This window comes from Neolamprologus multifasciatus, chromosome 8 (genome assembly GCF_963576455.1).
Source record: "Neolamprologus multifasciatus chromosome 8, fNeoMul1.2, whole genome shotgun sequence".
Taxonomy (NCBI): Eukaryota; Metazoa; Chordata; class Actinopteri; order Cichliformes; family Cichlidae; genus Neolamprologus; species Neolamprologus multifasciatus.
The window spans coordinates 11,151,121-11,204,268 of NC_140446.1; the positions used below are offsets into that span (position 1 = coordinate 11,151,121).

General features: G+C 37.8%; 1 protein-coding gene and 1 long non-coding RNA gene across 2 annotated transcripts; one reads left to right on the forward strand and one right to left on the reverse strand.

Annotated features, from left to right (window-relative positions):
• Positions 1-4,301: 4,301 nt before the first annotated feature.
• On the reverse strand, positions 4,302-9,567 carry LOC146512555 (uncharacterized). Its single transcript, XR_014875646.1, has 6 exons — positions 9,101-9,567; positions 7,715-8,805; positions 7,564-7,626; positions 7,256-7,327; positions 6,984-7,160; positions 4,302-6,854 (listed from the first exon to the last, which is right to left on the reverse strand). It is a non-coding gene; the product is annotated as an uncharacterized LOC146512555 (long non-coding RNA).
• A 118-nt stretch (positions 9,568-9,685) lies between these two features.
• Positions 9,686-51,740, forward strand: LOC146512556 (poly(ADP-ribose) glycohydrolase). Its single transcript, XM_085169766.1, has 17 exons — positions 9,686-10,209; positions 10,299-10,387; positions 10,486-11,234; positions 11,481-11,603; positions 19,459-19,545; positions 19,803-19,877; positions 23,481-23,573; positions 24,151-24,305; positions 27,202-27,281; positions 27,367-27,427; positions 27,547-27,622; positions 28,725-28,872; positions 33,831-33,909; positions 34,702-34,810; positions 37,415-37,520; positions 39,857-39,985; positions 41,323-51,740. The coding sequence occupies exons 1-17, from the start codon at positions 10,097-10,099 to the stop codon at positions 41,496-41,498; spliced, it is 2,448 nt and encodes an 815-aa protein (XP_085025892.1). The 5' UTR covers positions 9,686-10,096; the 3' UTR covers positions 41,499-51,740.
• Positions 51,741-53,148: the final 1,408 nt, after the last annotated feature.

Sequence of the window (53,148 nt, forward strand, 5' to 3'; positions counted from 1 at the left end):
CTTATTCACGTTTACAAACTAGAAGGCATGGAAAAAAAAAGTAACTGCAAATGGATGTAATTTTTTTGAAAAAATGTTTTTTAACACAACCACAATTTAGCTTCATGTTTTTTTAATGAATTCATTTATATTTTATTTTTGGTGGCTCATTTCATTGGTCAAATCCATTCTTACCAAGTTCAGTGTGACAAGAAGTGCAGCTAAAATGAGCTGTAATTAAATACATTCCTGTCTCATTATCTTTGATCAGAATCAGGTGTTTCTCATTATCCTGCTTTGTCCACTTCCATTGATCACTTTGTATGTATTTAAGCCCACTTCTTGCTTTAGATTTTTGTTACATTATACTACTTTTGGCTACTTGAGCTGCCTCTGGTTGAATTTCTGGATTCTGTTTGTATAATGGCCTTTTGGATCTTTGGCTTCACCTTAATCCTCTGGCCTTGTTAAAAATCACTACCCTTTCAGCTTGTTCGTGGCCAAAATGGCCACCCCTTGTTTACGTTTACAAAATGCTATAAAATTCATATATATTAAGAAAAATTCCCACTTTTTTTGACATGATTTTTTAGATTAGTACCAGTGCTGTTCATGAAAATCAAAATTTCATTCAAATTCATAATTTTAACCCTTTAAATACCAGTTAGATCACATAATCCTAGGAACTCATAAATGGAAAAAATCACAAAACCCCAATTTTTTTCCAAATAAAACATGCCATCTGATTTACTTTCTAACCATGATGGAGGTTAGATGCATAGCAATAATTAACAGTATCAATGACTTTTATACATCTTTGTTTTTTTGTGCAGTGACAGAAAAACATAAAAACTTCCTCTCAGCTTGTTCGTGGCCAAAAATGGCCACCCCTTGTTTACGTTTACAAAATGCTATAAAATTCATATATATTAAGAAAAATTCCCACTTTTTTTGACATGATTTTTTAGATTAGTACCAGTGCTGTTCATGAAAATCAAAATTTCATTCAAATTCATAATTTTAACCCTTTAAATACCAGTTAGATCACATAATCCTAGGAACTCATAAATGGAAAAAATCACAAAACCCCAATTTTTTTCCAAATAAAACATGCCATCTGATTTACTTTCTAACCATGATGGAGGTTAGATGCATAGCAATAATTAACAGTATCAATGACTTTTATACATCTTTGTTTTTTTGTGCAGTGACAGAAAAACATAAAAACTTCCTCTCAGCTTGTTCGTGGCCAAAAATGGCCACCCCCTGTTTACATTTACAAAATGCTATAAAATTCATATATATTAAGAAAAATTTCCACTTTTTTTGACATGATTTTTTAGATTAGTACCAGTGCTGTTCATCAAGACCAAAATTTCATTCAAATTCATAATTTTAACCCTTTAAATACCAGTTAAATCAAATAATCCTAGGAACTCATAAATGGAAAAAATCACAAAACCCCAATTTTTTTCCAAATAAAACATGCCATCTGATTTACTTTCTAACCATGATGGAGGTTAGATGCATAGCAATAATTAACAGTATCAATGACTTTTATACATCTTTGTTTTTTTGTGCAGTGACAGAAAAACATAAAAACTTCCTCTCAGCTTGTTCGTGGCCAAAAATGGCCACCCCCTGTTTACATTTACAAAATGCTATAAAATTCATATATATTAAGAAAAATTTCCACTTTTTTTGACATGATTTTTTAGATTAGTACCAGTGCTGTTCATCAAGACCAAAATTTCATTCAAATTCATAATTTTAACCCTTTAAATACCAGTTAAATCAAATAATCCTAGGAACTCATAAATGGAAAAAAATCACAAAACCCCAATTTTTTTCCAAATAAAACATGCCATCTGATTTACTTTCTAACCATGGTGGAGGTTAGATGTATAACAATAATTAAAAGTATCAATGAGTTTTATGCATCTTTGTTTTTTTGTGCAGTGACAGAAAAACATAAAAACTTCCAAAAATGGCCACCCCCTGTTTACATTTACAAAATGCTATAAAATTCATATATATTAAGAAAAAGTTCCCCTTTTTTTGACATGATTTTTTTAGATTAGTATCAGCGCTGTTCATCAAGACCAAAATTTAATTCAAATCCTGACTTTTAACCCTTTAAATCACAGTTAAATTACATAATTTTAATGATTTACAAAGGGATAAAAGCATAAAATCCCCATTTTTTTCCTAAATAATACATGCAAACTGATTTATTTTCTAACCATGATGGAGGTTAGATGCATAGCAATAATTAAAAGTATCAATGAGTTTTATGTATCTTTGGTTTTTTGTGCAGTGACAGAAAAAAAAAAAAAAAATCCCTCTAATTTTGTTCGTGGCCAAAAATGGCCACCCATGTTTACGTTTTCAAAATACTATAAAATTCATATATATTAAAACATTTTTCTACTTTCATTGACTTGATGTTTTAGATTAGTATCAGTGCTGTTCATCAAGACCAAAATTTAATTCAAATCCAGACTTTTAACCCTTTAAATACCAGTTAAATTACATAATTTTAATGATTTACAAAGGGATAAAGGGATAAAGGGATAAAAGCATAAAATCCCCATTTTTTTCCTAAATAATACATGCAAACTGATTTATTTTCTAACCATGATGGAGGTTAGATGCATAGCAATAATTAAAAGTATCAATGAGTTTTATGTATCTTTGGTTTTTTGTGCTGTGACAGAAAAACAAAAAAAAACTCTCATTTTGTTCGTGGCCAAAAATGGCCACCCATGTTTACGTTTTCAAAATACTATAAAATTCATATATATTAAAACATTTTTCTACTTTCATTGACTTGATGTTTTAGATTAGTATCAGTGCTGTTCATCAAGACCAAAATTTAATTCAAATCCAGACTTTTAACCCTTTAAATACCAGTTAAATTACATAATTTTAATGATTTACAAAGGGATAAAGGGATAAAGGGATAAAAGCATAAAATCCCCATTTTTTTCCTAAATAATACATGCAAACTGATTTATTTTCTAACCATGATGGAGGTTAGATGCATAGCAATAATTAAAAGTATCAATGAGTTTTATGTATCTTTGGTTTTTTGTGCTGTGACAGAAAAACAAAAAATCCCTCTCATTTTGTTCGTGGCCAAAAATGGCCACCCATGTTTACGTTTTCAAAATACTATAAAATTCATATATATTAAAACATTTTTCTACTTTCATTGACTTGATTTTTTAAATTAGCACCAGTCCTAGTCATGAAAACCAAAATATAATTCAAATTTAGATATTATACGCTTTGAACTGGGTGTGGTTCCCAATCAGCCAGAGTTCACACCCAGTTTCACACCTTGGCTCAGGCGATTAGAGGATCATCAGGGGGTCCCTTTGTCCCTCTTGGGGTGGGGGGGACACTCCCACCTTCTTGCCATATTGCCAGAATAAATGGTCTGGAAGCTGTTAGGTTGACTTACAGCAGTAGCAACGTCTGCACCTGCATAAACTCCAGGACACGTTTACAAACAGTGTTTGTTGTTGTTTGCGCTGCAGCTGCAGGTTTGAACTGTGCAAAATGTCCTGTGATTGGGGTTTTTTTTGTTTTTGTTTTTGTTTCTAGAGTTAATATTTTGGGTATGGTCTCTTTTTATGAAAAATACAAGAGTAAAAGTGCTTTTCACATGTGCTTCAAAGCTAAGTTTGACTGGGAACCTCAAAGCTCAATATCCTGCATCCACAGGAATTCACTGCAGCCTATGTAATGTTTGATGCGTCATTATTTATTCCAGTCTATCTTGCAAATACATGTTTGTGCTGCAATGTCATGCACAAACACAAACTATCAGATCCTTAAGACCAAACCTATGTCAAAATTGTTTCATTATATTGGTCCATTGGAGTGTGGTAACCCATCAACCCCACCTAGTGGAAACCAAGAATATTACATGAAATTGCTTGCTTGGCAGAAAATGGGCCAAGGATGTCATGTGGTAGAAAAAATGAAAAACTACAATTTTCATGTGTTGAGTTTAGAATGAAAGCAATTTTACCTAAATTGCATGCTATAGTACTGCCAGTAACAAGGAATCAAAAAAGGTGGTTATAATGGGTTTCAATTGGCCAAAAATGGCCACGATCAGTAAAACAGGAACAAATTGGTGTATAGTGAATATTATTGACATTATTAAGTTGAAATGTTGAAAATTAAAAAATTTTTAAAAAATGCACACCTTTGGAAAGTTTCATTCCATTTGCATTAACAGAACAAAAATGGTTGAAAACCGAATAAAGAAAGTGGCCAAAAATGGCCAGATAGAGACCAGAGGGTTAATAAAGTACCTTTTCAGTGTACTTTGAGTCTACTTTCCAGACAACACCCAGCCAAAGGTACACCTATTTATGGCAACCAAGCATTCAAGTTTCGTCACCATGAAAAGTTGTACTATGCACCATTGGCTGCAAACTGGTTGTCTTTCAAAAGCAGACTTGAGATTTACAATGGCCAAATCAAAACAAGATCCTTTGTGAACGGCATGAAAATATACATTACAATAATGACAGAAATAATAATAGTTACTTACACAGAATTTCAAGTTCAAAAAGCTGACCTGATAAACTCTATTCTCAACTTCAGAAGAAGGTAGGTGCTAAATGGGTGCAAGGCAGGGAAAAGGTGACAATAAGGAGCAAAGGGTCTGATAGATCGAGTGAAATGTCTCTCTGCCTTGACTTTGGAGGCTCTCAATGCAGTGCAAGTGCAGAAAAATATGCTTAAGGTTTAGAAGACGGATAAGTAATTAGAAGTCAATGTTTCAAAGTATTGAGAAAAATTAAAGTAATTGTTCAGTTTGTTTGTGTCAGAGCTATTAACCGTTTCTAAATGATCACGTAAACTCTATACCTTCACATTGCAATTCAAAACCATTTAAGAAGATTAGGGCACCCACACCGGAACTGATAGTTTTTCTGCATTCCAACATTCCAGTTCTCCATACCAAACAGTGACATTTAATTCAAGTGAAACCAGTTAGGCACATCAGCTTGTGTATCTCCCTTTGAGGTAGATGTGAAATCAGTGAACATAAAGATATTATTGAAAGATACATTAAAAATATGAGTTTACTTTTAATTTAGTCAACTTCCCTTGCCCCTGCACTGATTACATTTTAAGTAAAAGCATAATTTCTTCCTTAAATAACAACAAAAAGGCAGTGTTTCCTTTCTCTGTCGAGATGATTAAGATATTTACAGTGTGTCTCAAAATGTAGAGCGACACCAGAACGAGAAAGACCAGAGGATGAACCACCAACAGGAAGAAGACCAGGAGGCTGTTCCTGAAAGAGCAGTCTGTGGTAGAGAAAGTCTTGTTACTTAATGCATTAGCAATTATATCAATAACTTTTTGTTTTGTCATGTTTTTAAATCAGATTACCAAAAATCAGTGACTTTTAATAAATAGTAACAAGTAATAGTATCAGTATAGTATATAGTATAGTATAATACTTCGTACAAAAGCCTTTGTTGGTGATGACAGCTTGAAGACACCTCCTGTATGGGGAAACTAGTCACATGCATTGCTCAGGTGTGATTTTGGCCCATTCTTCCACACAAACAGTCTTCAGACCCACAGGGCTTTTCTGTGTGCACCTTCCATGAACTCTGACCTTTAGTTCTTTTCATAAACTGGATTCAGGTCAGGTGACTGGCTGGGCCATTCTAGCACCTTTGGTTTCACCTCTGAAACCAGTTGACTTTCCTTAGCTGAGTGTTTTGAATCATTATCTTGCTGAAACTTCCAGCCTCGTTTTGTCGTCATCATCCTGGTAGATGGCAGCCGATTTTTATTCAAGAATGTTTCTGGACATTTTTTCATCCTTCCTTTAATTATATAAAGCGTACCGGTGCCGTATACGGAAAAGCAAACCATAATGTTTCCACCTTCAAACTTGACTGTTGCTATGGTGCTTTTGGACTGAAATGCAGTGCCTTTTGACATCCAAACATGGTGTGCATTATGTCATCCAAAGAGTTCAATTTAAACCTTAAACTTCAACACTTCACTTCAATATGCTTTTTCTTCAGCAATGGAGTCTCGTGTGGTAAACATGCATAAAGACCATGGTGGTTAAATGCATTACTTACTGTTATCTTTGAAAAAAATTGTATCAGCTAACTACAGGTCCTTCTGTAGCTCTCCACAAGTGCGCAATTGCTCCTGGACAAATCTTCTAATAATTCTTTTCCCTCCTCTGTCTGAAATCTTGCGGGGAGTATCGGGTTGTGGTCAGTTTATGGAGAAACTAGATTCCTTCCACCTCTGGATTGTGGCCCCAACAGTGTTCACTTTCTGATTTCAGCAGGTGTCCTCTCCCTCCATGCCTTTTGGCACCTCCCTTTCTTCAAGTGTATTGTGTTCAATATAATTTCCCTTTGTCATTTCTCACTGCTATACATAATTTAAGGACATCAATGGTTTGATTTCTTAGCAAGTGTGGATTGGATGAGTTTTTGCCAACAGGTGGTGAAAATTTAATATCAGCTTTAGATATATATTTACCTTGAAAACCAGTGACGTGTTCAATACTTATTTTACCTGCTGTATGCTATACATATTTTTATTAATATGAAAATGACAAGGTATGTAATAACACAAAGAAAGCTCCTTCAGGTGGGAGTGGTGGTGGCCTTTGACAATACGCTACACTTATTTAAATTTTCATGAATCATGCTGGCGTGATAATGGTATCAGTTTCTGTGTGTCAGCTGGTGTTAGAAGTTAACAGAGATGAACTAACCACATTGATTCCTCCAGAACTTGAGGCAGAGCAGACTGTGCCCACAAAGGCCATACCTAATACACCTCCTGGATATGCCTCAGACTGACCACTAACAAATATGGAAAAAGGAATAAATGTGTCAGAGATCAGTTGATATTCTGATATTAAGCATTATTGATACAACATCTTGCTCAGAATAAATAAATAAACCAAAGGACAAAGACCACACGTTACTTACACAATGAGTTGTCCAATGTCATGCCTGATTTTGGGTATCAGAAAAGTCTTCCTCCACTGAACAAAATTTCCCAACACATTGGGACACACCTGCACTGCCGTCCACACTAAAAGGATTACTATCCTTAAAAATCTCCAGGCCCACCAGGACAACTCGGATGTTCAGCTTCTTGTAGTACTACAACAAAGAGAAAAATAAAACATACCAGTGTTTTAGTACAGAATCTAGTTTAATTAGGCACGTTTTCTTTTACAAACAACTTAAAATCTCACCCCGTCCAGTAGATTAGCCATTTGCACCATCTCCTCTCTCACCGCTGTCGCATTGTTTTTCTTAAAGGTATACTGTCAACACAATTAACACATCACTGATATGATTAATTATTAATGATGTTACTATTGACAGGCTACTCAAAGGTTTCAGCTCTATATTTTACAGTAGAAATGTTCATTTCTGGGGGGAAAAGGCTGAAAACTATTATGCTCTTGTACTTTAGCTAGTCTATGAAAGCAAAACTGTTGGGCCAAATCATTATTTACACATTGGTGGATTCAGGGTAATACACTGGAAACACACTCACCCTGAGATTATCCACTACCAGCACCAGTTCCACATAACTGGTTTGTGATAAACTGCGTTTTCTCTGTTAAAGCAAAAATTAACAATGAGTTACACTTCAAAAACTATTCCCCCTGTAAATATATATTTAATTAAGAAATGAGCATCCTAACCCGCAGCAGAGAAGTCAGGGATTGTCCAGGCTCAAAGGGTTCGTGGCTCGGCACTGAAGTAGCCGCAGTAACGACTCCACAGGTGATGGGCTCAGTCTGAACGTCCTCCAACAGGTACAGAATATGTTCATTGGTGGTGGAGTGTGGCACAGGCTCCAGGCCAAAGGTCTCATTTCCAAAGAAGATCACACCCCTACAGAAAAGACGAGCAAAGCAGAATCAGTTAGCAAATGCTTGAATTCAGTGCAAAGGCAGAAGTTATCTTATAATGGAAAGACAGAGATCAACAAAACGTTTGACCAAAAAAACCCCCACAATAAACATAATGTACTTCCTAAAATACATTAGCATCTTAATGAGAAAATCAACTGGTTGTAATAAAATAAAATGTTAAGAAAACGTATGCAGAACAGTTGTGAATGTGAACAACTGTGTTATGCATCAAGTTGGAGAAAACTACACAAATGTTAACAAAAATTTAAGTCCCAGGGCTTGTTTCGTTTATCACTTGAGTGTCATGTATCAATGTGCAGATGAAATTGTACACACGGAAACAAGACTGAACTCAGAACACCATTTATTGCCAGTGCTCAAAGAAAAAATACAACACTTCAATAACCTAGACTAGGGATGTTACATCTGTCACTGAAACCCAGAAGGCTGTGTCAAGCAAAGGGGGCGTGTTCAAATGACGTCCCTGTCAAGGCCTGTAATGTTCTTCAGAATATCACGTGACTAAAGATAAATGAGTCATGACATGAATACATCATAAGGTGATTTTGCGTGAATTGGATCTGAACTTACATTAATATCTGCGTGGCCTAATTCTGCACATACCTGTTCTTTTTCAGATGAAGGACGTGCTTTTTATTGTCTACAGTGACTGCATATGACAAGGTCTCATCTCCATATTTCTAAATGTATACAAAAAATGTTAAATGTTCCATATTAGACCATCTGCTGAAAAGATGATTTGGTCAGGTATCAGGTACCCACCTCTTTTGAATGTCATGGACTGTTAATGCTCCTAGACCATCTGTGAATCATCTGAGGATTTACAATGGAATACTTGGAAACCCCATGGAAAACATCTGGAAGGTAAATTCAGTAAGATACTATAAATACTGAGAAGTACTCACTTATAATCTCATTATCACAAGGTCTTTTAAATGCCAACACCCAAAACACAATCAGATTTCTGCAATCCAATCCTTTTAAATGAGAAAGAATTAAGTATACACTATAGAGCAAACAAAGCTCTTAGTCAGAGTAATAATGAAAATACAAATGAACAACAATATGTAGCAATCGTCGTTATGAGTGTACAAAAGAGAAAGGTCAGCAGACAAACAACACAACATTTAGCCCATCTCAAATGTGTCTCACCTCTGCTGTCAATCCCAAAAACATGAAAGTGCACGAAAATAGTGATCAGAGTGTATGATCTGACCATGATGATCCTTGAAGTATCCAGGTCTCGTGCCTGTTGAGTCTACTGAGTGTCTTTTATGCCTAATTCGAGGCAAACCAAAGTAGGTCTACCTGTTTTTTGCTTGCTTGTAATAAGGAACCTCCTTTGACGGGAAAGACAGGTATGATAAATTTAGGCGGAAAATAACAGCAATTTAAATATTTGTCATACAACAGGTATGCATTGGTGCACTTATTTAATTTTAATTATATGTGTGGACTTTTATGACAGGTGTGTGTAGAGCTGTTGAACGGAATGAGCTCTCAAATCCGCCTCAAATATGTGAAACACTTACGTAACATGATAAAAATAAAGATTTTCTCTGTTTTTATAAAACAATGCTGTAAACCACGTCTGTAGTATAGTGTGATGGGTGTGATGCAACAAGAGCAGGTTAGACTTCCGGCCTTCGAAAGGCGCTTTCAAGTGATGTACGTTTGAGTTATCGCGTTTTTCTCGTAGACATCTTACGTCACTCTCACGGAAGTGTTTGTTGTTTTTAAAAGCACCGGTGACGGTGCTAATGAACTGTAGCATCGCTTCAGTGAAAGTAAAAAAGTACGGGTCTACGGTTTAACAATAACAAAAGGCTGGAAAAGTTTCTATGCTGTCCTTCGAGTCTCTTTCCAAGTAAAACGCTATCGATTAACACAGCAGCTGCTCAAGTTTTTTGGATCATTGTTGGCTCAAAAATAGTTAGCACGTAGGCTAACCAAAAAGATACGACTACGTGAATCGTTTGTAGATAGCCTATCAACTATCTGCTGAATGTGAAACGCAAACATATGTTTCCCTTTATTGCCATGCATTAAATTTTTATTGTGATAACGAGTAAGTTAATGGGCTACTTTAGTAATTACGTTCATAACTAAAGCACTGGCATCTACTTTCTAAAAAGAGATTGCGTATGTATGGCTGCGCACCATTTTTTAGGATTTGTTCATCTACTGAAAAAGGGACTGTATAAGAATCAAGTCTGTGCAAAAAACAGCGTCTTATCTTTGGCGTCAGCTCAAGTTGTCCTGTAAGTGCACATGTACGGTGTAGTCTTCAAGTTTAAATTGAACCCGCACGGCACGGACATGTTTTATGTGTTGTTCTATTCTTTTGTAGAATGACTGCACTGACAGACTTAGAACCTTTAGCGAAACGACTAAAGGTGGAAACAAGTGCTCCATTGTCTTCTTCATCTTCTCGTGGAGGTATTTGTCTAAAAATATTCCCCCCCCCCTGCAGAACATATTACTACATTGCAGTATCCCCCCTTTGTAAAATAAATATTCTGTGTTTTATTTGTCAGGCTCACTTTCGAGTAGTCAGAGCGTCGGTGCTGCGACTTCAGATCGAGAAAGAATGGAAAATAAAACCGAGACAAAGGTGGTAATAAGGCCAAAAACAAGTGGAGCAGATGACTTAAGAGGTGTCAAAATGAAAGGTCGCCTTCAAAGAACTGGTCCAACACAGCAACAAAAGTTCAGAAATACTCTTGAAAGATGGTTGATCAAGCCAATGGAAACCTCGAGTACAGGAGATGTGTGCCAAACCCAAAATGATGAAGAAATGATGGATGATGATGGTTTTCAAAGCACCTCAGCTCAGTCTTTAGAGTCCAAAGAAGCTGAAATACTTTTTATCACCGACACAGATGAAGAAACCCAGCCATTAACTCCAACAGACTTAGATCATGATCCTCCTGTATCACCAGCTGCCAAAGATTCTGCAGGGAGTGATCTTACACCAACATTGCTTCAAAGTGATGATGATTTAGAAACAACAAAAATGGACACATTCCCAGCAACCTCCGATGGTTCAGTCAAACTCAATTCTAAAATTACAGACTTCTTTTCGGGGGTGTCATCACCAGGTTTTCCTGGGAAACGACGCAGGTCAGAAAAGTCTCCAGAGAAACAACATACAGAAAAGGAACCTAACCCTTCTGAAGTCAGTTGGCTCGGGACACCAATAAATGAGCTAAAGAGGATGCCAGAATGTGGCGAACCACTTCCTCCACTGAAGAATGTTCCTGGCCATCACACCGTGATGATAAGGGTTTGATCAGTTCTCTTCTATTCAGATCACAGCACAGATATAGTAATATACCTAACAAGTCAAGAATTTAATATTAATTGAAATTGAAATTCACATGTGATTTTAAGAGATTTTGTTGTGATTTCATCTCAGTGTTTATCCTGAATATATAGAGTAGACATACTTGTATTATTAATCATAAGACTGTTTTGTTTGCGCACGTGGAATGTCCATACTAATGTCATTTATTTTGATTCCCATTAACAGACAGATCTTCTTCAAAAGGATAAAGTTCCTGTTCCATATCCCACTAGATTTCAGGATGCCTGGGATGATGTACATGTCAAGATGCCTTGTTCCAGCAGGAACTTATTTCCTATAGAAGATGAGGTAAAGACTCAAGTGTTTAAAACTTATTTTCGATGTGAATTAAGAAATGCACATGAAGTTACAGGTTGAGGGCATAAATTTGCAAGTTCTACTTAAGTTGTTTAAGTTGTGGGTTATGTAATCAGTGCAGTCACATGATGCACATTACTGAAGGTAACTATTTAATTATTTAAAGCATCTAAAGAGAACCATAATTAGATGGCAAAACTATGGATGGATGTAAAAAAACTAGATGTATGTAAAAAAAACAGTCATAGTAAATTAATAGTATGTGGAAAAGAGAATATTTAGAACAAATGTGCTTGGTGCAATGTCCTATCTGATGAGGCAGTGACGCTTCATGCTCAAATAGCTAATCACATAGTGTTTTGAGTGTCACGTCTTACTCGTATAGTGTCCTAACATAACAGTGACAGTGGATGCTAGAAGCTTCTCTGCACCAGTGCTACATAGGCCATCACTGTAAACTCTACCCAGTTTAACCTTTGTTTACTGTCTGTAATAACCTTTGATAACATAAAGGTATCATAATTCAGTTAGTTTTTAAAGATTTCTTTATATTAAATCAAAAACCTTTATTAATAAAAAAAACAATGTCAGGAACACTTCATGTATCGATGTACTTTGTGATTTTAAAAAATCTTGCATTAATTAAAACTTAATGCATAACCTTTAAATTTACTGTTCATCAAATGTCACGTGCTTAGGCCTTACCTTTGACCTCAATATTATCTTTCTCTCCTGTCCTCTCTTTCATGCCTCTTTCTTGATTTCAGAGAGTAAAGCTCTCACACTTTAAGATTTTTCTTCTTCTAGGGAAATAGAGCAATTGATGCAGGTTGTGATACAAACTGCACAGAGGGAGTTTGTATGTTTGCTGATATTTGTTGAGCTGCATTTTAAAATGAAGCATCTTAACCTCCTAAGACCTGAACTCTTCTATCCCATGCATTTTTAATTTCTCTCTGATATTTGGGCTGATTGGCACCTGATAAATGTAAAAACAAAGAATTACCAGATTTTTTTTTTTTTACCTAATTTTTGTTTCTGAGAAAAATGAGATCCAGATATGAGCATATTTGTTTAAAATTTCAATAGAACAGTGGCAGTATGATGTCCTCGTAAGTGGATATCAGGCCCTTGTAGAGCAAAATGCAGTATTTTGGTCTAGACAACCCACAAATGTGATGTCCACATTTGTGGACGCCAGGTCCTAGGAGGTTAAACTCTGTTTATGGTTGCTCATGAATTGCTAAGTCCAAAAACTGCAGCTTTACTTGCTTTAATGACATGAACACATGACAGGAATGAGAAGTAAAAAAAACAATGTGTGCAGTGTGCAGATGGGTCCATGGGGTGGCGTTAATTTCTCACTGATATCAGAGGTAAGCAGCACCAGGCTGCAACACAGAAAAAAAAATCAACTCCTTTGATATTTTTGTGTATCACTTCTACCTCTTCTTAAAGTCAATAAAGAGTTCTTTTACTGATGGCATGAAGTTGGCTTTAATGTTAGTTGTAAGGTCTTGGGGTTGTTACAGCTTCACCTTGATCACAAACTACGCCACCGTCGAACTAAAACATAACATAAATTCAATGAAATAGTAAGACGAGTGAAATAAAGACATAAAATGATCTATATAGCATACAAACATACCTCGCTGGCTAACCCATGCTTTGAGGCAGAAATGAGCACTTTACAGATACTTTTACGAAACAACTTTCTCTTAATTAAATTGGCTTCTCTTGCTTCAACTTGCCATGGGCGTGCACATGAACATGGGCGTGCATCTCCCTCAGGTACACCAGTGGAACCAACATGCAGTACAATAGTTCCTACATGAGAATTTTCACAATAAATGACCTAATGGCATATAAAATATGCATAGTGCAAAACAAAATACATTAACTGAAAGTAAGGCAGTAAAACTCCCACCAAATCACAAAACTATTGTGATTTCTACTTAAACACATTATAATAGGAACATGTTTACATTTTAGCATTTATTCTGCTTCTAGCAATAACACAGTTTTGTGTACTGGCCTATCAAGGTACACTGGTTTGACAGTCCTTTAAAATCCTTCACAAATTTCTGTAGACGAGCAATAGCTTTAACCGCCTTTCTCCAGTCTGAGAATTTGTGAGACGGTCTAGTATTGTTCTCCGTTCTTCTACTTTGGTGTTGAACACATGTACTGTTTTTAGCTCTGGATCATTGGGCTTGACTTCCGTAAACTTGCCATTTTCAACGGGTAGCTCGCTTTGCCACAAAAACTCTGGACCTTTAAACCAGTTAGAGTTGAGTAGCTGTTGGACAGTGAGTCCTCTTGATGCGTGGTCTGCAGGATTACTTTCAGATGGTACATGATGCCACTGTCGTGGGTCTGTGAGTGACCGTATCCTTTGAATCCTATTTGCCACAAACACGTGAAATCTCTTTGCATCATTATTCACGTATCCCAACACTACCTTGGAATCTGTCCAGAAGTGTTCTTCAAGATCACTTATCTCCAGTTCATTTCTTAACATTGCACTTGTTCTTGCTGCAACAACTGCAGCCGTTAATTCAAGTCTAGGGACAGTAGTGACCTTGGTTGGGGCTACACGTGCCTTTCCCAGGACTAGGGCACAATGAACATCACCCTTTGATGTTACTGTTCTTAAATAACTACACTCCCCGTAGCCTGTCACACTAGCGTCTGAAAAATGGTGTAATTCACACTGTGCAATGTCTGTGTTTGCAGGTAAGACATGTCTTTGAACTTTCACCTTTGACAGGTTTTGAAGATCTAGGAGCCAGGATTCCCATTGTGTCCTGAGATCATCTGAGAGTGGCTCGTCCCATCCAACTTTCTCTTGACAAAGCTGTTGCAGGATTTGCTTTCCTCTTAGGATGAACAGTGCCACAAATCCCAGTGGGTCATACACTGATGCTATTGTGCGCAGGATTCCTCTTCTTGTCATTGGGTGCTCTTTTACAGTTATTCTGAACTGAAACTCATCAGCAGAAACGCACCACTGAACACCAAGAGCCCTTTCCATTAATGGCTCTCCAAGTGCCAAATCTAAATCTTTAATACTTTCAGCACACTCTTCTCTCGGCAATGACTTTATCACGTTTTCACTGTTTGATACGAACTTGTGTAATCGTAGTTTACCTGTGCTACACAGCTCTCTTGCCTCTTTGACTAGTTTTATGGCTTCTGCTTCTGACATAACACTAACAAGTCCATCATCTACATAAAAGTTCCTTTGAATGAACCTTACAGTGTTTGGAGTGAACTTTCCCTCACCTTGCGTGGCTAGATGTTTTAACCCAAAGTTGGCACAGCCAGGAGAAGAAGCAGCGCCAAAGAGATGAACCTTCATTCGAAAGACTGAGGGTGGAACACTTAGGTCACCATGCTCCCACCATAGGAAGCGTAAGTAGTCCTGGTCTTGAGGTGTTACATGGAACTGGTGAAACATGCGTTCCACATCGCACATTACAGCAACGGAGCCCTTCCTGAACCTACAGAGCACTCCCACCAAAGTGTTTGTGAGGTCAGGCCCTGTAAGCAGGTGCGTGTTCAGTGAGGTGTCTTGATATTGTGCAGAGCAGTCAAAGACTACACGTATCTTGCCGGGCTTCTGAGGGTGGTATACCCCATGGTGGGGGATATACCAAACAGGGGTATTACAGAGTTCTTTCTCCGGCACTTTCTCTGCGTCACCACATGCTATCATGTTCGCCATAAAATTTGCATAGTCTGTGTAGTACCTTTGGTCCCTTTTGAATCTGCGTTCGAGACTACTTAAACGTTGCATTGCACCTGGCATGTTATTGGGAAGATTTGGTCTGTCGCTTTTGAAAGGCAGTGGCATTTCATAGTGTCCATCTAGCTTTTGCTTTATTCCTTCTTGTAGCTTTGTAATAAAGCGAACATCTTCTTGCGAAATGCTTGTCTCTTCCACTGCTCTCTCTGTAAAGTCTGATTCAAGTGCTTTGATTACATCTGGAAATGTTACTTCCTTTACTTGTGTCTTGCAGATGTAATGAACCTTATTCTTTAGCTTTGTGGGTGGCTCAGTCTCTGGTATAACTTGTTTTACAATGATGCGGTGACTTACTCCAATTACATCATTACCCGTATCACATGAATCACAGTAGCTGATGATGCTCCAACCCAAATCTGTTCTCTGAGCGTACGGCTGGTTTTCTTCACCACATACGACCTCTCTGGGCATTAAGGCTTGTGTGCAGTTGTACCCTAACAGGAGTCCTATTTCACAGTCCAAAGGGGGGGCAATATGTTCAGTGAGATGCTCCAAATGTGACCATGCCCTTGCAGTGTCTGGAGTAGGAATATGACTACGATTAGCGGGTATAAAGTCCCGTGTGTAAACAACTGGTACAGTGAGTTTCTTCTTGGAAAACAGTCCTCTTATTTGCAGAGCTTCAAGTTTTGTGCATGGTACAGTGGTTTTCTTGGATGACATTGTAGATAGATTGAGCTTAACTTGAGTTTTGGTTGTGTCCAAGTTATTTGCTACTTCATTAAGAATAAATGAAGAATCACTCTGTGTGTCCAGCAGAGCGTAAATCAGTACTTCTTTACTTGGCTCATTTTGTGTGGATACGTAGACTGGGACTATTGCAGATGTCTGTGTGTTTTTACTTTCATGAGTCACTCTATTAGATGTGGTCTCATTGACTGTGTCTTGTGACTGTGTTACCTGATGCTGGGTTTCCTTCAGTTCACTTACTTGTTGCTCTTTAGGTGGTTCTTTCTTTGTCTCTTGTCTTGGTCTTTCTTCATGCAGGCATGTAGGATGCCGTTTTGAGCATGTGTTGCATGTCATCTTGTTGCTGCAGTTCTTGGAGAAATGGCCACTGTTTAAACAGCCAAAACATAATTTTTCACCTTGAATGAATTTGACTCTCTCAGCGACAGGTTTCTCAGTGAACCTACGACACTTGTGTAAGCCGTGTCCTGCTCTTTTACAAAACACACAAGAGACCATGTTTCTTTCAGTAGAGTTAGTTGTGAAGATTTTCACTGTATCTTGTCTCTTAGGAATGGGTATAGGTTGAGGTTTTGTCTTTGGTTGGTCAAAGTCACTTATGGCTTGGTATGATGTAATGGGATTACATGCGATACTTGCCTCCATTGACAGGAATGTTACAAAGTAACTGAAACGTGGGAATCTTTTGTGCTCCAGCTGGTACACTGTAGCCTTTCGGTTCCACCTGTTACTTAACCAATCTGGTAGTTTAGCAGCAAGTCTTTGATTCTCAATGCCATCATTGAGAATGTTCAGATTCTCATTATTAGTCATTGCAGATTGGCAGCTTTGTAAAAAGTCCACAAACATTCTTAGCTCTGCACTATTCCTTCCTGTCACCTTTGGCCAGGTATGTAACTTGTCTCTAAAGGCCTTAGCAATGACAAAAGGCTCTCCATAACGTTCATTGAGCATATTCCATGCTGCCTCATATGAGTCTTCAGAGCCAATCAGAAAATAGCCATCTAAGGCTTCCTTAACACAGCCACCAACATACTTCTGTAGAAAAAATATCTTTTCGGCAGTGGGAATGTTCTTTCTCTCTATTAGAGTCTGAAAGGATGCCTTCCAATGCTTGAACTTAAGTGGATCCCCACTAAATACTGAGGGCTCTGGAATAGGCAGTCTATTAGCTGACATAGCTTCTGCCAAAACCTTTACAAGCTCACCTGTGCTCTCATAAGTGACATTTAACTCTCTTCGTGGTTGTAAGGGTTGATTAGCAGTATTCTTGGACTCTGTTACCTGTAAGTTTGCAGGGTTTAGAGTGACTCTTTCTTGCTTTACTGAAACGTAGTCTTCCTCATAAACTTGTAGTTTTGCCTGTGCTGCCTTGAGTCCTTTGAGATTTTCCAATCTTTCAATTTCTCTTCTTAAGTCCTCAACTGACCTTCTCCTTGCAGCACTTTCCTCTTGTTGTCTCTTTATCACGGCCGCTTTCGCCTTTTCTCTTTGTAACTTGCGCTCAGTTTCCTCCTTTTCCTCTAGGAGACGTTGTGACATTGCAGCAGCTTCTTGCTCTGTGGATATGCGTTTGTCTTCTTCTTCAAGCATTTGCATTCTTTCTCTGTACTTCTCTTGTTCTGTCATTATCTGAAGCACAGCCTTTGTGGCTTCATACTCTGCTGCAGCTTCTTGTCTTTTGGAGGAGGAACCATTAGAAAGAACTGTATTGGCTTTAAATGGACTATGAACTGAGACACTAACAGAGCTAGAGGATGTAAATATAGAGCCTGCATCAGGCCATACAATCTCCTCTTGAGTTTCTCCTTTAATGTGACATTTGATCTTCTGCAAAACTACTGTAGTCACTGATGTGCATTTGTCTAGCTTGGAACGCATATCATGAGGTGGTCCATCCATTGCTCTGTATTCATCATAAATATCATTAAGCTCGGCTGCTTCTCTTTGTACAACGTTCATGTGACCTTCAAGAATGTCAGGTGGATCTCCTTTTATAACAGATTTTTTTGCCACTTTGATTAATGCTTTCCATCTGTCATAAATACTGTCCAAGTGACGTTGCAGCCCTTGTAACCTTTCTTTATGGAATTCTTTTCCTTTTTCTGTGAGCATGCGAGGCCTTTCACTTCTACGTTGCTCTATTTGCACTGTTTGCTCTAAAGAGGTTTCATCCACTTGCCTTGCAGCTTGTTCTGCACTGGGAGCTTCAATTTCTGTCTCATTTGTGTCTGACATTTTGATTTCTTGTAATGCACTTATTTGTTGATGCAAAATCTCCTTTTAACTTGACTTGAGTAATGAACTTGCATTAATTCCCTTCTTGCTAACTTGTGATGCTGTTGTTGTCAGGCTTAACACAGTTCCTTATTGTTTCTTCCTCCTTGTGTCATCTTTCCAAACATGAACTTTAATGTCTGGCTTCTAGACATCTTTATGAAGAAGCAACTGTGAACTTGTGTGTCCATTAACATTTGCAGCAGCTTGGTCCTTGGTGCATTGGCACGATGTCACCACCAGGGGGCCGGGAATCATGCAGGTCCGAGTTCGACTATCACTTCTACCTCTTCTTAAAGTCAATAAAGAGTTCTTTTACTGATGGCATGAAGTTGGCTTTAATGTTAGTTGTAAGGTCTTGGGGTTGTTACAGCTTCACCTTGATCACAAACTACGCCACCGTCGAACTAAAACATAACATAAATTCAATGAAATAGTAAGACGAGTGAAATAAAGACATAAAATGATCTATATAGCATACAAACATACCTCGCTGGCTAACCCATGCTTTGAGGCAGAAATGAGCACTTTACAGATACTTTTACGAAACAACTTTCTCTTAATTAAATTGGCTTCTCTTGCTTCAACTTGCCATGGGCGTGCACATGAACATGGGCGTGCATCTCCCTCAGGTACACCAGTGGAACCAACATGCAGTACAATAGTTCCTACATGAGAATTTTCACAATAAATGACCTAATGGCATATAAAATATGCATAGTGCAAAACAAAATACATTAACTGAAAGTAAGGCAGTAAAATTGTGAATTCATTGGACTCTAAAATGTGGTTCACTAACTCATTAATGCTGCTCCAGATCCTGCCAGCTCACTTTAACTCCTGCTTGTTAGTTGCGATAGTTAGAACAGTTCTAAGTTTGCAACATTATAGCTGGCTAGATGTCAAAAAATAGCAAAGCATATGGTGCTTATTCATCCAGGCTGGGGTTATTCCTTCAACAATAGCTGTAAAGATTCCTCACATCTCTGAAGTCATGAAGTACAACAAAACAACACAGTATTATTGTTTATGCATAAAAAAATCTCAGACCTGAAATGTATACTTCCACAGGAAACACAAGAACTGCAGAATAAAAGTCGGTGGGAGCTGATCAAGGAAACTTTAAACAAGACATTTACAAATCCACATGAGCTGAAGGTACGTTGTATATCTTTGTCCCTTCATTGGCAAGACATAGTATGTCTCCTCTAGTGTGTCTCAGTTGTTGTTACCAGACTCTACCATAAGATGGCATGATTAACCCAGAAACCAAAAAGCATACTGTCACAGAATTTAAGTAAGCTGACACTTTAAAAATGCAGGTATGCACACATATGGAGTAATTGTGACTTGAAGTGATGTTTAAGATTAATTTTGATTATCAATCTTATATGTTTATTTTTGTGATGTTACAGAATGCAATGTTGAAGTACAGTGCATCACATGCCAAGAAATGGGACTTCACAGCGCTTCATTTGTATTGCACAAAGGTAAACAGCATAGCTATCAGAGTGTGATGATTAATAATTGTTTATTTTTTAATCGCATTGAAAATATAGTAAATTAAGCGTCTTTTGTTTGGAGCTGTCATCGAATTAATACTGACACAGAGGTCTGTAATCATACACAAGCACATCTTAAAGATGTCAAAGGATTAGCTGTAGTATAATAAAGTATTAAGTAGCTAAGTATTAACTGTCCAATCACGATGCTTAATTGCCAGCAGAAAGCACTGTGTTCATCTGTTAATTATTCTGCTATGAAAAAACTATTAAAAAGCAGTATGAATCAGTATCAGTAAATAAGACTAATAACCAAATTTGCAGCTCCGTAATTGCAAATACTATGAAGACATTACAGACACAACTTGTTTGAGGTTATTGATACTAAGAGAGATTTGTCTGGTTAAATCCTTGCCATCCACACCTGGACTTCATTAAATGGATATTAAAATGATACAATTGTACCTTATAAAAACTTAAGATAATTGTTTTAAAGGAGAATATAAGGTGATTCTAAATGATTCTAAAGTTCTCTTACTAATGTAAGTAAATCAAGTTTTGATAGATTCCCCTTGAAAACATTTTGATTTGTTTTGCCCTTTTTCAAACTTTCCTTTTCCAGCATTACAGACATGAGAGTGAAAAAATTGCTCATAATTATAGAGAATTTCACAGGTTTTAAGATGTTGTTTACATTTTTTTTTTTGGTACTGTCCCAAGCTAAGTAAAAGCACAAACAAAGATGAGCCTGAGTTGCATCATAATTTCCAGAGCACTGTTGGTTCATAGGTCTTTGCTCAGAGTTGTCAGCGTCTTCTCCGGCCTTGTTTGGAGCCCATCCATCATCTGTCTTAATGTGCTCTGTGTCATTCTGTGTAGAGAATCACAGAGGACTGTACTACAATCTGCCTCATGAAGGGGATGCGAATATTCCACTTGAAGCAATATCTGTGTTTCTATGTTTAATATAAGTAGCACTGAGCCTGTAAGAGTAAGAAATACTCTTTTTTTTCATGGTGAGGTATTGCTACATCACCATGTACTACATGGCATCAGCTATATGTTTCACCGATATCTCTTATGCCGCATGAAAAAGGACACGTAAACCTTTTTCATCAATGTCATTATACCAAATGGGTTTCTGTTATTTTGCTGAGCAATAATGGATTTAACAGCGGGACAGAATGCTGCAGCCCTTTACAGGCAAAATGGGAGTCAAGAGAAAATATTTGGTCTTTAGTCAAAAGGTCACATTTAGTAACTTGTCAGAAATGAAAGTGGTTGAGTTTACATTCTCGGAAACTGATTTATTCCAGCTTTATGATGTTAAATAAATTGTATGGTGTATGTATGATATAATTTCTGTTATAAAGGGAATTCTGTTAGCAAATTTTCAACATGTTAAGGCTGAGAAGCTTTAGCCATAGGCTAAGTATTATTGTTTCAGCTGGCTTTGGATTGTGTCATTTGTCAATTTGAATGACAAAGTTGTCTTATATCATACAAAAAAATACCAACTACCAATGAACATTTCATATAAAGTTACATTTTAGATGAGGCCCCTTGTAAAGTGTAGATAGAGACATCAAACATCTGGTTGTGTGCACATTTGACTGCTAAATTGTAAAAACAAAAATTGGTATAATTTAGGGTTATGTTTGATACCAGCTGATAACTAGTGACGTAAGTGTCACTGATGGGCACCGTACTTAACTCTTTTACTTTTGTGCCATATAGAATTTACTCAGAACTTTCCTGTGTTACAAATCTGTGATTTTTATATCATTATTATTAAAGGGCTGAGGCCACCAGAGCCAAGCTCCCCCTCCCGATAAATTTTCTTTAGAGACATTTTTGCTCTTTTTGTTCTGATGCATTTTTTCAGAATTGCCCCTTAAACACAATAAAGTTAGCCACAGTAGACATTATTACAAATACAGGAGATGCCAAGTGAATAAAAAATAAAGAATTAAAAGACAGTTATTCCAGTTATTCTAATAATGGAAACACAGTTACTTATATTAATCCTATAAGCTCTTTTAGATACAATATTTTATTGAATGATAATTCTATAATAAACAGAAAAAATAAGATTGCTTGTTTTTTAAATGCACAAATGACACAATAAATTTAAATAACTGTTAGTCTTCTGCTTTTTATAGTTTCAGTGGAACTAATTTCTACTAAAGGGTAATTCTCCCAGTTGACCCCAGAATTAACCGTGGAATAAGCCAATAGTCTTCATAGGTGTAAATGATCCAAGAGAGCAAGTAGAGTTTAGTATTTGTTGACATTTAATTAAAAATAAAAGCGTTTGTTTTACTTCCAATTGTGTGGAAAAGCGAACAGCGTAGAATAATGCACGCAGCTTTTCACCTCCTGACTTCTCCCGTGCTCCTTGCCACATTGTATGATTTGAGTGTCAGAGAAAAGGAGGGATTGAATAGCATGGAGTGACGGGCCAGGCAGTTTCATTGAATATTCATCTGAGGACGGATTCCTTATGAATAAGTGAACAGCTGTTGACAGAAAGCATCAGTTTTGTTCTCTTTCATCCGCCCAGTCAGTGCTGTATTTACAGTTAGGAGCATGTGTGTTTTACTTTTACATGGTCTCATGTCCACGGACTTGGTTAAGCAGATTGCTTTAATTTGTAGACCTGTTGGGAAAACCTCTGGTTTCTTGCTGCTTACACCCCCACATCTTGGTTGATTGCTTTGTCATTTCGGTGCGATGTACAGAGCAGTATGAAGTCATACATAGAGTTAGTATAGCTGATTAGATGCACGTCTTCTTCTGATTTAAAGAGTTCAGCTTATACTGCCTCAGCTATTGCTTATACTGCTTATACAGCTTATACTGTCTCCTCCGTCAGCTGCCTTAATTTATAATGCCTGTAGGAGCAGTTTACGATGTCAGCTAGGTCATTACTTACAACACTGTTTAGTCAGGCTTCTTTTGCCATAATATAAATGTCCAAGGCTAAATCAACAGTCAAGGCTTCTTGTGCTGGGAACACACTGTCCTTTCTATTTCAGACACTTGGTCATTTGCATCTCTTCCAGGAAGACTGTTTAATCAGTTGGCATGCAAGTGTAACCTTGATGAAATTGCTCCCTTATTGATCATTCTGACATTCATTTTGTAGCCAATATGGATGTAAAAAAAAGGAATATATAATGTCTGTTATCTATATGATTCATAAATGTGGTGTAGTCATGGAGGATATGCTACTATGGGGTGATATTATTATTAACATAGATGAACTGTCCCACTAAGACTTGATGTATTTTTATAATATGTCACCACATCTTTCACATTCCCTTTTTAATATTCAGTATAAGAAGCTGTAACAGTTATTGAGCTCCCATAGATGTTTTACATCTGCATATTGTGGATTGGAATGCCCTTTGATTTTCTATAGTGCAGATATTTCAACAGTATTTGTTTCACCCTAAAAATTTTGATATGGATCATAGCTCGTAATTTTCTCTGTCTGTCTCAAACTAATCAGCCGAAACAGCTAATAATGTCACAGCTGATATTTGTGGCAAAGCAACAAATATAAACAGATCTCTGGTTCTCTCCAAGGTCCTGGAGCCTGATGCTGCTGAACATCTGTTTGAGTCCCTGCTGCCAGACATGGTGCAATTAGCGCTGAGAGCATCTGAGCTCTGTACCAAGGTAAATCCGTTGCTAACCAATGGAGACGGACATACTGGTCTTTAACATTATAGATCACTGCAGCACATTGATCAGAAAAGTCATAATCCTGTAAAATCATAGTAAAAATTATGAGTTCAAAACACATAAGATGAGATGTTTTGATCATCTGGATCTTACATCGTGTAGTCAGTGTGTTTTTGCAGTAGGAAAAAAAATCATGCCCTAATTTGACCAAGCAGCCTATCATCTTGTTTAAATATTACTTCACTGCATTGATTTTATTTCTACCGTGATTCATTTAAAAACTCAAAGTGTCCCTCACAAGTAGGCACATTAGCCAAACAGATTTGTAATGGAACATTATTCATGTAGCAAACTCCGCATTGTTCTTCCTTGCTTATACAAATTTATTTATAAAATCATTACTCTAAATCTCCCAGGCATGAGGGTGTATGGACTTTGATTTAAATTAAAGGTTGATTTAGGAAACACATAATGGTGCAAGATTATTATGATTTTTTCAGCGTCTAATTTGATAAATTGACAGAACAAATTATTTTGACCTTCCTCGGTTGTACCTATTTTCCTCTTCTAGCCAATACCCCTCCTCAAGGCAGGCATGAACCACTCCATCACCATGTCTCAGGAGCAGGTGGCATGTCTGCTCGCCAACGCCTTCTTCTGCACCTTCCCCCGACGGAACTCTAGAAAGACCGAGTACTCCAACTACCCAGACATTAACTTTTTCAGGTAATCTGGTGATGTACTACTCTTTGACTCATGGTGCTAAACGTAACACGATGTTGTTCGGTAAAGTATGCATTCGGGACAACTAACTTCATTCACTATGCATGCTTTCCTTATTGTCACATGACATAATGCTGTTCTTTGTCAGGATTATCAATGTAGGTCTTCACTTGGAAAGTATGAAGCATGGCTTGAGGGAAACCAGGAAACGAGCAAAAAGTGAATCCTGTAGTAAAACATTTTGAACATAGGAGTATCAGTGTTCGCTAATGGAGCCACGCAGCAAGCTCCTGGTAAATGCAAATCATCCATCAAGCCTATCATTGAACTTTTTTCATACATAGAAGAAGATAGATATTGGCACATTTTCACATGGATTTTTTCTACTGAGTGAACACAGATGTTTCGGGAAATGTTTGTTCATGAAAATTTGCTTCGGAGATAGATGTAAGAGCATCATGGGAATTCATCAGTAAAATGTATGTGAGCTCAATTCAAGAATTTAGAGATATTACATAGTTTTGCATTTTCTTTGCATTTTGATTTTAACTTTCATTTCCTTTTTCTTTTTTGTTTTTAATGCAGTCTAGTTCAGTTAGAGTCCAGAGTAGATTTTCTTGTTTCAGTTTAGTTTTTGCTGTTTGAAAATATTTAATTTTGGTTTCCTTGTTAATTTTTTGTCTTTTTGATTATTATTATTTGAAGGTGATTTGTCAGAGGAAAGATTCAGGAAATTGGTACAGCTATGAGAATAAAAACACAACTTCCAGAGTCTCAATAAACACGCCCATCAGTGCCTCATAGGGCACTTTGTTAATACAATTTTACCAAACAACAAATACTAGAAATATGGATGTTCCATAAGTTTTCTAAGTTAGGAAAATCATTAAAGTTATTCAATTAATTCTAATTAGGTCTAGTTTCTATTTTTATTTTTGTTATGTAAATTTTTACACACCCGCTTTTACTTTTTACTTTAGTTTTAGTTAACTATAATAATCTTGCAAAGATTAAGTGACAAACTATGACCTAAATGACAGGTTGAACAGAAATGTGCTAGAGCCAACCCTAAAGGGAGTGTTTTTCTGAACGAACTGGTGCTGGTGCTTTCCGTTGAACATAAATTTACATTTATTCATCGAATTTGAACGATGCTACTGTTTCCTTTCTCTTGCACTTGAACGTTTCTCCAGTATGAGAATGTAAAAACAAGTGCATTCCATTCAAAAACACTGCTTGCGACAAACATTAGGGTGTTTTCTTAATTCTGCAAACTTTCACTGTGGAGATTGTGTGGGCGGTGTAATGTAAATGAGTCTGCAGTTCACTGCAGAGTCATCTCTGTTGGCATCACATTGTAATTACCTAAATGGAAGAGGAAATTAGATTAACATTGACTCAGATGGCTGCTTGTGACAATAGAGAAGGCCGTTGGCTATTTTGCAAAAGGCAGTAAAGGAGTTCACTGGCATCTGAATTTCATTTATGTTGTGGTTGTGCTGTAATTTCAAAGAAACTGCAGCATCATCCCCATTTCTTCCCGCGCAAAAGTGTCCTAAATATCCTATGTGGTATGAGACAGAAAATTAAGTTTATTTCATTATTCACAATCCTTAATACATTTTTATTTCACAGGAATACCCAGAGGGTTATTAAAGGAAAAACAAACACTCGTTATCTGTGGATTTTTATTTTTTTATTTTTTTATCTCAAAGCAGTCTTCTTATTTGCATTGAGATAAAAGTGACTATAAACACTATTATCTTTGGGTTTTTTTTCCAGCATTGACTCTGTCATTCAACGCGTTCTTCCTGAAACTGTATTATTTTACCACAGAGTGGAGCTAAGTTTATTAGAAACCCAGCAGTTATACTAAATGTAGCTATATACATCCTTTTACTGAGTTGCATCATACCTTCTGTACATCTGTTGTAAACTGAGGTAAATTGATGTTATATATATATATAAATATAAATTTATATATATATATAAATATAAATATAATATATAAATATAATTATATATTAATACCGTATTCCCTAAAGACTGTATGGCGATCTGTTACTAAAAGGCTGCCTTATGTAGTAGCTACCTTATGTCTAAGACATTTTCCCCGGGGACTACATGAGGCATGATTGTTTCTCGAGTCCACGCTGACAAAGAGAAATGAGTGCTGGAACTGACTTCAATGAATGAGTTTCCCATCCCCTAAAGGGCTCTCAGTGCACTGAGCTTTTGTCATTATTTCATTTCCTTCACTTGGAATTTCTCTCTTTATGTTGTGGCATGTGGGGTGAGCTGCAGGGTTTTTTAGAGTGTGCTTGAGTGGGAGATGGTGGGCTTAATGCTCAAAGTGTATTCAAACCCATCCACTGCGCCTCGCTGTTAGCAGCTTTGTGTGTATGTGTGCTATATTCCAGGGGGATTGCCTTTTTGCCTCCTGAGGACTCTGTTGCTTAAAAGGGACACGGGGCTTCTTAATGTATCCCCAAAGAGGGAGGCCTGTCTCCCTCTCTCTCTCCCTTTTTGTGTGAGTGCTGTGAAGTGGCACATGAGTATTGCTCTGTGATGGCAAGCCTGGGGCAACTCCGTTGTCGTAACAGCGAAGGAGCTCCTACATAACCGGCTACTGACTGAAAAGGGAACTGAGTGAGAGGTGAACTAATTCATATCAAACGTTAAAGCATGACTGAACTCACATGGCTAAAGTGGACATCCTGTGTCTCCATTTTTCCTGGTCCTAGCTGTGGCATTTTGATTGTGAGGGTTGGGCATTTGGTTGGGATGCTGTGTTAAACCAACTTTCTTAAGAAGTAAGCTTTTAATTTTTGTTTAAAAAAACAGGATGTACAATATCAACAGTTATGTAATTAAATCCACGATTTGTTCTCATCTGCAGGCTTTTTGAGGGGTCCTCTGCAAAGAAGACTGAAAAGCTGAAAACCCTTATGTGCTATTTTAAAAGTGTTACTGAGAAAAGTGAGTGGTCACATTTTCTTCATGTTAAAAATTTACTGCCACATAATTGTCTTGCCAGATAAAACATTTCCCTTGTTTTTTGCAGTGCCTACAGGTCTTGTAACATTCACCCGAAAAAGTCTGAATAAGCCACCAAATTGGAAAAGGTATAATAATATGATGTCAAAATAATATTATATGATGTATTCATTGGGCTGTTTGGAAACAAGCATGGATACATGTTCACATGTTCTTGATGTTGATTAAAAACTGGAAACTGTTTCAGCTCACAGACTCCACTCACGAAGCTCCACATCACCTGTGAAGGAACCATTGAAGATGATGGTTATGGAATGCTTCAGGTAAGAGAGAGAGTATGCGAGGAATGCACGAGTTGGAGATCGTTGCCCAAACGAGCTGTTTATTTGAGTGTGCTTGGTTCCCATCCTCTTTCCCTTTACTGAGCCGCCTCGTTCTAGAGTCTTCCACCCAGAATGCTTACTACTGCTGAAAAGGCCTTTGAGGGAGCATTTGATGTGTCGGAGGGAGTTTGCGCTGGGACTGGGGTCGAGGCCTCTGAGCCTCTTGTGCTCTCTGCATCGACGATACTTCCCGTATGCTGTCAGGATGGCCTGCTCTGGCTTTCACCTTTTGTTTGCCTCCAGTTGCCACAAACTGACAGTTGATGTGCACACATGACCAGCTCCGGGGCACACTGCAACTTGGATTGATGGATGCTCTGTTGGGGTGGGGGCTGTGGTGAGGTGCTGACAGGCTGTCAAAGCAGACTTTGGAGGCTGGCTTGCTGTCCCAGAGATGAGTGACCAGTTTAGGGAAATCTGCTCTCAAACTGCTCCTCATCCCTTTGCAGCTTCTTCCTGGGGTTGTGAGGGGTTTGGTCTGGTCTGTCTACAGGCCAATGAGCAACTGTCAGAGATGAAATTATAAGATTATATGTTCCACATGGGTGCTTTCTGACTAAAACAATCGTCACGTCTCTCTGAGCTGAATCAATGAGATGAACGTTTGTTCTGAATCACAAACAGACTGAAATAACAGTATTTGTGACTGGAGAATTATGTTTATTTTCACCTGTATAGGACTGCTCTCTTCATTTAAAATTTGCTACTGGCAGCCTCATACCTAAACGCCTCTCCTGGGAAGAGTTTATTTTGGCATGGAGGACAGATCTCTGAGTAATGCCAGCACCTTAGGGCACCTTTCCAATCAGCTTGTCAGGGATTCTGTCACAAACTGAATAAAAAGGGCAAAGACCATTTCATGAGGTGCTTTCTTCCTGTTTCCAAAGCTGTCCATTTTAACGTCAGACAGAATGTTAGCACTTAGATATTTCCTTTTTCTTTTCTAACATTTTCACATGTGACAAAACAATAGATGCTGCAAGAGTATTAATAATGTTTCATAATCTTTCCTTCATCATCAACAATCTGTCTTGATTTGCAGGTGGATTTTGCTAATCGGTTTGTGGGAGGAGGTGTCACCGGGTCTGGTCTGGTTCAAGAGGAAATACGTTTCCTTATTAACCCCGAGCTAATTGTTTCTCGTCTCTTCACTGAAGCACTGGATCATAATGAATGTCTGATTATCACAGGTAAGTGACAAACACTCTGTAACCTTGTTAAACAGTAGTTATTACTAAAGGAATCCTATTCAATGATTCACAATCAGTAATGCCATAGTCTCATTCTTCTACTTTTCTTCTACTTTGCTTTTTCGAATTTGACAGTAGAAAAATTGCATTGATTTCTAGTCAAACCCAGCATGGAGAACACATTGCACAGCTTCAGTTTACAGCTTTCTGACTCAGCATGGGGCTAAAGGATGTTTGTGGCAATTGTCCTGTTTACTTTATCTGTCCTTGTCACCTGTTTTCTTTTGATTGGGTACACACGGTAAATTCTGGAGACAGACTATGCTGTTCTGATTGCACTGTTGGGGCTTTCTGTTGAGTAATACCTCAGAAAGGAGTGTTTGCCACAAACAAGGCTGGAACAGGCCAGTAGACCCAGTAACAAGAGCATCCCTTAGGGAGCCCCAGCAGGAGGCTGATGGCACCTGTCTGCTTTGTGGCTTGATTGTGTTCGATGTAGACTTTAGACAACCAACCAAGATACAAACTAACAAAAAAACAACAACAAAATAAACAAACCCCACTCAAATTCTCAAATATAATGTGACAGTAAAGGCCGCTAGTGGAACCAAGTCACACTAGTGAGTATGGTTGATGTGTCTTCTGATAGAAGTAAACAGAAATAGATTAATTGGTTTCACTGTGCAAGTGACCCAAAGCATACTGCTAAAGCAACCAAAGCAGTTTTCAGGGCAAAGAAATTTGATATTCTTCAGTGGCCAAGTCATCTAATCTCTGCTCAATAGAGTGTGCTACTCAGTTATTAAAAACTTTAAAGTGAATGCAGAGAAACTCAGAAACAATCATCAACTTAAGTAAGTTAGGGCAAAGGTTTGGCAGACTATGTCAAGGAAGAAACGGCATGTGGTGATGTTCATGCGTTCTAACTTCAGGTAGTCATTGACAGAAAATTATTTTCATCCAAGTATTAAAGACAGTATTTAAAATTCTGTTAGTTTAGTCCATTTACCGTAGTTTTCGGGTCATAAGCCGCTACTTTTTTCCCACACTGTGAACACTGCGGCTTATACTGACGTACAGCTAATGCATTTTTTTTTTCATGCGGCCAAAAACGTTTTGCCTGGTAACAGTAGATCAATAAAATTGATAAGTAGTATATATATACGGTATATATTTTTACCGGTTGTTAAGAGGCGTTGTAATGTTGGTTGTGCACTGTTCCGTAAAAAAACCATAAGCAACGTAATTTGTGTGTTACCGATACGTACGTATACTTTTTTTCCCTAAGCTTTATTTTCATTTTTAAATTGGAAAACAAACAAAAACAAACAAACACACAAAGCAAAAAAACAAACAAACAGAAAACTCACAACTATGGGACAGAGCAAGTATCATCAAATAACCACAGCATGGCAGGCCATTGTGACCACAGAAGCACTCCCAGGTGCACACTCTTGTATCTATGCCTTTCAAGGATGACCTCAAACATCTGAAAACCAAACACAGAAAATACAGGCATAATAATAATAATAATAATAATAATAATAATAATAATAATAATAATAATAATAATAATAATAATAATAATAATAATAATAATAATAACAACAACAACAACAACAACAACAACAGCAACAACAACAATAATAATAATAACATTGATAATTACAGAAATTTAAAACAAACACACAAACAAACAAAAAACAAAGAACTCAAAAAAAAAAATTGAGCAAAACAGAAAACACATCATGTGAACCCCTCCCACCATCCCCCCCACCCCTTTACCCCTGTATGGCTCTCAACCTCATCACATTCATGTATCCAGACAGCCCATATTTACACCTATCTATAGAAACTCTCATGCACAGGAATCAACATCCCACACGATAAAACTGCAGCATTCAGGAAATCGAGTCAGGAGGGCCTAACCGGGGATCAACTCAAGGCAGACCCAGGGGGATTTGCGTCATCTCTATGATCTGTTAGGTCCAAAGACAGTAGTACTCACAGGAAGGGGCCCCAAATTTTTTCAAAGGTTCCATATTTCCCTTTTACACTATGCGATATCTTCTCAGGTGTGCAGTAGGACGCTAGCTCATTAATCCAGTGTCTCAGTGTTGGAGAATTTTCAGATTTCCAATGTAGCAGAATACATTTTTTCACTGCAGTACTCGCAAGTAAAATAAAATATTTCTTATGATAATTCACATTAATAGAACCTGTGTCACCTAGAATCCATAGTTTTGGGTCCAGTTCAATTTGGATCCCCATTACCCTTGAGATTATTTCAATGGCCCGTCTCCAGAACTCTTCTATCACTGGGCAATTCCACAGCATGTGCAGGAGATCACCATCTGTCACCTTACATCTCAAACATATATGTACGTATACTTAAAGGTAGCCGTGTTGCAGGTGCTGTTCGAGGAAAAAAAGCATTTGCTGTAATTTGCAATTAAAATTAGTCAGAGCTGTCTCTCTTTGGCCCCACCGGACTTATTTATGCACCATTTATTTGAGTTCTTTTATTTTGTATAACTGATAGAACATATAAGCTGCTGTAATTAATCCAGGTGTCTGCACAGGCCACATATCACACATGCTGAGTAAAATCACTATGAAGTACTCCAAATATCTACTATGTTTTTGCCTATTTCAGCTTGTTGTTTTGCATTGATTGCAATGTTTTGGTTAATCCACAACTCATTTCGATACCCTTAAGGGACAACAAACATCATGGATTATATTATATCATGTTTAAATAGAAACATCTTAAATTAAATGTCCTCCTTACATAGCATGTACATTGGGTAAGAACAGGAAGTGAGGTCCTAGAGGCACCAGTCATACTGCAGCATAAGAGTTTCTCGCTCTCATAGAGTCACCTTGAGACTTCTTGCTGGCCGCCTTTCCCGTGTCTCTGCTTATGCCACTTAACTTTATTACTTGGGCCCAGAATTAATTATAGCTGGAAGACCTGACTCAGACCTGCTCTACTAATGGACTCTTCCATTCCATCATCTTTATTAAACCCGGGCTGTATCTCTTGTCCTCCACTGTAAAAGTCCAAGCCTTTGCTGCAATGTGGTCATGTGGTAAATCATGTTCCCTTGTGATACGTTTTGGCATACAGTACTGAAGCTAATGGATCGTACTCCTGCACTGAAATTTGCAAAAGTGCCTTATCCTAATTGAATTTTCCTTGATTGGTAGATATCTGGCTGCCAGTGGGGCGGTCACAAGTATAAATAGTATCAAGGAGAACTCATATGAACCATATGAATGGTGGTGCTGACCAGAAAATGTGGTTCATGCTCGGTGCATGCAGGAGACAGAGTCATAGGGATTTTTCATTTTTATTTTTTCACAGTATTTCTTTTTACAGCATCTACAATTTGAACATAATTAAATCTATATTTTACCCATGTGCTATCCTCTTTTGTTCAAATGCAGAAGCAAAACTTGTTAAAATGAGATACACTGACTTTCTAGTGTCTGGTCTTCCACAAGAATGTGAGACAATTTGTTTTGATGCATTTACACATGAATGGGACGACCTTCAGGATTCAGTGAATTACACCCGCTGTTTTTTAATATGACCTGTTCATTTATAAATAATTTCTAAGGAACAGACACATCTTCCTCTGGCCAAGATCGATCCTCTTCAATTCTTACTAGAATTAATTTTTAAATGGCAAATGGGTTGAATACAAAGCAAAAGCATAATCTGTTTTGTTCCTGAAGAATGGGCCATTCAAATGCAAAAATCTTTGAGAAAAGAAATCTTATTTGGAAAACCAGTAAAGGTCAGGTGTATGCATAGTGTATGCACATGAAACCATCTAGTACAACGGCTGTAATATCCCATCTTTAGATTAGATATCAACATCACTAAAGTATTTATTAAGTAGTAGCTTTATGGGTTTTTTTATTCAGTTATAGTGCTGGGTGCAAGTTGACATGTGTTTGCCATCAATAGCGTGACTGAAAAGTACCTGTGCATGTACCTCAGTCTTTTGCAGACCTTTTGACCTAAAGTATGCATCTCTAATTTCAAATGTGCCAATGGCACTGAAGCTCAAAAAACTTTATATGGGCACATAAGTCATGTAGAAGGTTTATTTTCTAGCGCTGTTAAACTACATGAGGTACGTCATTGTCTTACTCATTTTGCTTATTTAAAAAAATAGAGGCTTTTTAATTATTAATGACGTGTCTGTCAAGTGGAGTGCACCCTAGAGATTCCCCCATGTGTTACTAATAATAGCTGCTGACTAAGGCTTCTCTACTAATCACTTGGTTTACTCACCTTGCAGCATGAAGCATCTCTGCAAGTGCTCTCAACAGCTAGGTACTAATGAGTGTTAATGAATGGGAAGTTAATCTGTGGCCCAATTATATTGACTGTCCTGTTGTCTACCCTCCTCTGCTCCCTCTTTACGGGTGTTGAGTGCTTCGCTGTGTGCTGGTGGTCAGTCATTGCTGCTTGCATCATTTCAAGAGGGGTAACAACTTGACCTTCTGTTTTTCAGCAATCGGATGCTCTTCGATCACTTTTAACCCCCTAAAAAGTATTTAGTGCAATAAAATAGTAATAATTTGTTTTCTTTTTCTGTGTGCATGACTTGTTTTAACAATATGAATTTTCCTTGTGATTTTAAGCATTGAGCTGTGTTTAGGAGCCAGTTGTTTGTGTTACACTAAAGTATGGTAACATGGGTTTTCAACTACTAATAGCATTTAGGTGGGAGCCCTAACAGAGTTTTTAAATGTCATTGCTTTTACCTGTCAAAGATTTGTTATTATGTATGTTAACACAATAAACTAACCCACATATTAGTTTTGAATCATGAAGAGAAAGATAAATAATCTTTAATTCTAAGTATGTGTAAATAAAATTGAGATTTATATGTTTATATGTTGCTTGCTTAAGTGTGCCTGAAGTTCCTGTTTGTTATTAGGAACACAGCAGTACAGTAAATACACAGGATATGCACAGACCTACCAGTGGGGTGGCAGCCGTTTGGACACAACTCCAAGGTATCTGGTAATTTTACTTGGTTTAAGACCTTTTACATTTTAAAATAATAAATAAAAACTGTTGTAACTTTGTTAGATCTCCTTACATTGATTAGCTTGTCTTTTTCACCACCTTGGTCTAGTTGAAAGATCTTGTAAAATAGTCACACTAGTCAAACTGTAGCATGACCAAAATTACTGCGAGCGTGTGCAATGAAACTGTGAAATTGTTGCTTCTGAAATAGTTGCTATGTCAAGACAGCCATAAAATCGAAATGAGATGGAATCAGTTTTCTATCAGGCTGAGACCAAGTTGCCAGTTACAAGCAATCTGTTTGTGATAATATGGCCATTCACTCTGATAAATCAGCAGATATTGCAAATCTGTTGCCCTCTACATACATAGAAATTCACAATTACTAATTACTTTCAGAGTCCAGACAGAATTTTGTGAATCTGAAAGAAAAATTTATATATTTCTCATTAAATAGTGATGTGGTAGCTATGGAATTTAAGCTGCAATTATTAAGGGAGTTACTGAAGGAAACATACAGTGGTAGATTCTTTCCTTGAAATGCATTTAAGCCACACAAAAACTCAACCAAGGCTTCCACTGGCCAGCTGGCCCCACTCTGAGATCCCATTTAGAAAGGTTACCATATTTAGTACACATACGTTTTCCTCATGTTCTACCTTTGACTTTAAATCTCACAATGGATGGATTGCCTTGTCCTTTCTGACTTAGGGCAGCATTTTGTTCCACTAAAACATTTCAAAACCATTTCTTTTATTTAATTTTTATTTCATTTTCAGTGATGGCTGGCAGAGAAGATGCACTACGATTGTGGCCATCGATGCGCTGCAGTTCAGGAACTTTCTTGAACAATTTCACCCAGATCGACTCAACCGAGAACTTAACAAGGTTGTCTTTTACTTTTGTTTCACTCCGTATTTTGTGTTATTTTTTGCAGTTGTTTTTCTTCGCTCTGTATGTTACGATGAGTTGAGTAAAGTATTTGCCCAAAATTGTTGAAATTAGGACCATAAATTTCAGAGTTCGGTGTGGTTACTTATAGCTAGCTCCAAAAGTGAGTGAGTCCTCACAGACTTCATGGCCAGCTTTGCAGCAGAAATAATTATGTTTACAACTTCCTATGAATAATTTTATCATAGCACACATCTTTAAAGGCCTAAATTTAGTATAATAAGGGCTGTGGTCTCTTTCATGCCAGGTTGGTTTTGTTGTAAGGCTGTCTTATATTAGCCAGTATTAACATCCCATTTATTATCATAGTGAATAATGGCTGCACCTTCATACCTATTGTGTGCTAACTGTTAACTTGCCAGTTTTATCCTTGTAGTAGATTCACTCCGGTAAGCGTTAATGACTTTGTGCTTCATCTCTGTCATCTCCTCTGGCCCTGCACCGGCTATATGAGGAGAGAGAATAATTATCAGGTGTGCCTGCTCCACCCCTCCCTCCAATTCTTGAGGTTACTGTTGCTGGAATTTGGCACTATATGAATTGAAATCAATTGAATTGAAACACATAGAACCCCACAGCCAAGCCACTGCAATACCCTTTTCCAAATACGGTCACATGCAGTTAAAACAATAGCTAAACAACAGATAACTAAACTTCACAGATGTAATCGACAAACCAGTTGGTTATGTCATAGTAGGTGCAGCCATCTTTTATATCCAGTCTATAATTTGTCTTATGCTTCACACCTATTTAGATAGAAAAAAAAGAAAATTGTCACACATAGTGAGTGCTGCTGCTGAAAATATACTTTTTTTCAGTCTTTAAGGGCAGCACTGTACGTTTTGATTTGGCAAATTTTTACACTGCATGCAGAGGGATATGTGTAGCAGCCTAGCCTGCCAAGTGACTTTGTTAACCACTACACTATAGAGCAGCTAGGTTTTAAAAAAATCTACTCTTAATTTCTAAATTCTCAGTTAAGTTTTACAAATTTGTGGTGAATGATGGTGAATCTGTAGGGAACTTCTATCACTGCCACTGAAGTAATGTCATTTTAGAATTTTGATTTGCGTTGTTTCATCACAAATATCATCTGAGTTGATATTGACTCGTGTTTACTTTTCTCAGGCTAAATAGATGAATTATGATGTGCCATATGCATGTAATACGTACTGATAGATTGCTGTATTTGTAAAGAATAAACATAATCATATTCATTACACTGTCCATTAGGCCCAGCATGAATTCTAATAAGCATAATTAACCTTAGTGCAATTAATCACCGTTAGCACATTTGCATCATGTTAAAGACACAAAAAACAAAAACAAAAGTCCTTTGTTATGTGTAATATTCCCATGGTTGTCATATCTATTTGTTATAGAAAATCAAGATGTTGATGTTGTCAGGTCTGCTGTCAGAAATCATGGAGGGGTTTGACAGCTCTGACAAGGATTTAAAAAATGGACCAACATGAAGATCAATCCCAGTTCGACTATTGTTCAGTTAACTGTCATATCTGCCCTTTCACAGGAAGAATTTATGACTGGTCAGTTGGAGGACGGGCACTTACAATTCGTTTTCAGTATGCATCATTAAATTTAAGAGCCCCCTGCAGATATCTCATGTAACAACCTTTTGCAAATAATTTGCCATGTCACTTACAACCCACCCAACATGTGATTTCATATGTTTTTGGTTATAACACATGGGTTAAGTCAAACGAATCGATAACATTGAGTGAATAGCCATGAAGTGGAACAATGATGCTAAATGACATCGTGTTAAAAAGGCATGTTCAGCCTAGTCAACCAAACCTTATTTTTCATGGCCTGTCAGCAGCATGACTGTTATTACAAAACAAATATTCAATTACTTTTTGTAGTCAAACCATTTCACTTACATCACAGCTGGACAATTACACTATTTTACCACTTCGTTAGGTGTACCATGCTTGTACTGGGCTTAACTGCCTCAGTTGGCCATGGCATAGATTCAACAAGGTTGTGGAAAAATGTATCAGAGACTTTGGTCCATGTTGACACAATAGTATCACAAAGTTGCTGTTTATTTTTTAGCTGTGCATCCGTGATGTTAAGATCCCATTTAATCAAATCCCAATGTTGCCCTTTTGGACTGGGATCTGGTGACTGTGGACTTTGAAGAACAGTGAACTCATGGTCATGTTCAAGAGACCAGTTTGAGATTATTTGAGCTTCTTTACATGGCATGTTATCCTGCTGGAAGAAGCTATCAAAAGATGTGTATACTGTGATCAGAAATGGATGGACATGTACTCAGTATTGAACCCTACAGCCAAGCCACAAACCACATCCTGCCACTGCAATCCAGAAACACTGAGGTAGGCTGTGGTGTTGAAGCAATGCTCATTTGGGGCCGAAAAATATCCCCCATAAATTACAGGACCACCATCAGCAGCCTGAACCATTGATACAAGGCAAAATGGATCCGTCCTTTCATGTTGCTTACAATATAATTACATTAAATGATTGCATTTCTAATTTTCTGCTGTCTTTGTGTAGGCTTACTGTGGCTTTGCATGCCCTGAGGAAAAAAGTCAGAACCTTGCAGCAGTTGCGACAGGAAACTGGGGCTGTGGGGTTTTCGGAGGTGACAAACGTCTGAAAGGTAAGCACTGACCAGGGTTTTAATAGTTTTGCAATTTTCATTAGTTTTTATTTTTATTTAGTTTTGACTTCAGATTTTCAATTTTATATCAGTTTTAATTAGTTTTTACCAATTGTTTGCTAGTTTAGTTTAGTTTTTATTTTTTTGAAAATCCTTAGTTTCAGTTTAGTTTTGATTAGTTTCAGTTATAGTTTTAGTTGTGTTTGCAATAATTAAGTGTAACAAAATCCCAGTTTCATCATATCAGTCATTCTCTTCTGCTTATGCTTGGGTATGTTGCTATTCCAGCTACCATACCCTGCACCCTAGACAGGTCGCCTGTCTGTCGCAGGGCTATCACGCAGAGACAGACAACTCACATTCCCACCTATGGGTTCTTTAAATAAATAAATAAATAAATAAAGGCAGATGAACAACCATTGATACCAGGCAACTATAAAATGTATATCTTGGCCCCAATGAGACTATTAACTCTCGCAGCACCGGGTGTTCGTAATTTTGGTTCAAGTGAATTGATAAACTTTTTGAAGGCAATTGACTCACACAGTTGTGTAGATATCCCCGTCTTGTTGTCTCGGGATGCATCACGCTGCCTTGCCTGGGGTTAGCTTCTGTTTTCTGGGGATGAGGGTTGAGTGTGCTCCCTTACCTTCTCAAGGTAAGCTAGGTTAGCCTTCTTGTGTGAGCTTTTCAAGTGCACTTTAAGGTTTGTGGGATTTTTTCCCTTTAGAAATGTCCCTCATAATTTGTCTGTTTCCACTACAAGACACTTGCTTTATCCAAAACACAGTCATATTCAAAGTAATCCCAAATTGGACTCTGGCTCCCAACTTTTCCTGACATGATTCTGCGCGTGGATGGAGCAGCAACACAGACGACTCGACTAACGTACTTGCCACCTGCTGGCATAATTAGACAGCAAGAAAAATATCTGTAAACTAAACTTCATTTTCACCCTTGACTATTGTATGACACGCACACATTAATGAAAACTAAACACATTTTTGCTATAAATTCAGTTAATTTTAGTTAGTTTTGTGAACACTCATTATAGTTTTAGTTAGTTTTCCTTTTTTTGTTTTTATTTTTATTTCCGTTAACGAAAATGTTTTTTTCTAGTTTTCGTTATTTCGTTAGTTTTCGTTAACGATAATAACCTTGGCATTGACGTAACACTGCCGTCAGAGGATCTCGTGGCGAAAAAGGGCTCCTGTAATCTTTGTGCACTTGGCAGTCTAATTGGAGTCTCTTCCTCGATATAACAGAATGTATTTTAGATAGAAAAGCTCCAGCAGATCAGTGTGAGCTCCATTTGTCTTCTGGGAATGCGTTCATTTACTTAAGGCCTGTTCGTTGGCTTCCTTCTATTGATCAAATGACAAAGTTAATATGTTTCATTAATAGAGAAATTGATCGCCTGCTTGAGTCCATCAATCTGTTGCAGCTTTCTGTCTGTGCTTTGTATCACTGTCACAGCAAAGGGAGCTCCTTTTTGCCAACAGTTTGCAGTAATAGCTCTGCTTCTCGCTTACTATCTGACTTGGAGACCTTGTGCTTACAAACTATACATCCATCCATCTATTAATTAGCTGTAGCAAGGTACAGTCCGTTATAGGCACTATCACTACTGTCTGCTTAATGATGTGCCTCCAGGGAAGAGCTCTGTAATTCAGATGCTGTTCTCTGCCTCGATTTATTGTCTGTAGCATCACATAGACCCCCTTTTTTTTAATTGCCGGATAATTTTTGAGGAAAGAGTTGAAAGGAGAAGGGGAGAGAAATAGCTGAAATGAAGAGATTTTCAGCTCAGACGTCCTGTGAAAATGTTGATTCAGTTTTGCTCATTAACTTGGCAGTGTACTAACATTCATTAATCAGTAGACACATTTCCGGTCTTTTAAAATATTCACAGCTCACCGGGGCCAGACCTGGACTCCCTTTGTAACTAATCCAGCATGCTCAGTAGGGGTGAGACCAGTTCCCCAGATAACTTACCTTTTGCTGTAGGCTACAGAAGCTGATACTTCTCAGTTTTAAACAAAAGCTATTGGATGACTTTTCAGACCTCTGTTTTATTTGTCTTTGTTTTGTTTTTGCAACTGAATCTATGACCGTGTGTGGAAAACTCTTCAAAAGAATGTTCAAATTGTTTTTAGCTCCTATATTTTCCTTTCAAGCATTTGCTTGAATCCTTAATATACTTGAATACTCAGTTATTTTCCTTTCGAACTATAAATAACATTTTTTTAAAGTCCAGTTTAGTTGATATACTGCATTGAAACATATTTTGTGTCACATACACTGTTGAGGCTCATCACTGCCTTCTTTTCCTCCAGCTCTGCTCCAGATGCTGGCAGCTGCTGAGGCGGGCCGAGACGTAGCCTACTTCACCTTTGGTGACAGCCAGCTCATGACAGATGTCCACAACATGCACTCTTTCCTCATTCAGAAAAACATCAGTGTTGGTAAGGGGGACAGGCCAGGCATCGTGCCAGCTTCTTGTTTTTATGAAACTTTTTGCACTTTTACATTCAACATTTTTAAATTGTCAAAGATGCAATTAAAGAAATAAAGTAAATACAGAAAATATGTATTGAACACGCCACCAATTTTCTAAGTAAACACAAGTATTTTTCTAAAGGTGTTATTGACATTAAATTCTCACCAGATGTCTGTAATAACCAATCCAGTCCATACATGCAAAGAAATCAAACCATAGATGTCCATAAATTATATGTAACAATCAGAAGTGACACAGAAATGGTACTGAACACATGAAGAAAGGGAGGTGCGAAAAGGCATGGAAAGAGAGGACTCCAGCTGAAATCTATCAGTAATCAGAAAGCAATCCTGCCACTTCGTGCAAATTAATATCAACTGGTTTGGTTCCCAACCAATGGCCTATAAAAAGGTATCTCGTTACCATGGTGTCACACAAGAAACATTTCACGATGGATAAAATCAATGCACTTTATCAAGACCTTTGCAGCCTTATTGTTGTAAAACATACTCATGGCATTGGTTACCAAAGAATTTCTAAACTACTGAATTTTCCAGTGAACACTGTTGGGGCCACAATCCAGAAGTGGAAAGAAGATAATTTCATCATAAACTGGCCATGACCAGGTGCTCCCCACAAGATTTCAGACAGAGGAGTGAAAATAATTATCAGAAGAATTGTTCAGGAACAATGGAGTTGACTGACTTGTGGAGAGCTACAAAAAGGAAGGATGAATGGAAAAACTGGGGACATTTTTGCTAAAAATCTGCTGCCATCTACCAAAAGACAATGATCCAAAACACACATCCAAGGAAACTTTCAGTTGGTTTTGGAGAAAGCACATAAAGCTCTATGGAAAGCACTAAAGCTCAGAGTTCAAAGAAGGGGCCCACGAAACCTTCAGGAGTTGAAGACTGTGTGAAAGAATGGCCGTGGCATGGGACTAGTTTCTCCATACAGGAGGCGTCTTTAAGCTGTCATCACGAACAGGCTTTTGTATGTTCAATACTTTTTCTTGTGTCACTTCATTATGTAACATAATTATGTTACATCTATGGTTTGATTTCTTTGAATGTCTGGATTGGATGGGTTGTTGCCGACATCTGGTGAGAATTTCATTACAATAGCACCTTTCGAAACATATTTACTTAGAAAATTGTTATTATTTTTACCAGCTGTAATATTGCAATTATTTTTTGTTATGAGTTTTGGAAAATAATATGATCTCATGAACCATGAAATTTCCATCCCATATTTCAACCTAATATGAAGATTAGACAATATCTCCTTGTCTTGTTACAGGAAAGGCGTATGATCTCTTGGGGCAGTATTACAGCTCAGAGTGCAAGAACTGCCTTGGTCGACGCCCTGACGTCAGCCTCTATTCCTTCATCTACCAGCAGGTCAACTCCTCCCTGGCGCCTGATGACTCCAACATGGGTTCAGCCAGACAACACGCACCCACTGACTGCCATTAAGGTTAGGTGGCTGATGAGTCACCGTGACTTGCCTTTAAAAAATGAACATTAAATGAATAAAATATTTTCAGTTCCTTTGCTTTTTTAACAAAATCTATTTTCTTTTGTTCATATGATGGTGGATGTACCAGATGTGGTTTTAACCACAGGCTGATAAAAATGATAATGAAGGTCTAGCATGCATACCCTTTAAAAAAGGCAGGGGGTGGTTAGTTATGGCCGCGTCTGGCACTGTACTCCAAGATGTGTTCATTTGGCTGTAGCTGGTAATACTGCAGTAGATTGAGCTTCAGTGTGACGCAATTGTGATTTTAATGGTGAAGCAAAGGTTGCCATCCATCTTCTCAGTTTGTCATGTTGCCTATTTTTTACACCAACACATATCCAGCCTAATTGAATTGGCTGTCAGAAATCAAGTTAGAGGAAAAGAGTAATAAGAATTGTGTGTTGGAAAGCTTGGAGCGGTCCCAGAAAAGTGGTTTGATTTAAAGAGCAGCCTATTTCTCAGCAATAATCGCTTAACTTCTGTGTTTATTTATTTGCAGGCATTGAAAATGGATCCATTCAGATTACATTGTTGTGGGTATTTCTCTGTTTGTGATTGCAATTAAGCTATTAAAAAAATGATTGTTTTCGTCTTCCATTAATTTCAATGTAAAACTGTTTTCTTTGCCTTTTTAATTTTTATACAACATCACTAGAATTAAAAATCTGAAATATTCTTGGCAAAATTAAAAAATGTTACATTAAAAATCAACAGCGCAATTTAAATTGAGCCACAAATCTCATCTCTGACTTGATGAATGATGGCTCCTTGTCCCACAGATGTTATAGCAAAATGACTTTCTACACAGCCTTACCATTTATCTGTCCCCAGCTATTGCTTCATCCTTTCCTTCACAGTTTAATAAGGTCACACCTTTTATATAAACTGCACATGACACCTCATTAAGTGAAGAGTAGATCATAGAGCATCCAGTCAGATCTGGGAGTCAGGTAGTGGGACTCTGTGTGATTCGTCTGCCTGTTATACAAAATGCAGGTTCTTTTGCGTCAAGAAGCTGGCTGACCGAAGTTTCTGAAGGTAGATCTATGGCACAATGTGTTTAGCTTTCATGGATTTCCATGGGTCTTTATTACAATTATGTATTTAAGCCAATTTGTGTTAAATAAAAGCCGATTAACACCATTAGCAGTCTGACATCGATACAGTTTTAGCCTTTAATGGCTCAAGCTGTAATTGTGTACTTCAATGAAATAGCTGATGTTTTATTTCACATTTGACCATCATTTATTCAAACGCAAAAGTTGTTATCTTTCAATTTATAGATTGGCCAGTCTAGAGCCCCCTCTCATTTCTTTATTTTGCTAGGAAGAGTTTGAAAGGCAATATTTGGTAGGACCACCTTATTTTTCAAAATCAGCCTGAACCCTTTTAGAAAAGTAGTCTTCAGGAATAGTTCTCCAGTCTTATTGAACCACATTCATGGCTCTTCTTTGCATGTTGGCTGCCTTTAGTTCTGTTCTCTTCAAAATGACCCCACACTGATTCAATAATGCTGAGTACCAGGCTTTAATTCATGACTGATAGTATTTACAATTCCATTGAGTTTGACAAGATCCTCAAAACCTCAAAATTACCTTTGCAAACATTGCAATATTTCTGTTAATAGCTATTTGGGGCTAAATACTCATTTACAACTGGCATTTTTCATAAAGTCAACAAAAAAAAGGGCAACATTGTGTTTTTGTGACAGGTTGCTAGTAACAAAGCTCTACTGGGGATTCAGTACAATATAAAATTGGTTCTTTGCTAAGTTGTCTGTTGTGTGGAGACACAACACTGGTTTATCCCTTGAGTTAGGTGTCTTTTTCAGCTTCAATGATTTATAGAAGTTGTTCAATAAACGAAAAAAAATTCTTCCGAAAATTGTCAGGTACAAAGACTGCACTGAAAATGAGTGAAAAAGTAGCAAATGTCCCAAGAAAGCCTGACTCATTTGGAAGTAAAACATAAAGAAATTACAATCTGCTCAAGAATTTTGCACAGTACTATATGATTGTTTTTTTTTTTTGTTGTTGAATGTTAATTTTGTTTTGTTTGCTGAATGGATTCATGGGAGCTTGTAGGTAAATGAGAGATATGTAGGTGCCTCTAAGCTTGGTGCTGTCTGCCTTTATGGAATCAGGGCCTGAAGCAGGGGGTCTCTCTTTGTACCTTGCTGGCTTCAAAAAAGCCTTTGGTGGCATCTCTCCAGAGGGGTTCCACCATAGACACACAGGGGTATCCTACTGGACTGATCCCTCTACAGTGAGCCTCATGTGTGTTTTCGACCTTTAGCCTGCCATCTGTCAGAAAGTCACAAACATGCCCTGTGTTTAGTCTTCTAAACATCTCTGTAATGCAGTCTGGTAATGAAAAGTCCTATTAATAATGGAGTTTCGAGATTGATCTCAGTATTGAGTGGGTCCTTTAAAATAATTTTCTGTTGTGTATGCTTATATTCTGTTAGCTCTTCAGCTTACTTCCACTGGTTATTTATTTTATAGTATGTAGAATATCTTTTGCTGTTTTAGACATCGAGTAAGTACAGCTCTAGATTGATTTTCTTGGCTTACTTTCATCTCAAAGATCTTAAGAAGACACTGTGTACATAAATTCAGGGATTAATCCTAATTAATATGGGAACCCACTTTTGCTTTAATTCTAAATTCTAAAAAAAATTTGTAAATGGATTGTGATAAAATTTAGTGCAGACAAATGTACACATCTCTAAAGCTAAATTACAAAAGATCGGCCCCTTTAGTGCTTAAAAGAGCAACAAAAGTTGGCATTGGAGTAAAAGGTGATTCTTTTGTAGCAGGCTGATCCAAATAAAAAACACTAGACTATTAAAAAAGCTTTTTGAGTAATTACTTTGGACTTTGGAAAAAGGTTTCCTGTGCCACTTGGGGTATTTTTCTCCATGGTGACTGCACTGTTAACAAAGTAATTATTAACAAAGTTTCCAGCAGTGTACGTTTTTTCTACAGTAGTATATAAGGAAGTGTTTAAAGAAGTACATAACTAGGTTTTTCTGGTGTAACACAAAGTAAACAAAGGTAGCTCACAGTGGAAATCTAAGAAAGCTAAAAAAAAAAAAAAAGCTAATAAAATAGAATCTACACTGTACTATAAAAAAATCCTTAGGTAAGCCCAGAGTTTAAGCCTCCATTCCCATTTTGCGCTAGGCTACAAGTGCGGTACTCAGGAAGTTTATCATTGAAAAAGCTGTCCTCGAGAATCGTCTACCATATACTGACCACCTGTCCAGTGGTGGTCCCCACCCTATAACAGCTGGGATAAGCTCCAGCACCCCCGCTGCCCTGGACGGGATAAGAAGTGAATGGATGGGTGGATGGTTATTATGTTTATTAATTAAGGCAGATGTGGCTCAGGAGTTAAATCATGTCACCTATTAAGGTTGGTGGTTTGATCCCTGTCTCCTGTAGTGTACATGTTGAAGTATCTTTGGGTAAGGTACTGAACCCCGAGTTGACCCGATACATCCATCTCAATGTGATTGTGACATTAAACGTGCGTAGGCATCACAAAAGGCACTTGTGGAACTGTGTACGTGAATGGTTGGATGAGGCTTGTTTGCATCATTAGGAAGAAATTATCAGCAGTATGATAATAAAACAACAAACTCAAATTTAAGTTTATGTTTCATATGTTAAATAAGGCGAGTTAGCAGAAATAATTACACATGCACTGTAAAAATAGACTACATGGCGTACTAATGTAAAGCCATCTTATTTGATGATTATGACCGAATCATCAATGCAGCCCAGACAACAAAGACAACGCCATTAAACAGCCCATTAATAAATTCGTTTTGAAGCTTGAAAAATTAAAAAAACATCCACTTGTGTTTTGTTTCCATCCAAGGGGGTCAGCTTGGATAATGTAGGGTGCTGTATTATAAATTGGGAGGCCTATTAAAATTAATTATAAGCTATTTACTTCATATTTCCTCATCATTTTTGATCATTAGTGGAAACTCCCTGTAACATTTTGAGGAGTTATGCAAGGTTTTCTTGGCCACAGATTAAAGGTATTATCAGCTGAATATTGATATGTTTGATGAAACCCTGGGAGCTGTGGCTTGTATTTGTTTGGACTGAAGACATAAAACCAAAATAGGATTCGCTGTCACGAGCAACCTTTTGCTAATTATTCATACTGTGTCCTTTTCCATGGTAAAGTCCTTATGGGAAAAAAAAAAGGATGAATGTTGCAAATACACCTGGGGCATTGAGTTCTAATAGCATGCAGCTAATTTGCAAATGATTCTGATCTTGGGAAATGGGTTATGTTTTTTACAGTATTGGTACTAGCATTGATGGTTAATATATGTAAAAATAGTCACTGCTAACACCGAAATAGACAGAACTAAGCGTACTAACCTAAAACTTCACCCAAGGTCAGCCTATGTAGAATCAAACTGGGGGATTTGTATGTCCTAATTTGTCGTCATTGTGCATATTAGCAGTTAATTTTAAAACTGAATGACTGAACTTTTAAAGAAATGACCTCTTTATAATTAAATATTTAGACATCAAAGAGCTCTGAGTGTTCTCTAATTAATCTCCACGCTGCAGTTTTTATTGCACAATGTTCTTTAGCAAGATCTTTAACGCAGGCACATCCTATTACAGTAGCTACATTGCTGGTGCGGGACACAGTCAGCTAAGCTTAGAGGGACCAGGTTGTCCCACTTTATGTGCAGGACATTTTTGTCCCTTGTTGCACTTACTACGACAAAAGTCAAAGGTGAATGAGAAGAAATACCAGATGTGTCATTTTAGGGATGCACTGGCAGAACAGCAGCTGAAATAAATTGTGCATTAGCTTCCATTTTGGTTTGTTTTATTTAATTAGAGAAAAGTGTGAAATTTTCTTACTGAAGTGTAATGCAGTGGATTGTCATATGATAAATGCTCAACCTTAAATTTGCATAGTTTGTTTTTATTTTCTAAGTTTAGATATACACTTTATTACTTACACCTTGCAAATACTAGCTTGGACTCCAATCTAGTATTAGAAGACCTGTTAAAACCCCCTTTTAACAGGTCTTCCTGTTAAAAGGGATTTTTTCCTTTCCACTGTTACCAAGTGCTTGCTCAAAGGGGTTGTATAATTGTTGAGGTTTCCTCCGACTGTTGTAGTGATTTGCTGCTGCATGAACTGAATTGAACTGAATTAATAGCGTCACACAGTTGCTCCATAATCCATGATGGGAATCTCCACTTTGACCACATCCCAAAAGAACTCTACTGGATTCAGATCTGGTTACTCCATTTGAGTGCAGTGAACTCATTTTCATGTTCAAGAAACTGCTTTAAACCACTGATACACGGCAGGATGGATTCACGATTTCATGTTGTTTATGCCAACATATCTGACCCTACCGCCTGAACGTTATTAAACCAGACAACACTTTCTAATCTTTTATTGAGGTTTCTCACATGACACCATACACATATTGCTTGATATTTTCCTGCCATATGGGACTTAATAAAACCACTAATTCCTCGACGTGGCTGGCTCTCACTGGCACCAACAAACTTGTTATATTCAGAGTCACTTAAATCACCTTTCTGCCCCATTCTGATGCTTACTTTGAACTTGAGCAGGTTATCTTGATCATTTCTAAATGTCAAAATGCACTGAGTTGCTTCCATGTGATATTTGTGTTAGAGAGCAGATGAACAAATATACCTAACAAATTTCCGACTGCTTTTGAGGCATAGTAAAATGCCCCATATTGCCCTACACAAAAAAATGTTCAACATTGGTTTGTTGGGAACCTGAATGTGTCATTATTTACTGTTTATTATTCTAATACATAAAACCAACATATGATTTTAAAGCTGCCTGAAGAAAAAAAAACATCTGTAGGATTCAAACTGTAATGATACTTTTTTTAGGTTGAAACAAATTATTAAAAGATTAAAATCCTGTATTTTGTGTTAACCCCCATTCAGCCATTGTTAAGTTTAATAAAGCATCAGTAATATTCAGTAATATTCCTTTGCGGACACGTCTGCCTTTTAGTGCTGATCTTGCAATGTAAATGCATATGCTCTGCCCTTTAATCAGATTTGAGCCATCATGATTCACAGCTGTATCTGTAAATGCCCTCTCACACAGCTGTATCTGTGTGTGTGTGTGTATGTGTGTGTGTGTGTGTTTGAACTCAGTGTGACCTAAATGTTTGACTACTTCTTCTGCGTCCTGTGTGGTGCCTCAGCAGTGGCATAGTTGCCATTATTTGATGGTAATTTTGTCTCTCCTCCGGCTCTACACATGCTGAGATGGTTCCTCGTCCAAAGGCAGTTCCTTTGCTGCCCAGAAAATTTGCTTGCATTGTCTTTTATTTGGCCTAAACAGCCAGCAGCCAAAATAAATATGGGCTGTTGTATAGAGCGTGGAGGTAGTGGATAAATCCATTTAAACAGTTTTTATGTATTAGTGTCAGCTTTCTATGACCATTTTTGTACAGCAATTGATCCAAAAGAAAAATCAATTTTAATTGATAGCCAGCAGTAATACCTAAACTGACTGCTCGTTCTGTAAGGTCAAGGAGTGAGTGAGTGAAGTTATTTTTTGCTCCTTGTGTTATTTGATTGCCTATTTGTCGCTGGAGTGTCATGTGATTGATACTGACTCGGCTTCAATGAAAGATGAAGGAAGGCCATCCCTTCTCGCATGCAGGGGTAGGAATGTGTTGGCTTCAACTTGTGTTTTGCAAGCATTTCTTTTTTTTTAAACCTCATTAAAGACATTTGCTGTACAATCATTCCACGCTGGAAAAAGAGCAGTTCTTCTGGCCATAATTGTGTATGGGAGAAAATGCATGTGTTAGCTTCCTAGCATTTCTATTGAATCCAGTGTCAGAGTTCTTAAAAATCTGCTGGATAGGCCTTTGCAGAAGAAAGAGCACATTCAAATGTGAGTGTATAAAACTGAGAGAACCTGCAAAGTGCTGACCACTTAAAATTGCATGAACTGTTCATTAGTGCCCATGTTTGCTGATTTTCAATTTTTGCCATGCATTTGGATTCACTACATCAAATTTAACTCTGTAAATGCACCATGCAGGAAGCTGTCTTCTTCTTCTTCTTCTTCTTTAGTTGTGCTGGTTTGCTTTCTGGAGTTTGTGTTTTTGAATGAAGTAGTTCCTCGGGCCTTTAATTGCACACTTGTTGCTCCACTCACCCGTGAGGTAGATAACACCATCTGTTCCATATCCACACAAGACCAATCATAATTTCAGAAAGAAAAAAACATATTTTGTTCCCTGGCAAAAATTTCAAAGCAGTGAATCTTATTAGGAAATATGAAACACACCTAAAATAGGCTTTAAAAATATTTCAAATTACTGTATTATTCGAAAAAAGCCACACGTTCAAGTGAAATGTATTGATGTACATGTCAGTGTTGATCTTCGGGTACTTCGGGCATGTTACCGCATTAGACAGATGTCTCTATCGGGGTTTCAAAGGTGCCGGAGGCAGATGCTTCCCAAACATTTCAAAGGAGACATTTTCCTGGCTTTTGGCCTTGATCATTTTCAGGATATGATTAGATTCCAACACACGGTCACTGGGGAGAAAACAAAGTAACAAAAATAAGTTTAAGTAGACTTTACTCACTAAGACGTAGATAATGGATCAAAGTATGGTGCGTTCTAATTTAAACATGAGGATATGTTGCACTGCAAATTGAAGATCTTTACAGTTTTTTCACTGTTTATCGGACAAACCTGCAATTTTACATTTTTTCAATACTGACATTAACTTTCAAACAGTTAAACCTTCAATAGAAAGCCATAGCTGCAATTTTTCCTTTAACGTCTCCCATAAAATGCTTGATATGTTGTTTTGTGCATGTATGTGAAGGGTCTTTGACAGGGTGGGGACCATGGAGAATAGCACTGTGTGGTGACTCGAGGCAAGGACCCGTCACGTGTCGCAGGTTGACTCTGTTTCTGTCTGTCCATTGAGTGAAGGGAGTTGTCTGAAAGCGCTTTCAGGGCTTTTCAGAGTAGCTTTGGCAGAGTGAACCCCAAGGCTCTGCTGTGCACTGGGCTTGTTACAAAACTGTCACTGTTAGGGTGGCAGCACACAATGCAGTGGTCCCTTTGCTGGATGTAGGACAAGAAATGCATAGCTGACTGTTATTCACAGATAAATTAAAAAAACCAAATGTAGTACTTGTCTTTGTTCCCACAGGGCGAGGGTTGAGGATTTCCTGGTTAAAATGTAATTTCCTGCTCGGCCTTTTTAAAGCCCCCCGGTCCTTTAGGAGACATATTTTTTTAATCAACACATAGTAAATGAAACATAATAACATCTAGCAGCTACCTCAGATAACTCAGGGGATTTATGGCTTCTAATTGAAAAGAGCATCGAAAGACTCTTTTATCTTTGCTCTCTGCTTAAGATTATTCATGACTGAGTTCTTAACATGAGGTTAATATGATATATTAATCCGCATCACAAAAGAAAAAAGTGGATAGATTTACAAATTTTGGCAGTTTGTTCTCGTTGCATAGCTGTCAGTGTTTTAATCATGGAAGTAAAATTTTATGATGTTTGGCTTCTGTCTGCCATAAGCAACGGTGAATCTTTGCTAGCATATATTTCTGAGTCAGTCGCCATATAGTTTATCTCAGCGTTGGGTAATTGTAAACTACAGACACAAAGCCTATTTGTTGTGCCCATCTGCGCTGTCTTGTAGGCCACTTCCCTTGACAAGTGTAGCTTGAGGAGCTATAAAGCAGCACTACCGTCATCCCTCAGCCCTGTCCTCTATTACATATGAACCTGTGGCTAAACTGACAAGCTTATTTACACCAGGACACATGTAGCCCAGATAACGCCATCGCTCCAGTGCCAAACACTGCAAGTTCACAAACACATCTTATTGACATATTCCTAAAAGGCGACAAAGAGATGGAGAGTGGGATCCTCATTTCAGTTCACCAGTCATTTAGTTTAGATACACTTCCTTCACGCATAAGTGAATGAGATCTTTTCCGCTGTTGCTGCTCAATTACCTGAGCACCCATAAAAAGCCGCAGCTTCGGTCTTTGGAGTGAGATATTGTTGCGCTGCTTGTAGAAATCAGAGGATGATTTAAGATGAGCCCTTCCCTTGTGAGAGAGACTCGGCAAAGGGGTTCTCTGTGTCACCAGATATTGCAAGCTGCAGCTGCTCATTTACCTCGGGACCATTACTTTGCGACGCTGACTCGCCTTCTCGGCACCTCCTTCATGTGCCTTCACGGCCCCGTGGAAGTAAATAGACACAAATGAGCCCAAGAATGTACAGGAAACACTTAAGCTGTATCTGTGAAAAGAGGTCACGCGGCATTATTTCACAGCTGTGCCGTCTGTAAAGTTTTTAATGCTTCTCATCTTATTTCTCATAAGAACTCTTCATGGTTGGATTAAGTTTATATCACAGGGAAGTCCCCTGTGAACTATGTTGCATAATGTGTTCGTTGATCACAGTATGTGCATTCCCTATGGTATTGTCTGTATTTCAGCTGTGATATTTGCTTTGCCAGTAGGGGAAGAATGATAAACAAAAATCTAAATTCCTTTCTGCTAGTTAGGTTCATGGATTAAATTAGAAACTACTTCTACCAAAATTCCAGGTATCAGGTAAATGTAGCTTTGTAAAGGCTGACAAAATTAGCTTATATCCACAGTACTTATTTGGGGATTTGGATAGAAACTAATGGGAATGTATGGTCTTTGTTGATATAGCATAAACTATATTTATGATAAGGTCACACACAGAAACATCGGTAACAGTTGAAAGATGAAAAAGAAAAATAATTTCATAAACAACAACTCCGGTACATGTTAAAATAGCACTACCAAGTTTTTTTTTCTTAGAATTCACCTTAAAATCTTTTTTCTTTCTCAAAATCTGGCCTTAATTATCTAATTTTGGTGAGCTATGTGTGGTAGAGATATCTGGCTTTTCATGAATATAAGGATACTTACTCTGCCTTTCCGGAAAACCTGGATCTGGATAATCAGAAAAGTCCACAAGCCTTGAGCCCCTTCATATAGGACTTTTTTTATTTCTACAGAATGACAGAAGAAAGTATGCATCTACCCATGATGAGAGGCTCATGGTAGTGCATGACCAGTGTCCCCCTTATGTCAGTTAACTTCATGCTTCTGCAAAAGAAAATACTTCCTGCTTCAAATTGCACACAAGGTGTGTGGATTTCTTTTCAATTACTGTGCCATGATTTCTGAAAAAAAAAAATACATCAATGAAACTGCTTTTTCAGATGTACATTCCTGGACAATGCCGTTAAGTCAGGTTGGTAAAGTGTCCCTTTAAAACACCCTCTGGCATGTTAAGAACTGAAATGTTACATGAAAATAAGAAAGTAAAGTTCAGTTAGATGAGAGGTTCAAAATAAGTTTACACTCCTCTTTCACAGAACAGGCGAATAAACACATTTATTTTCTTCCATCTGCTGAAGCAGCAGTTGTTTTTCTTAATGGGTCACTGTAACTGGCAGCGGTCAGGGAGCGAGCGCTGCTCCGTGGTGTGTGGTTTAGTTACTGACGTCTTGAGACCAATGGAGGCATTGGCAGCTGTGGGCTCGAGGATGCTGCTTCTGCTGACGGGGGCCTCTGTTCATCTCCTCTTCACCCTACACACTTCTGCTCCACAGGGACAGTGCTACTGGGACAAATGGCCACCTGGGATTTGAGCACTTAATGAAGCACACCTTTTTTTGCCGCTCTTCTCCTCAGTCAACCTTTTTTTCCTAAGGCTAACGATCCCCGCACCTCACATCTGGCCTGGCAGCTAAGTAGATCTGTTGGGGGAATTTAGGGAATGAGAGAATTGCCTTATTGGAAAGCGTGTCTCTCATGACCAGAGCCACAAAGCCTACATGCATGCGAACTCATGCCTTTTTATTTGCCCTCTTGACAGCATAGCCATTAGCTGCATGGTGGCGATTTTCACTTGTCAAGTGTTATGAGATATCCTTCAGAACTCATGGCCAGTTTGCAAATTTCTCTGCATTACTGAGATAGGGTTTGTGAGGAGAGTGCAGCTCTCCTAATGACTTCCTTCCATCTAACTTTTCTCCCTCCTGTCGCCTTGGATCCATTCATATTTTGCACTTATGCAACCAGCTCTCATGCTGAACTGGGAGGTCGTGCAGTCAGACGAGCGGTTGTTACTCCGATGTGAGGAGAGCATTTAAGCGTTTGTCTCTTCGCAGCGCTTTAGTGTATGATTGACTCTGGTCTTAAGATGATGGCCTGGCACAACCATTTACCTTCTTAACTTGCTCAAGTCATGGACTAAGACTTTCTGTTTCTTTTTGTTTGTCTCCTTAAATATAATAAGTGCATGCAAGTGTTTCAAAGACATAGAGACATCTTTATTGCTGTGAGGTGCTTATAGTAATGATTAGGCTGATGACTGCAATGCTCAATGACTCTCAAGGTTTTTTCCTCCTCCCCGACACACAACTTTCTTCACTTTTTCTAACTGTAAAACCCTTACACTTACCGTCCCCACTATTCACGCAGAAACCTCCTTTATCGAGGCCACT

Coding starts and splice junctions, on each gene's coding strand:
- LOC146512556 (XM_085169766.1), top strand. CDS start 10,097: ATGGCTGCGCACCATTTTTTAGGATTTGTTCATCTACTGAAAAAGGGA. Junction 27,282..27,366: donor TAAAAGTGTTACTGAGAAAA/GTGAGTGGTCAC, acceptor TGTTTTTTGCAG/TGCCTACAGGTCTTGTAACA. Junction 39,986..41,322: donor TCAGAAAAACATCAGTGTTG/GTAAGGGGGACA, acceptor GTCTTGTTACAG/GAAAGGCGTATGATCTCTTG.